General features: G+C 46.4%; 2 protein-coding genes, 1 long non-coding RNA gene and 2 pseudogenes across 6 annotated transcripts; all 5 read right to left on the bottom strand.

Annotated features, from left to right (window-relative positions):
• Window positions 1–1,955: 1,955 nt before the first annotated feature.
• On the bottom strand, window positions 1,956–5,616 carry LOC147967183 (zinc finger CCCH domain-containing protein 19-like). Its single transcript, XM_087529321.1, has 3 exons — window positions 5,358–5,616; window positions 4,294–4,404; window positions 1,956–4,065 (listed from the first exon to the last, which is right to left on the bottom strand). Exons 1-3 carry the CDS (start codon window positions 5,475–5,477, stop codon window positions 2,329–2,331), a joined length of 1,968 nt encoding a protein of 655 aa, XP_087385447.1. The 5' UTR covers window positions 5,478–5,616; the 3' UTR covers window positions 1,956–2,328.
• Window positions 5,617–12,596: 6,980 nt separating this feature from the next.
• Window positions 12,597–16,477, bottom strand: LOC147967182 (uncharacterized; annotated as a pseudogene).
• Window positions 16,478–43,720: 27,243 nt separating this feature from the next.
• On the bottom strand, window positions 43,721–44,594 carry LOC147967181 (uncharacterized). Its single transcript, XR_015609165.1, has 2 exons — window positions 44,452–44,594; window positions 43,721–44,330 (listed from the first exon to the last, which is right to left on the bottom strand). It is a non-coding gene; the product is annotated as an uncharacterized LOC147967181 (long non-coding RNA).
• An 844-nt stretch (window positions 44,595–45,438) lies between these two features.
• Window positions 45,439–61,535, bottom strand: LOC125513163 (ARM repeat superfamily protein). 3 transcript variants are annotated; one of them, XM_087529319.1, is made up of 18 exons: window positions 58,808–58,857; window positions 58,542–58,572; window positions 57,391–57,509; window positions 57,182–57,227; window positions 56,875–56,947; window positions 56,727–56,784; window positions 56,212–56,307; window positions 56,004–56,121; window positions 55,209–55,475; window positions 54,329–54,430; window positions 53,803–54,160; window positions 53,600–53,713; window positions 52,789–53,420; window positions 52,368–52,561; window positions 51,090–51,309; window positions 50,736–50,855; window positions 49,560–50,327; window positions 45,439–48,981 (listed from the first exon to the last, which is right to left on the bottom strand). In XM_087529319.1, the coding sequence occupies exons 3-18, from the start codon at window positions 57,447–57,449 to the stop codon at window positions 45,880–45,882; spliced, it is 6,327 nt and encodes a 2,108-aa protein (XP_087385445.1). In that variant the 5' UTR covers window positions 57,450–57,509; window positions 58,542–58,572; window positions 58,808–58,857; the 3' UTR covers window positions 45,439–45,879. The 3 variants fall into 3 exon arrangements, with proteins under 3 accessions (XP_087385445.1, XP_087385444.1, XP_087385446.1); XM_087529318.1 differs by lacking the exons at window positions 58,542–58,572; window positions 58,808–58,857 and adding an exon at window positions 61,278–61,535; XM_087529320.1 differs by having other exon boundaries at window positions 58,542–58,900.
• Window positions 61,536–66,348: 4,813 nt separating this feature from the next.
• On the bottom strand, window positions 66,349–68,817 carry LOC125515671 (uncharacterized; annotated as a pseudogene). Its single transcript, XR_015609164.1, has 2 exons — window positions 68,637–68,817; window positions 66,349–67,822 (listed from the first exon to the last, which is right to left on the bottom strand). The product of XR_015609164.1 is annotated as an uncharacterized LOC125515671 (transcript).
• Between the last annotated feature and the right edge of the window lie 2,483 nt (window positions 68,818–71,300).

The following is a 71,300-nucleotide window of genomic DNA, read 5'->3' as shown; positions in this document are numbered from 1 at the left end:
TATCTAGTTCAATCTTCTTGTTATTGACAAGTCTCTTTATACTCGTTCCGTAATACAAGATCCCATGTCCAAACTCATTAGTCACATGAAGCTTCTTATGATGTTGTATTACCGAAAGGGCCTAGAGATATCTCTTCGTCACATGGAGTGATAAATTCCAGTCTCGATCCACGCAACCAACAGACATCTTCAGAGATACCTGTAGAGTATCTTTATGATCACCCAGTTACCAAGTGACGTTTGATAGCACACAAGGCATTCCTTCAATATCCGGGAGTAACATGATCTCATGGTCGAAGGAACAGATACTTGACATGAAGAAAGTTGTAGCAAATAACTAAGCGATACGATCTATTGCTAAGCTTACGATTGTGTCTTGTCCATCACATCATTCTCCTGTCAAATGGATCCGGTAGGTCGATTTGGTGGATTTGGTGCATTTTCATGTGGGGTTGGGTTGTCGGGTCCGACGTGACGGACGCGTCCGGGCGCCCCCATATCTGCCCCAGATTTCAACTGGATATGAGGGGTGTCGGTCAGCCCGGGGATTTGAGGCGCCCGTCTGGGTCAAAGTTTCATGACCGGTCAGTGACCAAGCGGCCTGCCTGAGTGTTTGAGGCGAGTTTGGGGCGCCCGGCTGTAGATGACCTAAGAATGCAGCAGGAATTCTCATGGCGCCTCCTTCTCCTCTTCTAACAACACAAGGCAATCAGAGTCGTTCTCATAACAAAGATAGCCAGACAGTCTCAGAGCCAGCAGATGAAGAAATTCTCATGGACAACTGAAACCAATCTCAATCAGTAAGTGGGCATGGACATGCAGTCCACTGCCTCAGATCCCAGAGATGTGGCTCCTTTTCTGCAGGATCACAATAGTGAGTCTTCCACTGAACCAATGGCACCCCTTGGTTTTCCTAAACCCATGAACAAACATAATGGCCAGACCATTACTGTGGGTGCTGTACACATTTTGCCTGATATTGCAGACCCTGTATTCCAAGCCATGATGACTGAAGAAGCCACTGTTGCTGATAAACCTGATGAGTTCCACATGGGCACTGAAGGTGCAAGAGTATTAAAAAGGGGGAACTGAGGCGGAAATTGCTTTTGGAGGCTGAGCTCCATGGAGGCCTCCATTTGCAAAATTTCAAAATTCATATTTTTTATGTTTCAAAAAAATGCCGATATACATGGAGGCATAATATACATGTGTGTAAATTCTTAGGATGAAATACGTTAAAATGAGGGCTCTGCAAAAAAACAAATTTGGGGCTTTTAAGCACATGATACTATTCATCCTCAAGGTCCATGAATTTGTTTTTTTTTTGTACAGGTTGCATTTCAAGGTATTTCGTACTGAATTTTTACACACATATACATGTCATCTTTGTATACGTGCATATTTTTTTAACTGGAAAGTTTGAATTTTTTTAAAAGTTGAGCTCCATGGAGCCCGGTCACCAAAACGGCCCACTATAGCTGAAGTTCTTATTGAATGGGTCAACTTTATATCATGTGCTCTGCTTTCACCTGACAAGTTTGATTGGGCTAAACAATTGAATCATTATCAAATACGGGAAATCATAGTGCAAATCTTTCATAGCAAAATATTTAACAATTTGCCATTTTGTTGTTCCTCTGCCCAGGACCCTACATGTCAGCTTCATGAAATGCTACAAGCAAATGAGGACCAGGAAAATGTCCAGTTCTCTACACCACAAAGTAAAAACTCCTCCACTGAGACTATTGTCATCTCTTCCACTTCTGTTGGAAGGACAAAGTACCCTTGGTAGAAACAGGGGTAAGGAGGAGTTGCAGATTATTACACTTGAGCAAAAGTTTTAGTAGTGTTTGTCTTGACAAACATTTTCGAGAAAACATATCAAAATACAAATATCGCAGCCAGGTGGAGGCAATGGTGTGTATGCCCTACCATACTAAAAATACAAATTTGAATTGTCCTGTAACCATCTTATGCACTGAAGAAATACAAAATAGTGGCACAATGTGTGATCTGTTTGTTCATCACCAGTTAATAATAATGTTACAACAACACAAGCAGGGACTGAGCGCACACGCATACACTAGAATACAACAACAGGTAGCTGCCTGCTTCCACTGGTAGAAACAGAGGCCCTCCCCCAACTCCCCATGAGCTAACTTTATCCCCAATTTCATCTTTCTCCAGACTTTATTAGCCCAGCGAACTAAAAAGTATCTAGCGCGAAAAAAAAACGGATCAAGATTTTCGGAGGAGCGACCAGTAGCTCCTCCTCTTTGGTTCAATCTATGAGGGTGTGCCATAGGGGCACACCCTGCTTAGAGCACACTAGGAGATCAGCACGCCAACCTTGCGCGCGAAATCGTCGTCGTCCTCCAGATCATCGTCGTCTTCGTACTCCTGGTAGTCATTTTCGCCTTCAGCATTTGCATCGTCAGCCGCCTCGTAGTCGTATTCTTCTTCTGCTGCGGTCTCCAGGTCTTCCTGCTGCCCCTCCTCTAGCTCTTCTTTGCCTACATCGGCTGCAGCTTCTGCAGTATTGTCATCAGCAGGAGAAAGGCCATCGTCGTCGTACATCACATCATCTTCTGGGTGGAACTCTTCCTCTTCTTCAATGTCCTCTGTGTTTGCCTCGATTCTATCGTTCTCGAGGATTCTGGAATTGTTTAGTGACTGTTCCTCCTGACCTGCAACCTGTTCTTCCTGCATGCTGCCAGAATCGGCAGAAGCTGCCTCTCTTTTCCTCTTCAAGATGACACTCAATGGCTTCGGGCCGTCGAAGGGAACAGGGTCTGGTGAGTCCCTCTTGGCAACTATCTCGGACGTCATACGGGCTGGTCGTGCAACACGGTCAGCATTCTTGACAGTGTTTTCTCCTGACCTGTAAGCAGCCTTCTTTGCTCTCAACTCTGCAAGGCTCTTTGGACCAGAAAAGTTCACCACCCCAGCATCCTCACCACTACTTGCTTTTACCACTGAACTCTTCAGGTTACCAGGGACCTCCTCATTCGATCTAGCCTTTAGCCTATCATGAAGCTTTGCTCGAAGGTCTGTTTGCTTTGGTGGAGACAACCTGTCTCTATGCCCTCTCTCTTTCTCTAGGTGTGGGTGTGGGCCAAGTCTGTCAAGTGATGTCTCCCCTGGAAGTTTTATCCGACCTTGCAACCGAGAGCGTGAGAGGCCGTCGTGGGCAGCACGCTCTTCTCCTCGACGGCGATGATGGCTGTCGCGCTCATCCTCAGGATACCTTCTATCCCGCCTATCGGGGACCTGTGTCGACTGTCTCGAATCATTCAGCCTTCTTTGCTTCAGTAGCCTGTGGCGCAAGTCTGAACTTTCTGCAGTTACAGGCATCGACTCTCTCTGCGTAAGCCTTCTCTCTGACACCAACCTGTCGGATGAGCTTCTGTGTGATGACCTTTCTAGTTCATAGCCACCATGTGCTTGCCTTCGTATCCCACTATTCTGCTCCCCACTGGCACGCCGGTAACTGCTATTGTGGCCTTCCTTGAATGACCGTTCGGCGTCGTCCTCGACACTCCCGGCAACCACACTGGAACCAGCAGAAGGTTCCCTGACAAACTCACCCGTCTCCATAACATTCTCAGCAGACTCAGCTTCAACCGAACGCTGAGGCTGGTAACTCTTTGCCGCACCAGAAAGCACATAAGGATTATTCTGATTCTGGTAAATTCCTGGCGAGTGATAAGCCCTGCTTGTCGGATTTTGCTTCTGAGCTGGTCTGCCGTTCTGAGCACCGACTTTAAGCTCGCCATGTACGGCGGGAGTGGTACTCTGTTGGGGTGAATTGGTTGGCTTCGTCCACGAGTTGGAGTTCTTCAGCTGGAGATGAGGCTGCAAAGCAGGGTTTCCAGCAAACTGCGGCCCATGCGAGAATGTGCACAGGTTTCCTTTCGCGCACATGCCTTTCTGGTAATAGTAACACGGGACAACTGGCTTGGCCGTGCCATTGGGTGGAACAGCCTGAGCTGGCACAGGAACCTGCGGCGGAGGTTGTTGAGGTGCCCGCGGAGTCGCCGATGCTCCGAGCAAGTCGTCCAGCGGCTGAAAAGAAAAGAAAGTACACTCACTTATTAATTACTGTAACCAAGCTGCTCAGGTATTTGAGTAAATGGGTGGTATGGTTTTGTGCAGAGCAACTGTTGCCAACCACAAGAAGAAGCTAATTAGAGAAACTTTGATAGCTTACTATGTTGCTCTGTTTAACTGAAGCACTAAAACTGACTAGAACTGCAGTAGCTTTGAGTGAAATAAAAAAAGAGGAGGTCGTACCGGGTGCCTAAACGAACATTTAGCATTCGCGCAGTTGCCGTTGAACCAATACCAGCAGTCCCTGGGATTCACCCTGGCAGCGTCGCTGTGACGGTACTCGCACTCGCTCCCCTGGATGACGGAAAAACATGATGTCAGCAGCGCAAAACACACAGAAGAAACGCGCACCAATAGCAATCAGGGCAAACCAAACTCGAGATTATTATTTACACTTGTCAAAGTTTAAAAAAAAAACAAGGCAGTTTAGTTGACATCGTTGCTATGTCTGTGCGAATCTGCGGTACATGTGGCTGTGTGAGAGAGACTGCATTCTCAATGCCTTGCAGATTTGCAGCAACTGATTTGACACGGTTGGAGAATTTAAGCAAGACGCGATCTATAAACGGAAGCAAGCAGGTTTCAGATGGAGAAGTGCGAAAGCTAACCGAACCGGGGAATCGACTAGTCTATTTGGTGATATATAGCTATAGTGATGCCCATGAAGCCCTAATATTTAGGCATCCGTTTGGAAGACCACACGAACACGCGATGACCTAGCTTGGGCAGCTAGTTTGCCGGGGCAGGAGCAGGAGCATCAGCAGGCTAACCTAGGCTGGCTAGCTAGTTTGCTATTTTTGGTTATCTGTGGACCCTGCCTGATGCATCAGCATCAGCAGCGAATTCAAGGGCCTAACTGAATCAGCCTCTCTCCGACGAACAGATCTCGGGTGGAACCGTCGAGCCTTCCGGCACGGAGCGAGCTGCGGAGCGGAGCAGGGCAGGGGTCGGTCGCCGGGAAGCAAGGCGAAATCAATGGTGCGCAGGCAGGCAGAATCGCAAGGGGAGGCGGCGGGGGCGAGAAGAGGATAGGATAGGATAAGCTGGAATCCCAGATCGAAACCGAGCAGAATGGCTCCCGCCAGCCGCCTGACGGCGCGCGAGGTCGGGGAAGGAGGGAGAGGCCGGCGAATCCCCTCTCGGCGGCGCGGCGAATTATCCACCCATGTATCCTATCGAGGGAGCTGAGCGGAGGGGACGGAAGGAACGAGTGGACGGGAGAGGCGGGAGGGAAGGGGGGGCGGTACCTTGTTGCAGGTCAACGGGGAGGCGAGGTAGTAGACGCAGTCGGTGCCCCGGCGGCGGCGCGCCTCCTCCTCGTCGGCCGGCGCGTGCGTCGGCTGGGCCTGGGCGGCGGCGGAATCCATCGCCGCGGGCGGGCGAGGTCAGAGAGGAACGGAGGAGCCCTGGACCTGGACCTGGATGGCTGGATTTATTATTACCACCACCACCACCACAACCAAGCTGAGCTCACTCACAGCCTGTGCGCGCGTGAGTGAGTGAAACGGGAGCCTGGATGTGGATGTGGATGTGGATTGGGTCGAACCGAATGAAGGCAAGAAGATCTCATCTCACTCACTCACTCACTCCTCTCTTTCCGCGTCGCAGCAGGCCTGGCTGCTCTCCACTTTCGGGCATCACCATTTCTTTTTCTCTTTTTTTGAGGGGAAGGCATCACCATTTCTTTTGTATGCGACGTCACCCCTAAAAATGTATGCATGCTTCTTCTTTTTTAGAAACACCCATTACAACGTACCGCCTGCCCAAGGTCGGAGTCGCGGAGCCTAGGGGCAAGCATTGTCGCCACACGAATCACATCCGAGATTTGATCCCCCTATGTGATCGCCCGACAGAGAGGGTACAAGCTCCCTCCTAGTCCTAGCCATCACACTGCCGACCGGTTGTAACTCTCGCATCATCGCAAAGAGGGGATGAGCACCCTCCTAGCCATCACCCGATTGAAGGTGATTCTTGCATCCCCCATATAGGAAAACGGATCAAGTGCCTGCAACGTTGTCTCACCGTTCCTAGCCTCCGGCACTAAAAGCCACATTTAGTATTTTTTTTATCCCTCCAAGTCAAAAATAGGTGGCGTCTTGCACATTGGCATGTTGTTCAATATCGTAACTTGACCGCTGATTTCTATTACGGTATATATGTAAAAGACCCAAGATACTATAATGATCTACAAACCTAAACGCATGGTTTCCAAATTTCTAATCTAAACAATTAAAATGAGATTCATAGTAAAAAAAAACTTAAAAGTATGATGGCCTAAATGTCTTGGTTTTGTTTTATGATAGAGATGGAGTAGGATAACGGGTAGAAGAAATAAAAACTGCAAACAGAGTGCGCTCTTTTTTCCTTTAGATTTGTTGAGGGACCACATGAAGGCCACTGTTGAATACTTTTATTTCTTTATAAACATATCACATGCACGCTAGCATCAAGCTCATTCTACACCACACATGTATATATGTACAATCATGTGTGGTAGCTTGTTAACCATCATGATTCTATTTCTATTTCTATTTCTACATGCACCATACCGACATCACAACAATCATGCACAAAAAAACAAGTTATATATGCAAAGCAAAGCAAAGACAGCAAAAAACATTCTGCCCCAGCCAAAACAAGGGAAACAAAAAAAAATTTGCCAACACACTGAGGTTAACTATAGTCTACGGCTAAGCAACCATGTCATCAACTCTGTAGCATAAATACAAGTTCCAAAATTCAAAACTGAGTTTTGCCCGGTTCTGGGCTCTTTGATGGCAGCTTAAACAACTAAGGTGCTCCTCGTCGCGCATGGTCGATTATTTGGTCCGGTCCGGACGGCCATTCTTTCTGGAAATAGTAACACGCGACAACTGGATTCGCCATGCCATTGGGTTGAAGGACTTGACATGGCACGGGAACCTGCGGCGCAGGTTGTTGAGGTGCCCGTGGAGTCGATGGTGCACCATGCAGGTCATCCAGTGGCTGAAGAGAAAGCATACTTAGGGCATCTTCAAAGCAGACCCTTAAACCGTCTGCAGCCGTTTGGACTGCATGTTCAGACATGTTTTACCATCCAATGTGGTTCTGTATCGCTCTATCCAGCGGTCCGGACGTCCTTTTTTTCCGCAAACTGGAATCAAACTAGAGGGGGGGGCTTTGTGGGAGTCCGGACAGCAGCCACGTAGGACTCCGACAGCCCAAACCTCTTTCTTTGCATCTGTTTTCTCTATTAACGACGCCGCTATTCCAGCACCCCCCCCCCCACCCCCTACCCCCGCCGCCCACCACACCCTTCCCGGAACTCCACCGCTTCACCCGGGCTCCAAGCCGCTTGTCCTCCACCACCGGTCCACACCTCTCCTTCGTCTGGCACCTACCATCTGCCCGATGGAAGTCACCATGGCCAGCAAGTGTTTGGTGAAATGCCCGTGCTAACTTTTTTGTCCCTTCTTCTTTGAAGCAATGGATTCGGATATGCATTGTGTTGTTGATGATTTGTAGCAGATATCTATGCATTGTTGTGTACATCATTTGTAGCCGGATATACATTGTTGACAATGTTTTATTTTGTGGCCTTCTCGTGTGTGTAGTGTGTTCTTAAAGTTGGAGAAAAAACTTCATCGTCGTGCATTGTTGGTTGAAGTTGAATGGACAATCCAAGTGAATCTATACATTGCCAATACGGTCTCCCATGGCACCGAGGAAGAAACCGGTGATCCAACCGTCCCAACAAAAGAACCACCAAAGAATGTTAGAAAAGGGTTCCAGGTAAAGAAGTGGGAGGAGGAGAGGGTGAAGCGAGAAGGTGCTGCGGCCAAGATGACAAAGAGGTTCGAATACATCTTGGCGAAGAAGGAGGAGGCATATGTGAAGCTATCGAACGTTAAGGAGGCATGCAAAGCCGTGAGGTTTAACATGTTGATGGCAACGACCAAGAAGAAGACCATGCTCGAGGAGAAGAAGGTGGAGACCGCAGCCGCTTCGGAGGACACGAAGATGATCACCTTGAAGATGGAGAATTTAGATGAGGATGCAAGTGATCGTGCAAGCCATCCATTTCAAGATATTGCAGCTGTAGAAGGATGAGTTGGAAAGGGTGGCGCGGTGGACAAGAGGAATATGGAAAATTGCATTTTTGGAATTTGCAATAATGCGATGGGCGAACGACGGGAATTGAACCCGCGCATGGTGGATTCACAATCCACTGCCTTGATCCACTTGGCTACATCCGCCCCTTATCCAGCTAAAGGATTTTTTTTCCATTGATCATTATTCTATTTATTCTGACCTCCGTACTTCGATCGAGATATTGGACATAGAATGCCACTCTTTAAAAAGGAAAAAAAAAAGGAGTAATCAGCTGTGACACGAAAAAAAAGAATCCTTTTGTAGCTCATCATTTATTGGCAAAGATAGAAAAGGTCAATATGAAGTCAGCCAAGACGGTTGCGCGGTGGCAGATTGAGCTTGGAGGCTCGGATTGCTGGTCCGGTAGGGAAGAAAATCCATTTTTTTGGCACGGACTGATATTCTTCTGTATCGGGCATGTAAAAACTAAGAATACTTGCCCTTTTTTGGTTGTGATCCGGATGATGTGATCCAGTCCTGCTGTGAGATCCGGCGTGCACTGTCTGATCGGACGGATTTAAATTTTAAATTTACTTTACCGGCGTACAGTATGCAGATAGCTTTAGATGGTCGAACAGAATTAAATTTCAAATTTACTTTAATAGCGGGCAGTATGCGGCTAGCTAGCTTTGGGTGGCCGGATGGCTAAATTGATTGACTCCTTCCAAGCTACACCATACGGTTGCTAGCTTCTTCTCGTGGCGCACAGATGCCTGATTCACATCCAAACCACCACAAAGTATGTGCTTATTTATTTATTTTTAGAGAAAAAATTATTATATTATAAAGATTCGTCGGAAGCACAAAGCATTCCAAACATAATAAGCATTACAGTAAGGTCCTTGAAGCATCGAACTTTTGTTGACAAACTTTAAAAAGTCTTCGTGCACATGCTCCTAAGAACCAGCGTCCGCCCTGGACCTTTAAATCCTTTGAACCCCACACGAAATCTCGCCACTACTCTCAAAAGCTGACAGGAATCTACGCCGCACAACCATGAACTTGAGGAGCCTGGAGGACCGACCATAACCGAATCACAAGGACCATACACACAATGGGCTCATTATTACAATCTTTTCACAGTATATGGCCATATGGGGCCGAAAGTAGTAGTACGTTGTATTGTACGGCCGTATTCTCTCTGCTCCTGCTATACGTTACGCTCAGTGAGCATGGTTTGCGGCGAGGTGTGGCGCATGGCCATGGCCATGGGCGTCATGCCGGATGCTCCCCTCCGCGCACGTGCCTCTCGTTGTTTTGAATTAAGGCAAAACTATCTTAGTTCAAAACTGTACTAACATATATACGTACGTAGCACGGGAGCTAGCTTTTCATAGCCAGCCAAACAGAGAGAGTTTTTTAAAAGGAAAAGGCCATCATGACTAGCTTTATTAAGATCAAACAACGATTCATAGCCAGCCAACAGAGAGAGTTGGTTTGATTGATTCAGCTTTTGCTTACCAAACCATCTGGATTGAGTTATGTATCAACGGGAGGGGAGGCGAGGTACCTTGTTGAGGTCGGTGCTCCGGCGGTCATCGCCGGCCGGTGCCTGAGAATCCATCGCCTATTTTGTTGATAAAGGGCGATTTTATTATCTTAGAATATAGCATCAAGGGAATACAAAACATTATTTAAATGATTGACTACGTAGAACGTACAAACTTACATTGGAAAAAGAGGTGTTTGATTGTCTCATCATGAGTACAAAAACAACACTTCTTACTCCCTGGCCAGTTGCGTCGTGCGAGGTTGTCTTTGGTCAACACAACTCCCTTACGAAGATACCACATGAAAATTTTCACTTTTAATGGAATCTTGGACTTCCAAATTTTCTTGTTATTACTCACTGGTACCTCAGAATGTGTGAGCGCACGGTACATAGAGTCTACTGTAAAAGACCCTGATGTAGTAAGGTTCCAGCGAAACACATCCCGACCTTGTGTCAGGTTAATCGAATCCAACTGGGACAAAAGATTATGCCATGAGATAAGTCTGGGGCCAATCAAATCCCGCCTAAACGAAATGTTCGGCGGGGATGAACTGAGCACGTGCGCAATAGTGTTGTTCTTATCGCGAGCAATGTTATATAAGGCTGGATATTGCTCTCTGAGACTGGCATTGCCTAGCCAGATGTCTTCCCAGAATCGAATCTCCGACCCGTCAATTATCGCGAAAGACCCAAAGTGAAAGAGATGTTTCTTTGCCGCCATTAGGCCAGCCCAGAAGTGCGAGTCACCAGGTTTCCAATATGCCTGGGACACTGCCTTTTGGCCTAGATACTTGTTGCGCAACATGGTTTGCCAAACACCATCCTCAGTAAGAAGTTTGAACAACCATTTAATGAGCAAGGCCTCATTCTTGACCTGTAGGTCATGAATTCCAAGGCCGCCTTGGTCTTTTGGCCTACAAACCATGCTCCATTTGGTCAACCGATATTTTTTCTTTTCTCCATCTCCTTGCCAAAAAAATCTGGATCTAAAATAATCCAATCTTTGCAGGACCCCTTTTGGGAGTTGGAAGAAAGAAAGCATATAGAGAACCATATTTGTGAGAACGGAGTTAATCAAAACCAGTCGTCCTCCAACTAAGAGCAGCTTGCCTTTCCAACTGCTCAATCGTTTCTCTAGACGCTCCTCTACATGCTTCCACTCTGCAATGGTGAGACGTCGATAGTGGATCGGTATTCCCAAATATTTAATCGGGAATTGGCCATGTGCGCAACCAAAAAGGTCAACATAATCGGCAACCGCCTCAACGGCTTCTCCAAAGCAGAAAAGTTCATTTTTATGAAAGTTGATTTTGAGACCCGACATTTGCTCAAACACTGAGAGCAAGAGTTTTAGGTTTCGAGCCTTGTCTAGGTCATGTTTCATAAAAAGAATTGTGTCATCGGCGTATTGCAGAATAGAGAGGCCACCATCCACAAGATGTGGCACTACTCCTTCTATCTGGCCGTCCTGCTTAGCACGCTCAATCAGAATAGCCAACATGTCAGCAACAATGTTAAATAACATTGGAGACATGGAGTCACCCTGTCGTAGTCCTTTTTTTGTCTGAAAGTAATGGCCTACATCATCATTGACTTTGATGGCCACACTACCTCCAGTTACAAAATTTTGGATCCACTGACGCCATTTATCGGAGAAACCTTTCATTCTTAGGGCTTGTTGGAGGGAAGACCATCTGACCTTGTCATAGGCTTTTTCAAAGTCAATTTTGAATACTACTTCACTCATGTTTTTCCGGTGCATCTCGTGAACAGTCTCATGCAAAATTACTACGCCATCGAGTATATTCCTTCCTTGCATGAACGCCGTTTGAGATGGCCGAACAACATGATCAGCTACCGAGTTTAACCTATTTGTGGCCACTTTGGTGAAAATCTTGAAGCTAACATTAAGGAGGCATATGGGTCTGAACTGTTGGATCCGTTCGGCCTCCTTAATCTTGGGCAACAAGACAATCTCGCCAAAATTAAGTCTAAATAGGTCTAGTTGGTCGGCATGAAGACAATTGAACAAATCCAAAAGGTCGGTCTTGATGATATCCCAAAAATTCCGATAGAATTCTACGGGGAAACCATCTGGCCCTGGAGCTTTCTTATGTTCCATTTGGAACACTGCCGCTCTCACCTCCTCTTCGGAAAATGGTGCCGTTAGGATATCATTTTCTTCTGCCGTGACTTGTGGAATATCATCTGTTCGGGTCCCGTCAAGGGTGAAGTTCCCTTCAACTGACGCTCCAAACAGAGATTTGTAGTACTTGGTGATATACTTCTTGAGCTCCTCCTGTCCTTCGATCCGCCCCTCATCTTGTTGGAGACTTTAAATACATTTTTTCCTATGCCGCCCATTGGCGATTAATTGGAAGTATTTTGTATTACTATCACCCATCAAGATGAAGTCAGCTTTGGATCTCTGGTAGTATTTGATCTCCTCTTCTCGCAAAAAACGTGCAACCTTCTCGTTAGATTGATTTTTCAGCTCAATCTCTTGTTGAGATAAGGTGCGCGTCTCTGCAATTTTGTCGAGGTCGTCAATAATAGTAGAGAGTCTTTGTTTTTCTTTTTTATATATCCCATTGATGTGTTTCACCCATCCAGTGAGGTGTTTCCTCATGGCCCTTATTTTAAAGTTCCATCTCTGAATAGGCGTACGACCAACAGCGGGCTTCTCCCAAACATTCTTGATTATGTCTACAAATCCATCCCGATGCAGCCATCCCAATTCAAATTTGGAAGGGCAACGGACGTTTGGCTTCGTAGAGTTAGAATCCAGAATTATTGGTGCATGATCCGATAACGCCTCGATACGCTCTAGGGCTCGCACGGTTACCAGTGGAAATTTTAGTTCTCATTCGGTGTCCATGAGTACCCTATCGAGTTTCTCGTATGTCGGCATAGATCGGTTATTAGCCCAGGTGAACTGCCGCCCCGACATACTGGCCTCCCGAAGATTCAAACTGTCTATCACAGCATTGAATATGAAAGGCCAATAAGTTTCGAAGCGGTCATTATTTTTCTCTTGCTGGTACCTAAGGATATTAAAGTCCCCTCCAATAAGCATTGGATATGGGTTATCCTTAGCCAGGTTCACCAATTCACGAAGGAAGGCCAATTTATGCTCATCTTGGGCAGCCCCATAGACTGCGACCAGGCTCCATGTAAAATTATCAGCTCTGTTTCGTAAGTGAAATTTCATATGAAATTCACCAGTTGAAAAAGCCAACAAGTCCATGGTGGTGGTCTGTATCCCAAGAAGGATTCCTCCAGACCTTCCACGAGCTGGCAGGCTATGCCACGTGTAGTCGAAACCACCTGATAGGTGATCACGGACATGCGGGCGGAAGTCACATTTACCAGCCTCCGAAATTGCCACAAAATCCAACCCATGTTCGCGCACACAATCACCGGCGTGTTTATGTTTAGCCAAGTCTGAGAGACCTCTGCTATTCCAAAACATGCCTCTCATGTGGAAACTCGGGTCGGTGTTGAACATTTCGCCTTCTTGGGCTGTTTTTGTTTCTTTTTAGAGGAATGCGATTTAGATTTTCGCGAAGACGCTGTGAAGTCACAAAACATGGACTCATGTCTTGCGTCATCCAAACCAACCTCGGTAACCTCACCAACTAAGTGGGAGACAAGCGGACCATCATATTTGGCATCCGCTTCATCCTCATCCTCGGTTTCGGGGTTAGGTAGGGCACTATTACACTTTGAAGAAACCTTTAAACGGTCAATCTCCATATGTTTAAGTGCTCCAACCGAAAGATTAATTTCATTATCATTCTTTCCCATGGATATACCAAAATTTGTAAGGCTACAGAAAATACGAGTATCCGAAAATGAAAGAAAAGATTTAGCGGGCGAGGTACCTGGCGTGGAGTCCAAATTCCTCGAGGCTTGTCGTCGCATTGCCTTAGCTAGTGAATGTTCATCTGTCGAAGAGGAACCATCTGCGGAGACGGCGTGACGGTTACTACGCCGAAGCGGCGAAGCCAGCCCTTCCAGACATAGTACCCATCGGTGTCTTCGGTCGAGCCGTTGGTGTTGGTTGCTACAAAATCGGCGGGCTCCGATCTGTCCCTAAGGACGGTGAAGAGGGACGTGCCGCAAGTCCCACCGGCACGATCGCCACGGGTGCCGGGGCCGAGCCACTCGGACAATCCGCTAATGGACCGAGAGGAACCACAGCAACCGGAGCGGGAGCTGAAGAAGCATCCACGGGTGACATCTTGGAACCTTGCACGCGGACCGGAGCAGGATCGTCAACATGCCCTGCTGGCGGTGCGCCCGTACCCACGACCGGCTCAGTAGTGCAGCCAGCCGGTGCTGCATCTTCTGCGCTCGTGCAGCCGCATCAAGCAGCAAGAGTGCTTCATTTCCTGTAATGGATGTAGTATCTCCCTGTTGGTCAACTCCAGTACCAGCCGCCATGGTGGTGTCCACATCGAGGTCAGCTCCTGCATCAGTCTGCGAAGGAGCGTCCAATGCGTTCACAAAGCGATTATCTGTCTCCATTGGAATGGTCCCAGCAGATGACGTATTGGACTGAGCAGCACCCCTTTCAGAATTTTTCCCATATTTGTTCGCATCTTGATCAGGCAAAACATCATCTCGGTTAGCCCCGTGGTCTGGACCGTCATCATCGTGCTCCCAAATGCAAGGGATGAAATCATCTTCGGGTATGAAATCGTCCTCCTCAAGCACGAACCGAAGATTGTACCCGTTAAGCTTGGCATAAACCCCAGCCGAGACCGAGGCAAGACCTGCACCATCTTCTTTTTTAAACATGTTTAAATTCAGAACCGTCACCTGGATGCGCACAATGCCACCACGGCGCAAGCATACCAAGTTAACATCCTGAGTAGCACCGATGACGGATCCCACTGCCCACAAACCAAGAAAGTGACAAAGTGGCGGTGGAACACCAGTTACATGTACCCAAACTGGCTTTAGCGGATTATAAGATTCTGATTCTGATTTCCATTCACTGATGGCAATTACCACATCATGAGACTTGACTTTGAACTCAAAAGCAGCAACTCTCTCTAGAACCTCCATAGATGGGAAAGCAACCAGGAATGCATCATTGCCATGGGGAACGGCCTCCCACTTCCAAGGAGTTAGGACCGAGGAAATTTTTACAATCTCAGTCTCCACAACAGCAGCTGTGACCGAACCTCCAGATATCTTTACCAGACCAGTCGGTGAGGATGGTGGTGCAAGGTGTTCCCTGAAAACCGAGTCCGGCAGGTGCACAAACATAGCCTCATTAAGACCAACACCCCCGAAAGATGCCATTGGCTTCGGCTGCTTCAACACAGAACAACGATGCAGAGGGTGCTTATAGTTATTACAAATATAACAGTAGTGCGTAATGGTGCAATCTTTTGAGAGATGATCATCATTCCTGCACTTATAACACCACAAATTTGCTTTCTTTGCTACACGACCCAGCTCGGAAGTGTCCGCCTGAGACGCCGCCGCAACGGGGTTGGGCTGCATAGGCGGCACAGGTGCGGCGCTCAAAGGCGGAGCGAAGATCGAAGGCCCTGTGGTCGGCGGAGAACGAACCCTGTTACTCTTTCTCTTTTTCTTTTTCGGACGGCTGGACGAAGGTACAACAGCCTGCTGCAGCGGCACTCCGAAGGCAAACGGCCCCGAGGAAACTGGGGGCAAGGCGGCCTGCCCGACCGCGATAGCCGAGCCGAGCGGCCGAATCCGGCGAAACGCTGCTGAAGGTCCAGTGCGGCCGTGGCGTTAGGGTTCCGCGGAGGCACCTTGACAGGAGGCGGCCCTGAAGGCTGGCCACCCTTGTGAGACGGAGATGGCCCAGAAGGCTGGCCGCCCTTGGATGGCGGAGGAGGCGGAGGTCGGGGCACAGAGAACAGACGCGTACGAAGGCCTTGGCGGCGGACGGGAGCAGCGATCTGGAGGCGACTCGGAGACAGCAGGATGGTTCCATGCACCAACGGAGCCCGATCTATGGGAAAAGTCAGCACAACGGGGCCACTCCAGCTTCCTCATGGGACCACCTGTCATGGACGCATCCTGCATGGCCCTGGTTGTCGACGCCGTGATCGCGGCCTCCTCCGAAGAATGCGGATCGCGATTCGCCTCCGCAGTCTCCTCCACCACGGCCGGAGAAGAGGCCACCGCCGGGATGAACGCACCCAGCGCGACGGGCTGCACCACGCGAGGGCGCGGGAGTGGCCCCTTCCAAGGCCTAATGTGCACCCCGCGGGCAGCCGTTCGAGGTGTCCCCGCCGACGAGCCAGGTGCTTGGCGTTCCGGCGAACTTCTGCATGCAGACGACACACCATTACGTGAAACGGAACTGCTGCTCACCTGGTCATTAGATGCCTCCGGCGGTGAAGATCCACGCTGCTCCCAGACGCGCGAGGCCTGGGTCGGAAAGCCCACGTCCACCCAAAATTCCTGGACCAACTCTTCCTTCGTCTTCCTCCGTCTCGGCTGTACCGTAGACCAAGTGCCATCAGAATCTACGTTCTTCTCTCCGGCAAGAACTTCGTTCGCCGCCTGCACCGCGACGGGGCAGTCACCCGGCTGCACTGCGTCCTCGTTGACGGCAAGCATCTCGAAACGCGATCCAGATCCCGGGGATGCAATGGATAGCTCACCAGGTGCCAATGTTAGTCGCCGCTGCTTCGGGAACACGCGGTGGCCGACACGAACGACGCAATCCACCAGCACCATCTCAATCCCGGGCGAAATCCACTCCCCGCTGCGCAAGAGCCGCCCCTTCGATCTTACCATCAACATTTCTTAGGAAGAAAAAGTTGTGAGGTCGATCTAGGAAGAGAGAGCCAGGACGCCAATCAGATCTGCCGTCGAGGAACGCCGAGGAAAACGACGCCGACCACTGTAGCGGAGGGGGCGCTTCCGGCGACCTGGAAAGGCTGCCGTCTCCGGGCGCCCTGGAGTCGCCGGCGGGAGAGCACCTCCGTAGCATCGTTAGATCCGCGTCCTCCTCCGTTCTTGACAGCGGAGAAGTGATGGGAGGTCCTTCACCGTTTACTTACCATTGGATGAATATGCTACGGCGACGCCATCGTCGATGTCGTTGTCACACCCTAGCTAGTCCATGTATTAGAGTGTGCATCATGTTTACTTTCATCGGAAACTTGAAATGAGGAAGGCAGAACCCCCAGCACCCCTTTTGAAATCAACTAGGGTTTACTAAAAATAATTTCAATGAACCTGAAATGCCCTTCTAAAATGTTCACCCTCTTTGCCTTGGGTTAGAACCTCTGGCAAAATTGGTGCACAATTTTTTAGGTCAACAGAAGGTCATTGAATTAAATCATAAGTATTTGAATTTGGACATTTAAATGCTATAAAATAATTTAAATGCTCAAATAATTCTAGGAGTAAATGTTTTCTGTTGGAAATAATCTAAACAGAGGCCACATTTATTTTCAGGATTTTTGGAGATGTTTTAGTATTTTAAATAAAGCTAAACAGTTGCAGTTAAATAGAAAACAGAAACTAAATCAAAAAAAGGAGAAAGAAGCCCACCTAGGCCTTACCTGGCTCGGCCAGTCACCCCCTACCTCGCGCCAGGAGGCAGGGGCGCGTGCTCGCCGCGCGCCGGCCACCTCCTGCTTCTGCCGACGCCGGGAGACGCCCAGATGACGCCACGCGACCCCCACGTCTCCCTCTCATCCTCTCTCACTCTCCCCCTCGTCTCCCTCATCCTCTCCCGCGATGGCCGAGCGCGTCCCTCGCCGCCGATCGCCGTAGTCACCGCCAGAGACCTCCCCTCGCCCCTCCGACGAGCCCATCAGCTCCGCCTCGACTCCCTCGTCCTCCCCACCGAGCCACGCTTTGCCGGAAGCCCTGCAACGCCGCCTTCGCCCTCGTCTTCAACCTCGGGCATCCGAGATCGCCGGCGACCGCACCTCGTCTCCAGCCCATCCCCGAGCCCGCTGACCCCCTCTCCGACCCCGCTGTGAGCTCCTCTTCCTTTTCCCCTAGCTCCCGTGCTCGTTTGGCCCCTGTAGCCGCCGTTTCCACCGCACCCGAGAGCTTCTCGCCGCCGGCCATGGCGCAGCCGTGGCCACAGCCGTGCAAGCTCACAACGGAGCGCCTCACCATGCTCAGTGCAGCACCAGGAACCCGTAGCCACCACCAGCTCTTCCTCACGTGCACCGTAGCGTCGAAACCGACCACGCCCGAACTCCGGCCGCCGCCACGAGCTCGATTCCGGCGAGCTCGCTCCACCCCAGCTCCTCACACTTGCTCCATTAGATGCGCGAGAGCCTGGGCTTCGCACGGGTGGTCTCCGCCGTCGTTTTGGTCGCCTGAGGGCGTTTTCCGAAGCCCTCCGTCGTCTCGGCCTCGCCGGCGACTCAACGCCGGCGGGATTAGCCCTGTTGACCGGCGGATTTGACCACTGACGTGGACTGGGTGGGCCCAGTTGACTCCCCTGAGTCAATGACAAGTGGGCCCCCTGCAAATTATCCAGATTAGTTGCTAACCAAAATTAGTTAGTTTAATTAACTACTGACACGCGGGACCCACCAATCAGGTTTGACCTGGACGTCTCCATTGACCCTGACGTCACCCTGACGCATTGCTGATGCAGTAATTGATTTACTGGAATTATTTTTATATAGGAAATTCCAGAAAATAGTTCAAAATTCAAAAATTCATAGAAATTCAACCGTAGCTCCAAATGAAATAATTTATATATGAAAAATTATCAGAAAAATTCAATCTATCCATCTGTAATGGTTTCATGCATGACAAAACAAGTTTACCTTGCTGTTTAGGCAGAATAAGGAAATGCACTATTACGGCCATGTTTAATGAGCTAATATTTGAATCTTTGATTCAAATGAGTTCATCCCTTTCTATTCTAGCTTGCATTAGGCCAAGACACAATCATATTGCCATGTCATAGCATGCATCATATTGTTGCATATCGTCATGTGTTGATTGTGTTCCGATGTGTTCTTCGTGGTAGGTTCTGCCTCCGAGGATATCCACGAGTATCCAACTGAAGGGCAGTATCCCGCTATCACTCCATCAGGCAAGCATCCATTGATCATTCCGATACAAACCCATGTTCTCGCTTCTGCTCTTGTTTACTGCATTAAGACAACGCGATTCAAACTGCTGTGTGCTACGGTAGTTGAACTCTTATCCTCTGCATGGCCTGTCATTTCCACAGTAACTAGATGAAACCCACTAGCATGTGTAGGAGTTGATTGAGCCATGTATGTGATTCCTACCTTGCTATGCCTGCTATGCTTAGAGTTGTGTCAGGTCTGGTTCATCTGGGTGATGGGCTAGAGTGAAATGCTTATGTCGGTAATGTGAGGGATGTGTTGAACATGTTTTGGTAAAGGTATCGATGAGAGGCCATGTAGGAGTACATGGTGGGTTGTTTCATTGAGACCGTCCCTAAGAACTGAGATCTGTATGCGTGATTTAGGATTCAGCTACTACCACACATTGGGCCCTGAAATATGACCCCGCTCGACTTACTGACCCCCTCGCCTCTGTCCAGGAGTTGCAACTAGTTTATGGTGTTTGTAGGACATGTGTTGGCGGCCGTGCGTAGCGCTGACCCTAGGGGTGGGCTATGTTGCGGTAGATACACCGTGGCACGGTGTACCGAGTCACCCGTTTGGTGTCTCGGGAACCCTGTTCACATCGTTTGGGGCCGTTGAGGACACCCCGGCCGGATTTCCTTGCGGATGGAACCTGAATAGGCGATAAACCTAGACTAGAGACTTGTGAGGTTAGTCAGGTCGTGGTCTAGACCCACGTCGGTTTTCGCTTGAAGTCTGCCGAGCACGTGTCATGTGCAGACGCTAAGTGGTGGAAACATGTGTGACGAAGTACACCCCTGCAGGGTATAAAACTATTCGAATAGCCGCGTCCGCGGTAAAGGACTACTTGGTTGCATATACAGTTCATAGACAAATTAATGGATACTACTAAAAGACTCAAGATAAGTGTGAGTACCGAGGATGGCCCTCTCGTAGGATGACGAGGGAGAATCCCCGGTGGAGTATTGTGTTGGTGAGTAGTGGACTCGTGTGCGAAAACTATTTTACTAGAGAGGTTCCGTAGGATAGCTTAGCCAAGAGTCAAAGCTGGCTTGCTGCCTCAACCCCACCACCTTCTTGAGAATAAGCATGTATAGTAGGTTCTGATGTAAGACTTGCTGAGTACCTTTGTACTCATGTTTGCTTAATTACTGTTTCAGACGACAACACCGCCCCCTCAGATGGGTTCTACGTAGACCTTGACGTCGACGAGTGACTAGCCACCCAGGTGGTGATCCCGGCCATGGAGGGCCCTATGTAGATTGACAGGCTTCGAGAAGCCTTCTTTCTTTCTAGAGTCTGTACTCAGACTAGTTGCTTCCGCATGTGCTTGTATGATTGTATGACTTGAGTGTCGGGTCATGTGACCCCTATCTGTATGACATGTTATGTATGGCTCTCTGGAGCCTTTAAATAAAGTACTTGAGTTGTAGAGTTTTGTTGTGATGCCATGTTGTATGTACTCATATCGGGCATATTGTGTGTATGATTGAAATGCTTGGTATGAGTGGGATCCGACAATCTAGTTGTTTATCCTTGGCAGCCTTTCTTATGGGGAAATGTAGTCTAGTGTTCCTCGAGCCATAGTAGTCCGCTACAGCCCGGTTCACCGGAGTCCTGCTAGCCCAGCACTACTGTTCAGGACACTTGACTGGCCGGCATGTGTTTCACTTCGTTCCTATGTCTGTCCCTTCGGAGAAATGTCACGCGGTGACTTCCGGAGTCCTGCCTAGCCTGCTACAGCCCGGGATCCCCGGAGTCCTGTTAGCCCAGTGCTACAGCCCGGAATCACTCGTTGATGACCGACATGCTCGATGTGATTCATGTATGCCTGTCTCCATAGGTTTGTGCCGCTTTGGGTTCACGACTAGCCATGGCGGCCCGGGTTCTCTGTCGTATGGATCCCACTGGTAGAAAAAGGGCCTATAGTCCCGGTTCGTAAGGGCCTTTAGTCCCGGTACCGGAACCGGGACTAAAGTGTCGGTACTAATACCTCCCCCCTTTAGTCCCGGTTCAATCCAGAACCGGGAGTAAAGGCCCTCCACGTGGGCAGTGCGCAGAGCCCAGTCAGGAGACCCTTTGGTCCCGGTTGGTGGCACCAACCGGGACCAAAGGGTCTCCTGACTGGGCTCTGCGCACTGCCCACGTGGAGACCCTTTGGTCCCGGTTGGTGGCACCAACCGGGACCAATAGGCATCCACGCGTCAGCACTTCTGTGGCTGGGGTTTTTGTTTTTTTTTAAAGGGGGGGTTGGGGGTTTTGGGGGGTTAATTTAGGTGTTTCATATATTGTGTTAGCTAGTTATAATTAATAGAGAGAAGTGTCCTCTGTTATGTCCGTGCTTGGTCGACGCTACGTACTATACATACGTATATAGAGAGGACTAGACACGCTAGCTAGCTAGTAAGCAAACGAAGGAAACAGAAGATCATCATGAACATATATGCATATATACAGAGAGAAGTGATATCGACCACCTCTCCTTCTCCGAGAGATTGGTCGAACAACAAGTTCTCGTATATCTATCTGACACTACCGGCTACATATATACAATAATTATCTCTTACAAATATAATCATACGGACTCAGGGTCCACATAGAATTCTCCGTCTTCAGGGATCACGTGGTCAAGAAAGAATGCCGCCAATTCCTCTTGAATTGCTCGCATGCGAGCTGGTGCTAGGAGTTCATCCCGCTTCCGAAACATCTAATTTGAAGAAGGGGGTCAATACATACATATATATATATATATATATATAAATGAATGAAACTCAACACAAATGATGGTAATAAAATAAAATTGTGAATGTTGTTATTTACGTACTTCATATTGTTCGTTAGAGTACCCGCCCCGCTCACAGGTCGTGTGGCGGATGGACTCGCAGATGTAGTATCCACAGAAATCATTCCCTTGTTCCTGCCACAACCACTTTACAAGAAATAGAGGTCAATCAAACTGATAAGCAAGAATGCTAAATGGTATTGATGAAACTAGCGCTTGAATCACTAGGAGATGCGCGGAACATGCTACTATAGTACTTACTTTCGGGTGTCTAAATTCCGGCTCCTTCGGCAGTCCCGGAACTGTTTTGGTGAATTTTCTCCAAACCCTGCCGGACAAAGAAAACAATTACTTGATATCAGGAAATGAACAAAGTTGCTGATATGGTGGATAATGATCGATTTAACTTACTTCTTGAGGATTTCAGTCATGTCCGCATACTCCTTGGGATCTTTTCGTTTAGAGTCCAAGACGGTTACTACTCCCTGCTCAAGCTTAATCTCTAGGAGAATATAGTGGTAACTGCACACACATGCATAACTCATCAATTACATTACTATAACCTTGACTAATATATAAGGGAAACCGAATACGCACAAGACAGTAACACTCACCTGAAGTTGTAAGGAAAGAGTATTATATCTTTGTTTTGATTTATTACGAACGATCGTAGCAAGCTAGCCTCGGTAGCTGCGGCATGAAGTTTAACCTGAGTTGCATCTATGAGATATGTGTTAATGAACCCAATATCACCGACTTGTCTTTTCTTCAATTCGGCGATCTTCAATCTGCATAATATAGTGAGGATGATTATAAATACATGCAATGAAAGAGCTAAGCTATATAGAGAAACTTAATGACAGAAGTAGTACTACTTACAGACAGTAGCAGGCGACCGTTGTTTTATCGAGGGCCAATTGATTGAAAAACTGATAGAACTCCTCAAATGGAACAGGCAACAGATCAATTCCAACGAGGTCATGCTCCGGTTTAACTCTCGCATACAAAGTACTCCTCCCCCTAGAGTCTCTGCAGATTTTCAAGTACCAATCATGCAATCTTCGCATCATCGTTGATAGAGATCTTTCATCTTTGACGAGAGGCTTCCCGTACTCGTATCTTTGTATCTACACCTCCATGGGTTCATAATGTACTTCGTCGAGCAGGTAATCTGCAAGATTGCTATAACCGGGCACCATCCTCGGATCATTATCGACGTTGTGGCTAGGCACCTTGAGCGGGGGGCACGATTGCTTCGCTTGTTCGCCGAGCTGGGCAATTTGTTTCCCAGCTCGTCGTTCTTTCAGCCTTTGATCACTGACAGTACTTCCCGACCGATCCGCTTCGGCAAATTCCTTTCCAATAATGCGGTCATAGTTTCCTTTCGGCGGATCAGACTTCGGTGGTTTTGTCAGGGAAGCCAGAGTGCGCTTCACTTTCACCCGATCTACCTTCTCCTCCGGAGGTGGATGTTTCTTTGCTTTCACCCCTTCAAAGAAGTTCCTCACTTCTTCTCGCGCGATCTCGGTGTTCTCCTCCAGGGTCCTCTCATATGGTAACTTCTCTGGAGTCTTCAGAGAAGGACCGAATCTATATGTCCTCCCGCCTCTGATTGTACTGATAGACGCCGACCGAGCAGACGGAGCGGTTGTCTTCTTTACTTGCTTAAGCGGCGGAGGAGAAGGACTACGACGCGCCGGAGCAGCTGGAGCGGCGGCAGGTCTCTTCCGCCCTTGCTGACGAGGCGGAGAAGGAGGAGGCTGGCTGCTCGGGCGCGTCGGCGCAGGCGGAGAAGGAGGCGGAGTGCCGCCACGCGCCGGAGAAGGAGCCGGCCGAGGGCCCTGATCGTCACTCGCCGGAGGAGGAGGCGGTGGAGGCGGAGTGCCCTGACTCGCCGGAGGAGGAGGAGGAGGCGGTGGCGTCCAGTTCGGAAGGTTGATGAGCTCCTTCCGCCATAGGCATGGAGTCTTCAGAGCAGACCCCAGCCGAGTCTCCCCTTCACCGGTAGGGTGGTCAAGCTGGAGGTCCTCAAATCCCTCCGTTATCTCATCCACCATCACCCTAGCATATCCTTCTGGAATCGGCCGGCAGCGAAAAGTTGCATCGGGTTCAGTAGGATAAACAGAGCCAACAGTCACCTTGACCTTCAAATTCATCCATTGCGTCATAAGGTGGCAGTTTTGAGACTCCGTTATAGCATCCACGGGATAGCTAGCAGGAGCCGTCAAGGCATGCTCCAGCTGAAGCAGCTCGATGGAAGCCACGCTGCTTCTGCGCTGAGATGGCGGGGTAGCTTCGGGGGAGGCTTCGGCAGTATGTTTGCTGCGATTTGCTTCTCGTTCCTCTATCGCGTCTACCCTTGCTTGCAGCGCCTGTATTTGGGTATGCTGCACTTTTTTCCTCCTCTCATGGGATTTGTAACCGCCTGCGTCCGGAAACCCAACCTTCCACGGAATGGAGCCTGGCGTGCCTCGTGTCCGTCCAGGGTGCTCAGGATTCCCGAGGGCCATTGTGAGCTCGTCGTTCTCTCTGTCTGGAAAGAACGTCCCTTCCTGCGCTGCTTTGATATACTGCTTAAGCTTACTGACTGGTATGTCCATTTGATCGTTCGTCCAAATGCACTTCCCTGTTACAGGGTCCAGTGTTCCGCCAGCCCCGAAGAACCAAGTCCGGTAACGGTCTGGCCAGTTAATTGTCTCTGGTTCGATCCCTTTATGAACCAAATCATTCTCAATCTTGGACCACTTAGGCCGGGCGACGAGGTAGCCACCTGACCCCGTGCGATGGTGAAGCTTCTTCTTCGCAGCATTTTGCTTGTTTGTCGCCGACATCTTCTTACTCTTTTCTGATGTCTTGTGGGCCACAAATGCGGGCCAGTGATCTCTGATCTTCTCATATCTGCCCTTGAATTCTGGTGTCTCATTTTTTTCGACAAACTTATTCAGCTCTTTCTTCCACCTCCTGAATAGTTCTGCCATCCTCTTCAGAGCAAAAGACTTGATTAATTTCTCTTTAACTGGGTTCTCTGGATTATCCTCAGGCGGTAGGGTGAAATTTGACTTCAGCTTAGTCCAAAGATCATTTTTCTGCATATCATTGACATAAGACACCTCAAGGTCTTCTGTAGCCGGCTTAAACCATTGCTGGATGCTTATCGGGATCTTGTCCCTAACCAGAACCCCGCACTGAGCAACAAATGCGCTCTTTGTCCGGAGGGGTTCAATAGGTTGGCCGTCGGGCGCGATTGCTATGATCTCAAACTTTTCATTCGAGCTCAACTTTTTCTTCGGGCCTCGTCTCTTTACCGAAGTTGTGCTCGATTCGGAGGGCTAGAAAAAAGAACAAAGACTTAATTAATATGTGTACATACCAAAACAATGAATGCATCAATCAGCTAGTCAGCATAGGCTTAACTAATATATATACCTGGCCGGACTCGGTTCAGTCACCGGAGCCATCATCACGGTCTCCTTCTTGCACCAGCATTGGGTCACCGGAGCCGTCCTCATGTTCTTCTTCTTGCACCGGCATTAGGTCACCTTAGCCAGCTTGTTCACCCTCTCCTTCCAGACCATCGGTTTCGTTGAGAAACAACGAGAGGGCATCACTTCCTTCTGCGATTATGTCCCTCAACAACGCTTCTTTTGTTGCTTCGTCTAGGACGGTGTCCATAGTTTCTACAAATATTTACAACATGGCAATTATTATTCAAACATGACAGATGGATATATTAGTGCCAAACATAGAACTAGCTACCTAATCATAGTAAGCTATCGGGAGGGGGTATATATCGACAACGACGACACTACATCTATGTCCCTCGACGACCCTCGTTCCCGATAAAAAAAAGAGGAAGAAGAAGAAAAATAAGAGGAGAAGAAAGAATAGAGGAGAAGAACCCTCGACCCCTAGACGACCCTCTTCTTCCTCTCATGTTCGAGAGGATCGCCGAGGGGTCGGGAGGTTGCCTAGTGTCAAAGGATTCAACAAAACCATGTATTCATCATTAGGCGAAAGTAACATGTGCATGATGGTACGAAGCTCTTCAAAGTTGTTCTGGAACGGAGTCCCAGATAGGATAATTCGCTTTTTGGTACAAAGTTCAGAAAGAGCCTTCCGAATATCGCTATTTGGAAGGCCTTTGCTAAATTCGTACCAAAAGGCGGATTATTCTATCCGGGACTCCATTCCAGAACAACTTTGCAGAAGTTCGTACCAACATGCCCTGGTTACTTCCGGCTAATGATGAAGGCATGGATTTCTTCAATACTTTGACACTAGGAAACCTCTCTCGACCCCTCGGCGATCCTCGTGAAGGAAATATGCCCTAGAGGCAATAATAAAGTTATTATTTATTTCCTTATAATCATGATAAATGTTTATTATTCATGCTAGAATTGTATTAACCGGAAACATAATACATGTGTGAATACATAGACAAACAGAGTGTCACTAGTATGCCTCTACTTGACTAGCTCGTTAATCAAAGATGGTTATGTTTCCTAACCATGAACAATGAGTTGTTATTTGATTAACGAGGTCACATCATTAGTTGAATGATCTGATTGACATGACCCATTCCGTTAGCTTAGCACACGATCGTTTAGTATGTTGCTACTGCTTTCTTCATGACTTATACATGTTCCTATGACTATGAGATTATGCAACTCCCGTTTGCCAGAGGAACACTTTGGGTGCTACCAAACGTCACAACGTAACTGAGTGATTATAAAGGAGCATTACAGGTGTCTCCAAAGGTAGATGTTGGGTTGGCGTATTTCGAGATTAGGATTTGTCACTCCGATTGTCGGAGAGGTATCTCTGGGCCCTCTCGGTAATGCACATCACATAAGCCTTGCAAGCATTACAACTAATATGTTAGTTGTGAGATGATGTATTACGGAATGAGTAAAGAGACTTGCCGGTAACGAGATTCAACTAGGTATTGGATACCGACGATCGAATCTCGGGCAAGTAACATACCGATGACAAAGGGAACAACGTATGTTGTTATGCGGTCTGACCGATAAAGATCTTCGTAGAATATGTAGGAGCCAATATGGGCATCCAGGTCCCGCTATTGTTTATTGACCGGAGACGTGTCTCGGTCATGTCTACATTGTTCTCGAACCCGTAGGGTCCGCACGCTTAAGGTTACGATGACAGTTACATTATGAGTTTATGCATTTTGATGTACCGAAGGTTGTTCGGAGTCCCGGATGTGATCACGGACATGACGAGGAGTCTCGAAATAGTCGAGACGTAAAGATTGATATATTGGAAGCCTATATTTGGATATCGGAAGTGTTCCGGGTGAAATCGGGATTTTACCGGGTTACCGGGAGGTTACCGGAACCCCCCGGGAGCCATATGGGCCTTCATGGGCCTTAGTGGAATGGTGAAAGGGCTGCCCACAAGGGCTGCGCGCCTCCCCCCTTCCCCTAGTCCTATTAGGACTAGGAGAGGTGGCCGGCCACCCTTCTCCCTCTTTCCTCCTTTGGGGAATCCTAGTTGGAATAGGATTGGGGGGAGTCCTACTCCCGGAAGGAGTAGGACTCCTCCTGCGCCCTCTCCTCCTGGACGGCGCCCCCTCCCCCCTTGGCTCCTTTATATACTGAGGTAGAGGCACCCCAAAGACACACAAGTTGATCCACGTGATCTATTCCTTAGCCGTGTGCGGTGCCCCCTGCCACCATATACCTCGATAATACTGTAGCGGAGTTTAGGCGAAGCCCTGCTGCTGTAGTACATCAAGATTGTCACCACGCCGTCGTGCTGACGGAACTCTTCCCCGACACTTTGCTGGATCAGAGTCCGGGGATCGTCATCGAGCTGAACGTGTGCTCGAACTCGGAGGTGCCGTAGTTTCGGTGCTTGATCGGTTGGATCGTGAAGACGTACGACTACTTCCTCTACGTCGTGTCAGCGCTTCCGCAGTCGGTCTGCGTTGGGTACGTAGACAATACTCTCCCCCTCGTTGCTATGCATCACATGATCTTGCGTGTGCGTAGGAAAAATTTTGTAATTACTACGAAACCCAACAGTGGCATCTGAGCCTAGGTTATTTATGTTGATGTTATATGCACGAGTAGAACACAAGTGAGTTGTGGACGATACAAGTCATACTGCCTACCAGCATGTCATACTTTGGTTCGGCGGTATTGTTGGACGAGACGACCCGGACCAACATTACGCGTACGCTTACGCGAGACCGGTTCTCCCGACGTGCTTTGCACACAGGTGGCTTGCGGGCGACTGTCTCTCCAACTTTAGTTGAACCAAGTATGGCTACGCCCGGTCCTTGCGAAGTTTAAAACGGAGTCTATTTGACAAAATATCGTTGTGGTTTTGATGCGTAGGTGAGATTGGTTCTTACTTAAGCCCATAGCAGCCACGTAAAACATGCAACAACAAAGTAGAGGACGTCTAACTTGTTTTTGCAGGGCCTGTTGTGATGTGATATGGTCAAGACATGATGCTAAATTTTATTGTATGAGATGATCATGTTTTGTAACCGAGTTATCGGCAACTGGCAGGAGCCATATGGTTGTCGTTTTATTGTATGCAATGCAATCGCGATGTAATATTACTAAACGGTAGTGATAGTCGTGGAAGCATAAGATTGGCGAGACAACAACGATGCTACGATGGAGATCAAGGTGTCGCGCCGGTGACGATGGTGATCATGACGGTGCTTCGGAGATGGAGATCACAAGCACAAGATGATGATGGCCATATGATATCACTTATATTGATTGCATGTGATGTTTATCTTTTTATGCATCTTATCTTGCTTTGATTGACGGTAGCATTATAAGATGATCTCTCACTAAATTATCAAGAAGTGTTCTCCCTGAGTATGCACCGTTGCCAAAGTTCGTCGTGCCCAGACACCACGTGATGATCGGGTGTGATAAGCTCTACGTCCATCTACAACAGGTGCAAGCCAGTTTTGCACACACGGAATACTCAGGTTAAACTTGACGAGCCTAGCATATGCAGATATGGCCTCGGAACACGGAGACCGAAAGGTCGAGCGTGAATCATATAGTAGATATGATCAACATAACGATGTTCACCATTGAAAACTACTCCATCTCACGTGATGATCGGTCATGGTTTAGTTGATTTGGATCACGTAATCACTTAGAAGATTAGAGGGATGTCTATCTAAGTGGGAGTTCTTAAGTAATATGATTAATTGAACTTAAATTTATCATGAACTTAGTACCTGATAGTATCTTGCTTGTTTATGTTGATTGTAGATAGATGGCTCATGCTGTTGTTCCGTTGAATTTTAATGTGTTCCTTGAGCAAGCAAAGTTGAAAGATGATGGTAGCAATTACACGGACTGGGTCCATAACTTGAGGATTATCCTCATTGCTGCTCAGAAGAATTATGTCCTGGAAGCACCGCTGGGTGCCAGGCCTGCTGCTGGAGCAACACCAGATGTTATGAACGTCTGGCAGAGCAAAGCTGATGACTACTCGATAGTTCAGTGTGCCATGCTTTACGGCTTAAAATCGGGACTTCAACGACGTTTTGAACGTCATGGAGCATATGAGATGTTTCAGGAGTTGAAGTTAATATTTCAAGCAAATGCCCGGATTGAGAGATATGAAGTCTCCAATAAGTTCTATAGCTGCAAGATGGAGGAGAACAGTTCTGTCAGTGAGCATATACTCAAAATGTCTGGGTATAATAATCACTTGATTCAATTGGAAGTTAATCTTCTGGATGATTGCGTCATTGACAGAATTCTCCAATCACTGCCACCAAGCTACAAGAGCTTCGTGATGAACTATAATATGCAAGGGATGAATAAGACTATTCCCGAGCTCTTCGCAATGCTGAAAGCTGCGGAGGTAGAAATCAAGAAGGAGCATCAAGTGTTGATGGTTAACAAGACCACTAGTTTCAAGAAAAAGGGCAAAGGGAAGAAGAAGGGGAACTTCAAGAAGAACGGCAAGCAAGTTGCTGCTCAAGAGAAGAAACCCAAGTCTGGACCTAAGCCTGAAACTGAGTGCTTCTACTGCAAGCAGACTGGTCACTGGAAGCGGAACTGCCCCAAGTATTTGGCGGATAAGAAGGATGGCAAGGTGAACAAAGGTATATGTGATATACATGTTATTGATGTGTACCTTACTAGAGCTCGCAGTAGCACCTGGGTATTTGATACTGGTTCTGTTGCTAATATTTGCAACTCAAAACAGGGACTACGGAATAAGCGGGCACTGGCAAAGGACGAGGTGACGATGCGCGTGGGAAACGGTTCCAAAGTCGATGTGATCGCGGTCGGCACGCTACCTCTACATCTACCTTCGGGATTAATATTAGACCTAAATAATTGTTATTTGGTGCCAGCGTTGAGCATGAACATTATATCTGGATCTTGTTTAATGCGAGACGGTTATTCATTTAAATCAGAGAATAATGGTTGTTCTATTTATATGAGTAATATCTTTTATGGTCATGCACCCTTGGAGAGTGGTCTATTCTTATTGAATCTCGATAGTAGTAATACACATATTCATAATGTTGAAGCCAAAAGATGCAGAGTTGATAATGAAAGTGCAACTTATTTGTGGCACTGTCGTTTAGGTCATATCGGTGTAAAGCGCATGAAGAAACTCCATACTGATGGACTTTTGGAACCACTTGATTATGAATCACTTGGTACTTGCGAACCGTGCCTCATGGGCAAGATGACTAAAACACCGTTCTCCGGTACTATGGAGAGAGCAACAGATTTGTTGGAAATCATACATACCGATGTATGTGGTCCGATGAATATTGAGGCTCGTGGCGGATATCGTTATTTTCTCACCTTCACAGATGATTTAAGCAGATATGGATATATCTACTTAATGAAACATAAGTCTGAAACATTTGAAAAGTTCAAAGAATTTCAGAGTGAAGTTGAAAATCATCGTAACAAGAAAATAAAGTTTCTACGATCTGATCGTGGAGGAGAATATTTGAGTTACGAGTTTGGTGTACATTTGAAAAACTGTGGAATAGTTTCGCAACTCACGCCACCCGAAACACCACAGCGTAATGGTATGTCCGAACGTCGTAATCGTACTTTACTAGATATGGTGCGATCTATGATGTCTCTTACTGATTTACCGCTATCGTTTTGGGGTTATGCTCTAGAGACGGCTGCATTCACGTTAAATAGGGCACCATCAAAATCCGTTGAGACGACGCCTTATGAACTGTGGTTTGGCAAGAAACCAAAGTTGTCGTTTCTTAAAGTTTGGGGCTGCGATGCTTATGTGAAAAAGCTTCAACCTGATAAGCTCGAACCCAAATCGGAGAAATGTGTCTTCATAGGATACCCAAAGGAAACTGTTGGGTACACCTTCTATCACAGATCCGAAGGCAAGACATTCGTTGCTAAGAATGGATCCTTTCTAGAGAAGGAGTTTCTCTCGAAAGAAGTGAGTGGGAGGAAAGTAGAACTTGACGAGGTTACTGTACCTGCTCCCTTACTGGAAAGTAGTTCATCACAGAAAACTGTTTCAGTGACACCTACACCAGTTAGTGAGGAAGCCAATGATAATGATCATGAAACTTCAGATCAAGATGCTACTGAACCTCGTAGATCAACCAGAGTAAGATCCGCGCCAGAGTGGTACGGTAATCCTGTTCTGGAAGTCATGCTACTAGATCATGATGAACCTACGAACTATGAAGAAGCGATGGTGAGCCCAGATTCCGCAAAGTGGCTTGAAGCCATGAAATCTGAGATGGGATCCATGTATGAGAACAAAGTATGGACTTTGGTTGACTTGCCCGATGATCGGCAAGCAATTGAGAATAAATGGATCTTTAAGAAGAAGACTGACGCTGATGGTAATGTTACTGTCTACAAAGCTCGACTTGTCGCAAAAGGTTTTCGGCAAGTTCAAGGGATTGACTACGATGAGACCTTCTCACCCGTAGCGATGCTTAAGTCTGTCCGAATCATGTTAGCGATTGCCGCATTTTATGATTATGAAATTTGGCAGATGGATGTCAAAACTGCATTCCTGAATGGATTTCTGGAAGAAGAGTTGTATATGATGCAACCGGAAGGTTTTGTCGATCCAAAGGGAGCTAACAAAGTGTGCAAGCTCCAGCGATCCATTTATGGACTGGTGCAAGCCTCTCGGAGTTGGAATAAACGTTTTGATAGTGTGATCAAAGCATTTGGTTTTATACAGACTTTCGGAGAAGCCTGTATTTACAAGAAAGTGAGTGGGAGCTCTGTAGCATTTCTGATATTATATGTGGATGACATATTGCTGATTGGAAATGATATAGAATTTCTGGATAGCATAAAGGGATACTTGAATAAAAGTTTTTCAATGAAAGACCTCGGTGAAGCTGCTTACATATTAGGCATTAAGATCTATAGAGATAGATCAAGATGCTTGACTGGACTTTCACAAAGCACATACCTTGACAAAATTTTGAAAAAGTTCAAAATGGATCAAGCAAAGAAAGGGTTCTTGCCTGTGTTACAAGGTGTGAAGTTGAGTAAGACTCAATGCCCGACCACTGCAGAAGATAGAGAGAATATGAAAGATGTTCCCTATGCATCAGCCATAGGATCTATCATGTATGCAATGCTGTGTACCAGACCTGATGTGTGCCTTGCTATAAGTTTAGCAGGGAGGTACCAAAGTAATCCAGGAGTGGATCACTGGACAGCGGTCAAGAACATCCTTAGATACCTGAAAAGGACTAAAGATATGTTTCTCGTATATGGAGGTGACAAAGAGCTCACCGTAAAAGGTTACATTGATACAAGCTTTGACACTGATCCGGACGATTCTAAATCGCAAACTGGATACGTGTTTACATTAAACGGTGGAGTTGTCAGTTGGTGCAGTTCTAAACAAAGCGTCGTAGCGGGATCTACATGTGAAGCGGAGTACATAGCTGCTTCGGAAGCAGCGAACGAAGGAGTCTGGATGAAGGAGTTCATATCCGATCTAGGTGTCATACCTAGTGCATCGGGTCCAATGAAAATCTTTTGTGACAATACTGGTGCAATTGCCTTGGCAAAGGAATCCAGATTTCACAAAAGGACCAAACACATCAAGAGACGCTTCAATTCCATCCGGGATCTAGTCCAGGTGGGAGACATAGAGATTTGCAAGATACATACGGATCTGAATGTTGCAGACCCGTTGACTAAGCCTCTTCCACGAGCAAAACATGATCAGCACCAAGGCTCCATGGGTGTTAGAATCATTGCAGTGTAATCTAGATTATTGACTCTAGTGCAAGTGGGAGACTGAAGGAAATATGCCCTAGAGGCAATAATAAAGTTATTATTTATTTCCTTATAATCATGATAAATGTTTATTATTCATGCTAGAATTGTATTAACCGGAAACATAATACATGTGTGAATACATAGACAAACAGAGTGTCACTAGTATGCCTCTACTTGACTAGCTCGTTAATCAAAGATGGTTATGTTTCCTAACCATGAACAATGAGTTGTTATTTGATTAACGAGGTCACATCATTAGTTGAATGATCTGATTGACATGACCCATTCCATTAGCTTAGCACACGATCGTTTAGTATGTTGCTACTGCTTTCTTCATGACTTATACATGTTCCTATGACTATGAGATTATGCAACTCCCGTTTGCCAGAGGAACACTTTGGGTGCTACCAAACGTCACAACGTAACTGAGTGATTATAAAGGAGCATTACAGGTGTCTCCAAAGGTAGATGTTGGGTTGGCGTATTTCGAGATTAGGATTTGTCACTCCGATTGTCGGAGAGGTATCTCTGGGCCCTCTCGGTAATGCACATCACATAAGCCTTGCAAGCATTACAACTAATATGTTAGTTGTGAGATGATGTATTACAGAACGAGTAAAGAGACTTGCCGGTAACGAGATTCAACTAGGTATTGGATACCGACGATCGAATCTCGGGCAAGTAACATACCGATGACAAAGGGAACAACATATGTTGTTATGCGGTCTGACCGATAAAGATCTTCGTAGAATATGTAGGAGCCAATATGGGCATCCAGGTCCCGCTATTGTTTATTGACCGGAGACGTGTCTCGGTCATGTCTACATTGTTCTCGAACCCGTAGGGTCCGCACGCTTAAGGTTACGATGGCAGTTACATTATGAGTTTATGCATTTTGATGTACCGAAGGTTGTTCGGAGTCCCGGATGTGATCACGGACATGACGAGGAGTCTCGAAATAGTCGAGACGTAAAGATTGATATATTGGAAGCCTATATTTGGATATCGGAAGTGTTCCGGGTGAAATCGGGATTTTACCGGGTTACCGGGAGGTTACCGGAACCCCCCGGGAGCCATATGGGCCTTCATGGGCCTTAGTGGAAAGGTGAAAGGGCTGCCCACAAGGGCTGCGTGCCTCCCCCCTTCCCCTAGTCCTATTAGGACTAGGAGAGGTGGCCGGCCACCCTTCTCCCTCTTTCCCCCTTTGGGGAATCCTAGTTGGAATAGGATTGGGGGGAGTCCTACTCCCGGAAGGAGTAGGACTCCTCCTGCGCCCTCTCCTCCTTGCCGGCGCCCCCTCCCCCCTTGGCTCCTTTATATACTGAGGTAGAGGCACCCCAAAGACACACAAGTTGATCCACGTGATCTATTCCTTAGCCGTGTGCGGTGCCCCCTGCCACCATATACCTCGATAATACTGTAGCGGAGTTTAGGCGAAGCCCTGCTGCTGTAGTACATCAAGATCGTCACCATGCCGTCGTGCTGACGGAACTCTTCCCCGACACTTTGCTGGATCGGAGTCCGGGGATCGTCATCGAGCTGAACGTGTGCTCGAACTCGGAGGTGTCGTAGTTTCGGTGCTTGATCGGTTGGATCGTGAAGACGTACGACTACTTCCTCTACGTCGTGTTAGCGCTTCCGCAGTCGGTCTGCGTTGGGTACGTAGACAATACTCTCCCCCTCGTTGCTATGCATCACATGATCTTGCGTGTGCGTAGGAAAAATTTTGAAATTACTACGAAACCCAACACCTCGACCCCTCGAACCCTCGACGACCCTGGAACCCTCGACCCCTAGACGACCCTCTTCTTCCTCACATGTTCGAGAGGATCGCCGAGGTGTCGGGAGGTTGCCTAGTGTCAAAGGATTCAACAAAACCATGTCTTCATCATTAGGCGAAAGTAACATGTGCATGATGGTACGAAGCTCTTCAAAGTTGTTCTCGAACGGAGTCCCAGATAGGATAATTCGCTTTTTGGTACAAAGTTCAGCAAGAGCCTTCCGAATATCGCTATTTGGAAGGCCTTTGCTGAATTCATACCAAAAAGCGGATTATTCTATCCGAGACTCCATTCCAAATAACTTTGCAGAAGTTCATACCAACATGCCCTGGTTACTTCCGGCTAATGATGAAGGCATGGATTTCTTCAATACTTTGACACTAGGAAACCTCTCTCGACCCCTCGGCGATCCTCGACCCCTCGAACCCTCGACGACCCTGGAACCCTCGACCCCTAGACGACCCTCTTCTTCCTCTCATGTTCGAGAGGATCGCCGAGGGGTCGGGAGGTTGCCTAGTGTCAAAGGATTCAACAAAACCATGTCTTCATCATTAGGCGAAATTAACATGTGCATGATGGTACGAAGCTCTTCAAAGTTGTTCTGGAACGGAGTCCCAAATAGGATAATTCGCTTTTTGGTACAAAGTTCAGCAAGAGCCTTCCGAATATCGCTATTTGGAAGGCCTTTGCTGAATTCGTACCAAAAAGCGGATTATTCTATCCGGGACTCCATTCCAGAATAACTTTGCAGAACTTTGTACCAACATGCCCTGGTTACTTCCGGCTAATGATGAAGGCATGGATTTCTTCAATACTTTGACACTAGGAAACCTCTCTCTACTTCCGGCTAATAAGAAGAAGAAGAAGAAGAAGAAGAAGAAAAGAAGAAAAAAAAGAGGAGAAGAAGAAAGGAATAGTGGAGAAAAGAGAAAATAGAATATATTCTATTTTCTCTTCTTCTCCACTATTCCTTTCTTCTTCTCCTCTTCTTTTTCTTCTTTTTTCTTCTTCTTATTTATTTCTCCTCTTCTTTTCGGTAGAGGAAACCCTAAATAGCTAGCAAGTATCGTGGGTGTGAGATACATGTGGCCTTCGGTGTCGGACACTACATCCACGTCCCACAAGTGACATGGGCGTCGAAGCCCGCGCCACTTGTGGAATGTGGGTGTAGTGTCCGACACCGACGGTACATGTATCTCACACCGACGATACTTTCTATTTAGGGTTTCTCCTCTACCGCTCCTCGACCTCTCGACGACCCTCGTTCCCGATAAAATAAAGAGGAAGAAGAAGAAGAAAAAAGAAGAAAAGAAAGAATAGAGGAGAAGACTTCCTCTTCTTCCTCTCCTCTTCTTCTCCCTCTTCTTCCCTTCTTCCTCGCCTCTCTCATGAATGTCCGACGTTCTCGACCCCCCCCCCACGTGTCGAAGAAAAAAAAGAAGATAAAAAGAGGAGAAGAAGAAAGGAATAGTGGAGAAGAAGAGAAAATAGAATATATACTATTTTCTCTTCTTCTCCACTATTCCTTTCTTCTTCTCCTCTTCTTTTTCTTATTTTTTCTTCTTCTTATTTATTTCTCCTCGTCTTCCTCTCCCCTCTTGGCAACCCTAGACCCCCTCTCGACCCTCGACCCCTAGGCGACCGTCGACCCCTCTCTTTTTTTTCTTCCTCTTCTATTTTATCCTCTTCTTCCTCTACCGCTCGGCGACCCTCGACGACCCTCGTTCCCGATAAAAAAAATAGGAAGAAGAAGAAAAAAAGAGGAGAAGAAAGAATAGAGGAGAAGATCATCTCCTCTATTCTTTCTTCTCCTCTTTTTCTTTTCTTATTCCTCTTCTTTTTTTATCCTCTTCCTCCTCTCATGTTCGACGACCCTCGACCCCTCGGCGACCCTAGACCCCCTCTCGACCCCCTCTTCTTCTCCCTCTTCTAATTCATTTGTTCATATGAATATACAAACATTTTCATATTTACAATAATTAATATCACCAAAAAAATCTATGAACAGAAAAAAAATCCTGATTTTTCTAAAAAACTATCTTTTGCATATATACATGAACATAGATATATACACAGAGAACATATGTATACATATATATAAAAAACAAGCATATATATATGAAAAAAAGCATATATATGAAAAAAATGCTAGCTAGGGCGCCGGCTGGACCAGAGGAGGACCGCGGAGTCGGCGACGAGGATGGCGACGGGGCAGTGGGCGCGCGCTTGGGGTAGGAGACGCGGGCGACGGCGACGGCGGGCCGGGGCGGCGGGCGTCGGGCAAGGGGCTGGCCGGTGCGGGCGACGGCGAGGGCGGGACGGGGCGGTGCGCGTCGGGGCAGGGACGAGGGCGACGGCGACGAGGGCGGGCCGGGGCGGCGCGCGTCGCGGGCGACGGCGACGATGGGCGCGGGCGACGGCGACGATGGGGGCGGGCGGCGTCGGCAACTGCAACTGCAAGATGAGAATGAAAAATTCCAAAGTGTGGCCTTATATAGCAGAGGCTTTAGTCTCGGTTCGTGGCAGCAACCGGGACTAAAGGTGGGCATTAGTCCCGGTTGGTGCCACGAACCGAGACCAATGGCCTCTTTTCGGCAGCCCAAAGGGCGGGAAGCGAAGCCCATTGGTCCCGGTTGGTGGCACCAACCGGGACTAAAGGGGGGCAATGGTCACGGTTGGTGCCACGAACCGTGACCAATGCACCCTTTAGTCCCGGTTGGTGCCACCAACCGGGACCAATGCCCTTGTGCGCCCCGCGCCCAAAAGTTTAGTCCCACATCGCTAGTTGACAGCGCCCAACACCAGTTTATAAGCTCTGCTGCCTCCTCCCTCTCGAACTCCTCTGAACTGCAGGCCTATGGGCCTAATTTGACACTGCTTTGCCTGTGGGCCTATTGGGCCTTCTGCGGGCCTGAATCCTGGCCCATGTAGGGTTTCTAGTCGTATTCAGGCCGTGGAGGCCCAGTAGGTGGCATTTTTTTTTGGTTTTTTCTTTTTTATTTCTACATTTTTTTGGTTTTTTATTTTTTTATTTCTACTTACAACTAAATACTTACAGTTTTTTAGTGATTTCTTTTTGCTTTTAGGTCACAAAAATTATAAACTTTCTGTTAGTGCCATTAGTTTTAAATTTTAAATAGTTTAAATTTGAATTTTTAAAAATTTGTGTGAATCACTAGTTTATGAATAACTTTACTATAAAATTAGAATTTTTTTCTATTTATTTTTTATTTCTACTTACAACTAAATACTTACAGTTTTTTAGTGATTTCTTTTTGCTTTTAGGTCACAAAAATTATAAACTTTCTGTTAGTGCCATTAGTTTTAAATTTTAAATAGTTTAAATTTGAATTTTTAAAAATTTGTGTGAATCACTAGTTTATGAATAACTTTACTATAAAATTAGAAATTTTTTTCTTCTTTGCTATTTATTTTTTATTTTAGGTCACACAAATTATAGTTTGATTTTAGAGAGGGTTACGACAAAAACTTGATGCACTTAGTGTACAAAATGGACAATCACTTTCGAAGTATCAAAGTTTCGAACCATAAGACATGAAAGCATTTCAAATGAACTCTGAAAAAGTTGAAAGTTGGGATGGTATCATAATTTCACCCACATAGCATTTGCTTATTGCGGGAGAAAGTCTTCACTTTTTCTCGCTTGTGTCATTTGCTTATTGCGCCGTAACCATGGATAATCTTCATTGTTTATCAGGATGCTTGGGTCAGCCTTGACATTGAAGGGAGGAATTTCATGAAACTTCTCATAATCTTCAGACATGTCTGTCTTGCCGTCCACTCCCAGAATGTCCCTTTTCCTGAAAGAACTATGTGGCGCTTTGGCTCATCGTATGATGTATTCGCTTCCTTATCTTTTCTTTTTCTCGGTTTGGTAGACATGTCCTTCACATAGATAACCTGTGCCACATCATTGGCTAGGACGAACGGTTCGTCAGTGTACCCAAGATTTTTCAGATCCACTGTTGTCATTCCGTACTGTGGGTCTACCTGTACCCCGCCGCCTAACAGATTGACCCATTTGCACTTAAACAAAGGGACCTTAAAATCAGGTCCGTAGTCAAGTTCACATATGTCCACTATGTAACCATAATATGTGTCCTTTCCGCTCTCGGTTGCTGCATCAAGCGGACACCGCTGTTTTGGTTGGTGCTCTTTTGATCTTGGGCGATCATGTAAAATGTATTCCCATTTATCTCGTATCCTTTGTAAGTCAATACAGTCAAAGATGGTCCCCTGGACAACAAGTACAACTCATCAGAAACAGTGTTGTCACCTCTGAGACGTGTTTCCAACCAACTGCTGAAAGTCCTGATGTGTTCACATGTAATCCATTCGTCGCACTCCTCCGGGTGTTTGGAGCGCAGACTGTTCTTGTGTTCATCGACATACGGGGTCACCAAGGTAGAGTTCTGTAGAACTGTGTAGTGTGCTTGAGACCAAGAATATCCGTCCCTGCATATTATTGAGTCTCTTCCAAGAGTGCCTTTTCCAGTCAGTCTCCCCTCATACCGCGATTTAGGGAGACCTATCTTGTTAAGGCCAGGAATGAAGTCAACACAAAACCCGATAACATCCTCTGTTTGATGGCCCATGGAGATGCTTCCTTCTGGCCTAGCGCGGTTACGGACATATTTCTTTAGGACTCCCATGAACCTCTCAAAGGGGAACATATTGTGTAGAAATACGGGCCCCAGGATGACAATCTCGTCGAGTAGATGAACTAGGATGTGCGTCATGATATTGAAGAAGGATGGTGGGAACACTAGCTCGAAACTGACAAGACATTGCGCCACATCACTCCTTAGCCTTGGTACGATTTCTGGATCGATCACCTTCTGAGAGATTGCATTGAGGAATGCACATAGCTTCACAATGGCTAATCAGACGTTTTCCGGTAGAAGCCCCCTCAATGCAACCGGAAGCAGTTGCGTCATAATCACGTGGCAGTCATGAGACTTTAGGTTCTGAAACTTTTTCTCTGGCATATTTATTATTCCCTTTATATTCGACGAGAAGCCAGTCGTGACCTTCATACTGAGCAGGCATTCAAAGAAGATTTCTTTCTCTTCTTTTGTAAGAGCGTAGCTGGCAGGACCTTTATACTGCTTCGAAGGCATGCCGTCTTTTTCGTGCAAATGTTGCAGGTCCTCTCGTGCCTCAGGTGTATCTTTTGTCTTTCCATACACGCCCAAGAAGCCTAGCAGGTTCACGCAAAGGTTCTTCGTGACGTGCATCACGTCGATTGAGCAGCGGACCTCTAGGTCTTTCCAGTAGGGTAGGTCCCAAAATATAGATTTCTTCTTCCACATGGGTGCGTGTCCCTCAGCGTCATTCGGAACAGCTAGTCCACCGGGACCCTTTCCAAAGATTACGTAGTGTAAATCATTGACCATAGCAAGCACGTGATCACCGGTGCGCATGGCGGGCTTCTTCCGGTGATCTGCCTCGCCTTTGAAATGCTTGCCTTTCTTTCGACATTGATGGTTGGTCGGAAGAAATCGACGATGGCCCAGGTACACATTCTTCCTACATTTGTCCAGGTATATACTTTCAGTGTCATCCAAACAGTGCGTGCATGCGTGGTATTCTTTGTTTGTCTGTCCTGAAAGGTTACTGAGAGCGGGCCAATCGTTGATGGTCACGAACAGCAACGCCTTAAGGTTAAATTCCTCCTGTCTGTGCTCATCCCACGTACATACACCGTTTCCATTCTACAGCTGTAAAAGTTCTTCAACTAATGGCCTTAGGTACACATCAATTTCGTCGCCGGGTTGCTTAGGGCCTTGGATGAGAACTGGCATCATAATGAACTTCCGCTTCATGCACATCCAAGGAGGAAGGTTATACATACATAGAGTCACGGGCCAGGTGTTGTGATTGCTGCTCTGCTCCCCGAAAGGATTAATGCCATCCGCGCTTAAACCAAACCATACATTCCTTGGGTCCTTTGCAAACTCATCCCAGTATTTTCTCTCGATTTTTCTCCACTGCGACCCGTCAGCGGGTGCTCTCAACTTCCCATCTTTCTTTCGGTTCTCACTGTGCCATCGCATCAACTTGGCATGCTCTTCGTTTCTGAACAGACGTTTCAACCGTGGTATTATAGGAGCATACCACACCACCTTCGCAGGAACCCTCTTCCTGAGGGGCTCGTCGTCAACATCACCAGGGTCATCTCGTCTGATCTTATACCGCAACGCACCGCATACCGGGCATGCGTTCAGATCCTTGTATGCACCGCGGTAGAGGATGTAGTCATTAGGGCATGCATGTATCTTCTCCACCTCCAATCCTAGAGGGCATACGACCTTCTTTGCTGCGTATGTACTGTCGGGCAATTCGTTATCCTTTGGAAGCTTCTTCAATATTTTCAGTAGCTTCTCAAATCCTTTGTCAGCCACAGCATTCTCTGCCTTCCACTGCAGCAATTCCAGTACGGTACTGAGCTTTGTGTTGCCATCTTCGCAATTTGGGTATAACCCTTTTTTGTGATCCTCTAACATGCGATCGAACTTCAGCTTCTCCTTTTGACTAATGCATTGCATCCTTGCATCGACAATGACCCGGCGGAGATCATCATCATCGGGCACATCGTCTGGTTCCTCTTGATCTTCAGCAGCTTCACCCGTGGCAGCATCATTGGGCACATCGTCTGGTTCCTCTTGATCTTCACCAGCTCCCCCCGTTGCAGCATCACCGTATTCAGGGGGCACATAGTTGTCATCGTACTCTTCTTCTTCGCCGTCTTCCATCATAACCCCTATTTCTCCGTGCCTCGTCCAAACATTATAGTGTGGCATGAAACCCTTGTAAAGCAGGTGGGAGTGAAGGATTTTCCGGTTAGAGTAAGACCTCGTATTCCCACATTCAGTGCATGGACAACACATAAAACCATTCTTCTTGTTTGCCTCAGCCGCATCGAGAAACTCATGCACGCCCTTAATGTACTCGCGGGTGTGTCTGTCACCGTACATCCATTGCCGGTTCATCTGTGCGTGCATTATATATAATTAAGTGTCCAAATTAATAGAAGTGTACAAATCTCGAGGAAAATGGAGCTTGAAGGTCGAGCTTCGAGAGGAGAAAGCTTAAGTAGTGTGGCTCGGGCATTCCATCGAACACCTCATGTGCATAGGAGGTGAGCTAGAGCACCACAAAGCCCTCTCCCCCTCGGCCAGAAAAAACAGAGCACTGTGCTCTGCTCTTGCGCGAGGGGGTATATATAGGCACCTCATTGGTCCCGGTTGGTGGCATGAACCGGGACTAAAGGGGAGCCTTTGGTCCCGGTTCAAGCCACCAACCGGGACCAATGGTGGTGGGCCAGGAGCGAGGCCCATTGGTCCCGGTTCGTCCCACCAACCGGGACCAAAAGGTCCAGACGAACCGGGACCAATGGCCCACGTGGCCCGGCCGGCCCCCTGGGCTCACGAACCGGGACCAATGCCCACATTGGTCCCGGTTCTACACTGAACCGGGACTAATGGGCTGAGCCGGCCTGGACCATAGCCCTGTTTTCTACTAGTGGCGGATGCTAGCGACACTATCATATACGTGAGCCAAAAGGTGCAAACGGTCCCGGGCCATGGTAAGGCGACACCCGTGGGATACCGTGCGTGAGGCCGCAAAGTGATATGAGGTGTTACCGGCTAGATCGATGTGACTTGGAATCGAGGTCCTGACAGTCGTCATGTTCCAGCGTTGATGTTCGTGTTCGTCTCTCGGTGTAGGGGGCGAGCGCCATGACCAGGATGAGACGAGCGCTAGTTGAGAGCAATTTGAATAAAATGGTGCAAATGACCACGACCCGAATCCATCGCCTATTAGCTCTGCTCCTCCTCCTCCTCCTCCTGAGCTCTCCAAGGTAGGGTGTAGAAGCATAGTGACGAAGCAGCTGCCTCAACCTACGTATCTTACGTAATGTGCAACGTGGACATTTTAGATTGGGTATTGGAGAATTGAGGGGCCCACCCCCCTGAAAATCAGGGGGGGGATATTGTTAGGCTAGGCAGTTTACGTTACTTTTCGTAGCCTCGTTCGTAGATGGAGCATTATCGTCAATTTATTGTTGGAAAACTCTTCTCCAACACGTGCCACGCGTCCATGTGGGCCCGCTCCTTCCTTATCTCTTCCTATTCCTTGTCTCTTCATTCCACATGTGTCTTTTTCATATAATTTTTGTTTTGTTTCGTCTTTCGTTTTCCTCCTTTCACACACATCTATAATTGGAAAACAACTGCAAATATATATTTTCTTTATAAACATATATCACATGATGGTCACTGGCTTTGTTGAGAAACCACGTGATGGCCGCATATATTTTCTTGATAGACATATATCACATGCAAGCTAGCATCAAGCTCATTCTGCACCACACACATGTACTCCCTAAGTATCAAAATATAAGAAGTTTTTGTAGGCTAGTTTTATCAAAGAAGAACGTCTTATATTTTGATACAGAGGTAGTGTATATGTATAATCATGTGCGTGCAGTAGCTTGTTAATCATCATGACATGCCATCATAGGCATGCCATACACTCTGATTCGATTTCTACATACACCATGCCGACGTCGCAGCAATCATGCACAAAAAACAAGTTACTCCGACACATAAAACAAATGAGAAACAGTAGAGCAGGAAAAGATCAACGGTCCAACACATGCAGTCCCTCTGCGTTTGGGATTATCATAAACATTTCACAAGGCAAAGATAACCAACAAGAAAAGATTTACACATGCATTCTGCTCCATCGAAAACAAGGAAAACAAAAAACTTGCCAAACTTAGCTCAACTAGAGTCTACATCTGACAACCATATATCATCAACTCTGCAGCATAAACATAAGTTCCAAAAGTTCAAAACTGAGTTTTACCCGGTTCGAAACTCTTCCACGGCGGCTTAATAAACAGCTACGGTGCTCCTCCTCGCGCATGGTCGGTTATTTGTTCCGGTCCGGATAGCCATTCTTTCTGAAAATAGTAACACGGGACAACTGGCTTGGAACCAGGCAAAGCATCCCAAAGATGAACCATGTCTATATACATCTTAAAAATGAATTTATTTATTTTATTTTATTTTAAAAACATCTTTATTAAAAGGTTCATCAAAAGTACAAAGCACCCCAAATACGATAAGAATTACAGCAAGGCCTCCGAAGGAGCCACAGTCGTCGATGAAGCCTTGAATCTGACACCAAGTAATCTCGTCTGCGCGTACGCATGAGTAGGAAACCATAACCTCGCTATCTTGAGGAGCTGGCAGGAATCTAAATGGGGCGGACGGCGAACTTGAGGAGCCCGGAAGTCCGTACCCCGCAATCACAAGAACCGCATGGACAGTCGTTCATTATTACAAACTTTCTTTTTAGTATACTAGCAGCAGCGGCGGCGGCGGCGGAAGCCATGACGAAACGGAAATACGTAGATAGTACGTAGCACGTAGTAGTATTGTACGGTAGTATCGTCTCTGCTGCTGCTGCTGCTATACGGTACGCTCAGTGAGCATGGTTCGCAGCGAGGTGTGGCGCATGGCCGTGGGCGTCATGCCGGATGCTCCCCTCCGCGCACGTGCCTTTCTTCAAGTAGACGCATGGAGCGCCAGCTGCCTTGCTGCCCGCGGGTCGCTGAGGAGATTGCTTGTCCACAGCGTGCTGAAAACAAAAGAAAATAAGTTCCATTGTACACAAACTTTTCACAGCCAGCCAACAGAGATCGAACAAACCACCTCGATTGAGTTTTTAGAAGATCAACGGAGTGGGAGGCAAGGCGTACCTTGTTGAGGTCGGTGCTCCGGCGGTCGTCGCCGGCCATCGCATGGGAATCCATCGCCTATTAGCTCTCCTCCTCCTCCTGAGCTCTCCAAGGTAGGGTGTAGAAGCGTAGTGAGGAAGCAACCTCAATTTATAGCTGGAAAGCTCTTCTTCGACACGTGCCACGCGTCCGTGTGGGCCCGCTCTTCCCTTATCTCTTTCCTTCCTTCCGCACGTGTCTCTTTCTTTTTTTCCTCCTTCCACACAAGTCACTTCGAACAATTGAGACATTTTTTAAAGGAAAATGGTTACTATCTACCGACTAGTTTTGGATATACAATGGTGCTATCTTAGGAGTGCCACATAGAAGAACTCATAAGAAAAGACCTGTCTTCTCTTATTTAAGATAAGACAAGAGATAATCTCTTAGCACAATTTGTCTCATCATGTTTTAAGGAATTACTAGTTATTACAGATAAGGCAGATATAACCCATTGTAGACATATTCTTTTATCATCTCTAAATTGCATGCAAGACTTAAGATAAGGCTATTTTATCAACCATTGTACATGCCCTAAGCCCCCTCCCTCACGGGCATGCCACGTGCCCCGCGCGCTGTGGCCCAACGCATCGCTGTCAAAAATAAGTAGCGTCTTGCATGTGATAGAGGAGCGGCGACAACAACGCGTTGATAGATTTAATGATTGTTCGATAGCCTTGAAATCTCGATGTAATTTTTATTATGTCTGAGATATTTTGTACTTTCAATGATCTTTTATAATAGATTTGATCTTTTTGTAAAAAGAAAAGGAGAGGGTATAGTAGGATGATGGATAGAATAAAACTGCATACAGAGTGCGCTTTTTTTTCTCCTCTGGCTTTGTTGAGAGGCCACTGTTGAACCCATTTAAATTTCTTTACAAACACATCGCATGCAAAAGCTCTGAATACTGTGAGCTTGTAACTCCTCAGAGGTAATCACATGAAAAAATAACAAGGCAGGAAAAGATAGATCAAGGGTCCAACACATGCAGTTCCGCTGCATTTGGGATTACCATCATCGTTTCACAAAGCAAAAGATAACAAAAATGGGAGATTTACACATGCATGCATACTGCTCCAGCCAGCCAAAACAAGGAAGAGAAAACAAAAAAAAAAACTTTGTACACTGAGCTCAACTAGAGTCTACAGCTAACATCCATCCATATATCATCAACTCCGCAGCAAGGCCTTACGCGTCCGGCCGCAGGATATGTAAATACAAGTTTCAAAATTCAAAATTTTAGTTTGCCCAGTTCCAAAGCTCATCCAACTGTCGCCTGGGATGCGCCTCATCAAGCCCTCCCTCAGGTGAACCAACCATCTTTAGCTCCTATAGATAGATGACCAAGCCACATTGAGTTGACAAACAACAACAGCATGATCCTGCGCTGCAATGCCAGCGCGCCTGCTACCCGATGTTGGCCACGAACGGCACCAGGCGCTTGTGGTCCCGCTTGCGGCCGAGGGCGCAGGTGTCCAGGACGCGCCCGAGCAGCAGCCGGGTGTTCTGCAGCGCCACGTCCCGCGTGACCAGCCCGGTGTCCACCGGGGCGGCGACGCCCTGGGCCGCCATCATGGACCCGAACCCTGACCCGGCGGCGTACTGGAGCGGCCCGCTCCGGGCCTTGAACGACGACTGCGGGAGCAGCATCCTCTCGAGCACCTTCTCACCCGTCATCATCCCGTGGCTGCCACCGTTCTCGCCCGACAGCCCCAGGCTGTCGTCGCTGCCGGCCGTGCCGCCGCCACCACAGCTCCGCAGCAGCGCCTCCAGCACGTTGAGCGCCTCAGCGCACAGCGCGCTCTCAACAAGCTGCGACACCACGTTGTACACCTGGGGGATCTGGGACGGGTCCACGGGGGTCTGCTGCAGCAGCGACTTGAGCATCAGGAGCACCACCCGCTGGTAGTCCAGAGGGCCCCTCTCCAGGAGCCTGAGGAGGTGCCCAAAGGCCAGGGACGAGTGCTTCGGGAACCACTCGGCGCAGATCGGCGGCGAGGCGCGCGCGAAGAGGTCTTCCAGTGAGATGATTTCCCCGTAAGAGTATGCTCTGAAGACCTCGGCTAGGACATGAAGAGATTTCACACGGCACCATCCTGAGATATTGGATGCCACATAGTAGGCCTTCTGGTTCTGTTCTTGTAGAGGCGAAGCTGACCCAAGGGAAGATACGTCCTTGGTGAGCTGCAACCCGAGCCATGGGAGCAGACCTGTGATGTGCATCAGCAGCCTTGTCTCGGGATTCCCAAATATAGAATCGCATGTGGGTATCGTGATCCTGGATAGCACCTCGATTGCAGACCCATGGCTGGCGCTAGACATGAGCCCTTTCAGTACCAGTGGCTGCACGCCTTCAAAATCAGGGACCTTGCCGGTCTCAGTGACAGACAGCAGCCTCTCTGAGGTAGTCCTTGACTCCAGCCTGTGGAGGTCGCTTATATACCCATTGACGTCGAATTCATCACGGGGCATGCTGGAGAGCAACACATTTTCAGTTGTCCGGTCACGGAAGGTCAAGCGATCAATCACCCTACAGAACAATTCAAGCACTTGGCAGTAGATGTGGACAAAGTCGGTATGCATCAGCGCAACACAGCCCCAGAAGAGCTGCGGGTAAAGTATCACCTTCTCAGGCTCCATGTTCTCGACCATGACTTGCAGTGTCAGCAAGTTCTCCATTGCAAACCCCAGAACAGACGGGACGGGGTTACCCAAGCATCTGTGGACGCACCTCAGAAGCAATACGCAGCTATCACTCTTGACACTAGGACGTAGAGCACGATATATCTGGTGTGATCGACAGGCCAGGTGACGGGATGTGCACTCCATGGCCCACTTAAGTGCTTCAGCACCCCAAGTCTCACGAAGATCCCCCTGGAAGAAAATTGCACTGACCATGCTTTGTACGAGTGCTGACAAGAGTGAAGTGCTAGGAAGCTCAGTACGGACAAGGGTAGGATCCTCGTTCTCCCACATCAGGCTGCCTCTTTTCGACTGGATGTATTTTATCAAGCTCACCACATGCTGCTTATTCTCCCTTTCACTGCTCTCAACCTCATACAGTTCAAGATGCCGGCCAGCAAGCGAGTAGAGGAGATTCACGAGCAAATCCTGGCAATGCTCAAGCACAATGTCCTCCGAGCTATCCATTGAAACACACGTGACATGGAACAACAGAGGCAAATTTTCACGGAAGTCCTCGTCATTTTCATATGCAATTTCAGCGAGGAGAATCAAAGCTATGTCGGCACGTGAAAGCAAGTGCTGGTGCCCCTGTAATGCAGATTGGAGCTCATTAGCATTAATCCCATGAATTCCACTGCCCCCTTGATGCAGAAATTCATCATTTGAATTTGGGGTATCAAAATAGTAGTCACCACTATCCCTGGAAACATGACGGCTCCTCAGATGACCAGCCGAGCTTCGGACACCCATCAACGGCCCTGACATGTTCATTAACGCTGGAAGGAGCTGGCCTGACCGGCCTGTAGTGGGGTTTGGGATGTTGGTCACCTCCGGGGCCAATGGGCTCAATGGGCCAGACACACTTCGTCCAGTGACTGTCGATGTCCGCCAGCTCAAGTTTCCGCTGACATTCCTGATTGCGCCATCAAGAGAACCACGGACAAGCAGAGGAGACATGTGAGGCTGGCTATCAATTACTGATGATACCTGAGAGGTAGTAGGTCCTTGAGAGAACTCCAACACAACATTTGCAGAAGCATCAAACTTCCCGGGCCTGATTGGTTCCTCGGTCTCTTCAAGCATTCTCTGAGATAACTCACAGACCAAATGATCAATGGTCTGCTGTGGGCAAATTCGAGCTAGGTATAGACTGACACGCTTGGCAACTGAGAAGTAGGTAGCAAATGCACCAGTGATCTCTGCTGATGGATTGGCATCGCAGTCCTCTATCCCTCTGGTAATCAAGAAGTTAAGCACAGGGATAATATTGCGAGTATTGCTAGCAACGGTGCTCCATAGTTTCTCAATCTCATCAGGAAACTGATCACCATGCTTCCATGTCACGTAATAAAGACTTTTCAGCAATCTCTCACTCCACCCAGACTCCTTTAACCTCACAAAGTTGAGATTTTCTATCCAAGGAGCCATGCATGTGAGCACCTGATGCTGTGCTATAATGTCCACTGCGTCAAGCTGGCGCTGCATAATTTCCTCGCATAGATGCTCACTGAGTTCAGGATGGTCCTTGGCGAGCTTTGAGGACAGCTTGTACTGGAATTGTTGGTAGGAGTCTGGAAGGTTGCCAACAACAGATGCCCGATAATGTCCAATGCCATCAGCATCATCTTCAGCCCATTCACGGAGAGAGAGTGTCTCCAGCATCTGGAGGGCACTGTCACGGATCAGTTTTGTTTGATCGACCACCTTGTAGAGGATCAAGCTCAAAAGTCTCTGGATCTCACATTTTGGAATTTCTTGACGCATGTAAACTTCAGCCAGAACACTGAAATACCCATCCGCTATTGCAGCGTCTGGAGAATAGCACTGCAAAGATCAACAGATGATTGAAACCATCAATTTAACAGTGATGGCAAGCAATGCTGTAAAAACTATAAGCGTAACATCCTAGAAGGAAATAACCAAGAATGACTAAAAAAGGGACAAAAAAGGAAAATGAAATACGAAACAGCTCAAGTTTAGGGTATCCCCTGAATTATCTGAGTTCCTAGACACTTTTATATCTTCCATAGTAGCTTAAATCCTATTGTACTTTATTCTGCCCCCCCCCCCCCCCCCCCCCCACCCAAAGGGGCAAAATGTCCCTGCTCTTGGTAAATAACTTTCCCTTATTAATTCAACACGGTAGGAGCCACCCTCTCCTGCTGTTTTCTCTTCAGAAAAAATATATGAGTAGCACCATCCTAAGCTGAACATGATTAATCAACAAGATAATGGTCACCAAAGAATTAATAGACCAGTTTGAGAAGAGAACATCAACATGAATATACAAATGCAACTAAATGGCTAATTTAAAGAACACACAATGTGTACCCAGTGCAATTAGTTCACTTGTTGCCACACAGTCAGAAAGTATAAGACATAAAAACAGAAGCAGAACTTACCTGGTCTATGCAAGCAGGGAACAAATCCAAGTTTGTCTGCAAAATATTCTTCAATGCAGTTTTCGCTAAGAGAACTCGAAACTGACTAGCCTTTTGCTTGTCCTTCCCACCAAAGCGTCCTCCATCGGTATGCTTCGAATATGATGGTGTTCGAGGATCTACTGGTGAATGCCCAAAAGGTGCTCTCAGAGCTGGTTCCCCGAACAAGCTATTGATCCACAATATTACACGACCTGACATCTTTCTAGCATTATCATCAAAACAAGGACCATAAAGCAAAGAAGCAATAGCATGCATGGAAGCCCAATTGATAGCTTCCAACTGCTCAGCCATTTCCCTGTCAAATGCAAGCTTGTCGAGTGATTCCCTTGACCTATTATGTTGAGTGGCTTTATATCGCTCAAGTTCACGGCGATAATCAGTGCCGCCTTCCTGCCCCCATGAGCTGCCAGATTCATCACTCCAGTTAAGGAGAAGATCGAAAAGTTTCTTACGTATTCTGTTGTCAAACCTCTCGGACCTTGCATCAACAAACTCGGGAGCTAGATATCTTATGACAGATGCTAATGCATATCGGAGAGGCTGCACATCCTGAAAGCCATCAGATGATGACATGTTGATTTGGCGGTATGTTTCTTCAATAAACTTTAGAAAATGTAAACGGAGAACAGGCTTCCGAATAAGCATCCCAGGCCAAATCTTTTCAGCTATCATTCGATGTATGTTTGCAACATGAGTGCGCAGATCCTCACGGCGGGACCTAGGATTCTGCAGACGCAAACACATAAGAAAATAACTACAGTGAGAGAGCATACATTATTATGCCTATTTTAAATGTTGATGTGCTAGTTCTTGCATACAGACTAATGCAAAAAAATAAAAATACAAATGATATGTGCATTTTACTATATTTTAACTAATAAGTTAGAATATTGGGCATGGAATATGGCCAAAGAGAAATGAAAGAGCTTATTAAGCTACATAGCTATGTAAAGTCAACTGAATCAAATAAGATATGTCATCAGAGAAGCAAAGGTCAAGTTTCGCTGAAACAGGAAGGTCTACCAAATAATTGACCTCTTGAGTGAAGATGTTTAAGGAATAAAGAGGCAGTGACTTCAATGAATCCAACAATTTAACCACTACTGATATTGGAAGAAGGTAAAGCCGATGTACCTTCCATTTTGATTTTCCTTCAGTTTCTGATGAAACATCCTCAAGAAAAAATGCAAGTTCACCAAACATGATTTCACATACTTCTAGATGTGAGTGCCCAAGTGCAGCCGTAGCAGCAAGCTGCAGAAACAAAAATAAACCAAAAGGATAAGTTAATTCATGTACTGATGCCATAATCAACTAATCATGTACTATGTTGAAATGCTTGACTGAGATTCAATATACAGAAAAATGGCATTGATACTTTAATCCATAGTCTGTTAGCTCATGATTGTCCCACAAAAGTCATTATAGTGCAAAACTAGAGTAATATGCAAGGTGGAGTTTGAACGCTTGGAAAAATAATCATCTTACTGCATATCCTTCTGAACCATGGCGCAACGATGGGAAAATTGTATGGAAGATGTCTCTCGCTGCTTTGGGGACGAATTCTTTGTTATCAGGTGGGCAAGAGCATGCAAATGTTGCATATATCAACCACTGGTCAAGCTTGGCCTCAGAATCTTGTAATTGCTGAGACTTTCCACCTAGCTCGGAGGGAGTGATTTGATCAAGTCTCCTAACAACTTCTAATCTGTTGAGTCATGAAAGAAAGTCAATAAGATGCCCAGCCAAATTGTCAAATCAATGCAGAAATCTGAGTTGTTTAAGCTCTAGAATGATAGAATGAAGAGAAAAAGGAAAGAAAGAAGCAAGGTCACATTGATCATTGCTCTTGGTAGTGACAGAAACTGACATTGATCCTTGACCTTGATAGAGGCAGAAAACAATGGTCTACGAAGTAAGAGAAAACCCTGACTTCTCATCAATTCTTCGCATGCCCACACCATAATAACATAACATATTTCAACACTCAACCATCTTAGTGGAAACTTAAATAAAAGCTAATCGATATTTCAAACGACTCAAGCTCTAAGCATTACACGATCACAGAAGAACACTAGTTCTGATATTACCAAACTGTACAATGCATCTTTAGTATTGGTTTCTCACTTGACCATCAAATTCAATAAAAGGACATATTAAATTTTTACACTATATAGTATATTTGTATTTATAAGCTAGTTAAAGAAATATAAAGTCCTCTGCAGCAACACATTCCTATGCTAGTTTGCATAAACAAATTCAGTAAATAAACCAAAGTCAAGGGCATGTGTCTCTATTGGGTGTCTCAAGAATAAACAAATTCAGTAAATAAACCAAAGTCAAGGGCATGTGTCTCTATTGGGTGTCCCAAACTCTCCATCTAAAAAGGTTTTAACACAACTGGTCAAACTCCCCATCTAAGGAGGTGAGCTTCTACTCCAAATTTCTTGCTAACAGAATTCAGAAAGAAAAGAAGCCCTACTGTAGTGTTTCCATAGTGCAGAGAAGCCTCAGCATAATCGAACACACAACAGAAAACCGACATGGGAAAAAAATCAACTAGCATATTAACAAACTAAACCATATATACAACAACAACTCTAAGGCGCAAGCGCACAAGATTATGAGAGACTGCAACCATGTGGTACGGAATAGGGTACCGACTTGTAATTATTCTGTCTGCATGAACGATATAACGGATAACATGATCACACTTTTCTTACAAAATATATACAAAGAAATCCAGAAGAAGACCGGAGTTCTTGCCTTGCAACATGCACAGAGGCAGGACAAAGTTCAGCCGCATATTTCACAATTTCACTCAGGTAGCGGGCCCATCTACTTTTATCAGCGCTCTCCAAGATGGATTGAAGTGTCACATCAGAAGGGATGGGATCCATCTCACGTCTCAGATCATAAGGTCGCCCTGGATCCCAATAACAGCTCTGAACAATGTCTTCCTGCAAAATTATAAATATTTACTTATGTGGTCAAGCATGAAAAGGTTCAATGACAAATTTCAAGGCTCTGTTTGGAATGTGCGGGTATAGGAAGCCGCGAGAATATTAGAGGAAAGAAACATTGTAACTAAATATTTTACTTTCAATTAAAAATGTTGCAACTCAGACAAGTCTTCTGACAGCTCAAAAAAACTTAAATCCAACAAGCCGTGATATAAGGAACTCACCCCATTTTCCTCTATGATGTCAATGATAAATATTGGTTCTGGTTCAAGTCTCAGTTTATTGTCGCCTTCATTTGCTGAGTAATCTCTCAGATCATTCTTTAGAGATCGAACACATCGCAATAACTCCAGAGCTGTAAGCCGTATTTGAACATCAGCAGAGCTGAGAAATACAAGACCAACCGCATCCATTTCCGAGGCACGGAATTCAGATATATCTTTGGACCTATGAAAAGGAGATGATCTCTGTAGCGTATCGCCTCCTAGACTAGAACGTTTAAAACTTTGCATATCTTTTGCCAGAAGTTCCTCAGAGAGGCAAGCTCTCCACAACCGCATAAGCTCTACTAGGCGTCCCAGTGAATTGAGAATCAAAATAGGGAACTCATCGGGGAGTTTCAGGATAAAAGTAGCCATTCCTTTCAGCACAGCAAACCGACGATCAGGTAGAAATCGCACGATCCTGTTCAAAACTAGCACGGCTTCTTCACGGACAACAGGGTCAATACTTGTTACATGTTGAGGTATAATCTCAGTCATTCTATCATTGCGCCCCACCTCTTCTATCAAGTATGGTATACATTTAAGCACAGATCTGAAGAGTGATCCCTGAGATTTATCCTTTGTTACGTTATCTGAAAATATGATATTAGAAATCAGGGGTAAATATAGCAAATGGATTAAAGTATTTGCTGCTCTCTTTAACAATTTTCATTATCAGTATGCTCCAAAATAAATACATAGAAGCAATAGCACTTGGCGGTATTTTGAACATTTGCTACATATGATGAATTGATGATAAGTAGCAACATACCAATTGTAGCCTTCGATGATGTAAGAAGGGCTAGGCTATAAGCCTTGCTACAAGACCTTAATATTGACTCGATGGCTGACTTGACTTTTGGAACATAGTGGCCAATGCCATACACTGAAAATACAGAGTAAATGTATTGCTTACCATACTGTCACAAAATAATTAAGTTCTAAAGACTTATACGACTGCCAAAACCATGTTACCTTGGAAAACATCCAGGCCAATTTGTTGATTTGATGGAGAAACAACAATCTCAAGCAAAGCCCTAAGGCCAACAACCTTTGCTTCACTAAGACTATCTGGTTTCAACAGTTCAAGTATCATATGATTCATTGCAAAATCCAGGTTGCTCTCAGCCAAGGTCACACAAAACTCAACAAGTTTATCATGCTGGACATCTTGAGTCAGTAATCCTTTCTTCAACACGGTCAGCAATTGAGAGGTCACACTGTCTAAATAGTCCCAAACTTGATTTCTGGGCTGATAATCTGCATAAACGTTTACATAAAATTTTACCAGCCGGTGTAGACAATCTAGTGCCATTGATCGATGATTCTTATCCTGTGCCATAAACAGCCAATCAGATGTATGCTTCATGCAGCACAAAGGAAGAATGCAAGTTCATAAATCAGAATCTCTATTGTAAAGAAAAAGAACAATACAAAATATTGATCAGTAAGACAGTATGAGATGATAATCTTGTTCTCATAATGTGTAGACATAAATTACCTTAAGATACTTATACAGGATCTCCAAATGCTGAGAGAAGTTAATGTTGAACGTCTGGGAATCACCAAGGCAAAGAAAAAGAGTGACCAGTGGAAATCCAACCTGCAAAGAAGATTCAGCATCAAATATGAATAGGAAAATATGTGGTGCAACAACAAGTCAGAAACCAGCATGTCACGAAAATAATGAGTGAGAGGAGTTTATTGCCGGAATTTAGGGATGCAAATTTGGAACCTACAGGGTACCCTTCGGCCCTTCTTAGTTCAACCAAATGAACTAACTTTCAAAAGTGAGGTGAATTCTGAAAGTTTAGTTGATTTAGTTGAACTAAGGAGGGTCCGAGGGTACCCTGGAGGTTCCAAATTTGCATCCCTACCGTAATTCATCCACAACAGTTGAAACAACTTAATCCACACATAACCAAAAAAACACAATTCGTTAAATTTACAGGACAATTTTTAAAAATCTCAGTCCTGTGTCATTAAATCCTCATGCCAGCAAGCAAATAAACATGTAAAAACATTTGAATAAACTGAGTGATTATATTGATTAAGGAGTAAAATAAAGAGTTTAGGACCATTTATGGAATCTAATATTTCTTCCAATTGAGAAGGTGGTGATCGCTATCTAAGATAAAAACAGGAAAAAAAAACACTTGTGGAAACTGGAAAGTAAGAAGTGTGAAGACAATGTTCATAATAAGAAAGTTGCCACTTTCTGGGCATAAAATAAGAAACTGAAGGTAGGTCAAATTTGTGAGGTACCAAAGTGATCAACAGCAAGAAGATTAAGAAATGAAACCAACACATACAATTTTTTGTACAAATATGGAAGCTCAACTGTTCAAGTATAAAATTAAAATAAAATGTCATCAACTTACAGCAATATGTTTGCTCTGCTTATCCATCCAATACATGAGCTGCCCTCTTATTCGAGTAACAGCATCATACCAAAGTGACAATGCAGGCTCCACACCTAGTGGAGGCCAATGATTTTTGCCTCCCTCGGCAAGTGGGGCCAGTATACTTGAGAGCATGTTGCACAAAGCATGTTGCAGTTCACTCTTTCTCTTGTTTGGAGGTCGATTTAGAGGATTTGCTTTTGCGATGAAGGATACCGAAGCATTGAGCCCACCCTCCGTCTTCACCTGGACAAATAAATTAAGGGAACATACATAAGCCATCATAAATTTTATGATATAGATGCAGCATACATGCCAGAAACAAAATGGAGGCATTCCATGCAGCCTTGTTATCCAACAAAAAAGTCAGAGGATGAACGAATGGAGTATAGATCCTTCTTGTGTAAGTGAATATGCTTTTATTTGGAAACAAAATTGTGCAGAACGAAGGGGCCTCCTGGATTATGGTGGGGGGAGGGGGGGGGGGGGGGGGGGGAGTCAGTGTGTACATGTAGAACAGTAGAAACGTACATGATTCAGATGCATCTAGGGATTGCTCATGTTACGGTTTGGTTAGTGGAATTGGAGCACAGTAGCATACTAGGGAATTGAATTCTTAGGAAGTTCCTGTATTTTTTTCCAATAAATGAAACGGGTACAACATGTTTCTATATGTGATGCCAGAATATATCACATTGGCCATGTCATGCACTTTGAATCCTTATGAACTGGAACAAATATTGAAATAATTAAGTGGTCTTTGTATAATCATACCCCCAGTTTGAGGTAGCGCATCCCATTAATAATGTTGAGTGTCTCACTTCTAGCAACAGGAGTATCAACACGGCGATTATTAAGCTCAATAAAAAACCTCTCAGTCACAGAACTAAACCTGCATGAATAATCAGTTTTCTCAGTAACTTAAGACAGAGAGATAGATGTTCCCCTGATCCATGGCAGTAGGACACATTAAGAAACGTACCTGATACGTGATAAAGCTCCTAAAAGTTGAGCAACATGATCTAAAAGGAGACCTCGCAGATCAACCAATGAAGGATAGTCTACTTGGCTAACAACCCTGGAGAAGGCAAATAAGGTAGGGAGGGGCTCAGCATCCACAAGTACATAAGTTTCCTTCTCTCTTTTAGGGTAATAAGTTTCCTTTTTATGGCACATGTAAAACAAATTGAGGAACTTGGCACATGTAAACAAAATAAGACAGCATATAGGTGTTGCATACATATAAGTATTATTTATGTGCTGTTCCAATGCTCAAACAATCAGCCGAGTAGCCTATTAACTGGCTGATTGGATGGTTACCAAGTCGAATTCAGCATATTCAATGCATTTTGTTAATTTTTAAAAAGGGAAAGTTTTTGCTCATTTGCTAAGAATTGGATGTTCAATGTCAGCATTCTGCTTTAAGATTGCACAAGCTGGTATTGCCATGATCTTACCATACAAGAAACTGCATTTAAGAAGGCAGTAAATTCTCACCTGTCTGCATTAATTAGCCAATCGAATACGAAACTTTCCAAGCCATTCCAAAGTTTCTCTGGGCAAAATAACGCATAAGTTAGCCAACTATGTTTAAAATAATTAACTACGCAAAGACCTCACACAAACAACAGCAAAAGGAGATAACCTGTGATTCCCTCCTGTGGGCAATACTCAGCAAATCGAATGCAGGCTGAGCTGAATATGCACTCGACAGCAAGCTGGGTAAAGGAAAGGGAAATCCATGAATATTTTAGACAGGGGAATGCATTTTAAAATGTGTAGGGAAAGACCAAGTTTGACAGATCAAGGATAAAAAAGTTTGTTAGTGACAACCTCTAACTATAAGATGATCTACGGAATGCATATCTGGTGATGTTCATTGAGCACACAACCTACAGTGGAAGAGAATATGGTTCTTTGTAACGAAACCAGATGGTCGGTTGATAACAGACCTTCTTTTGGTATGTTGAGGCATCATGGGCACCTTTTGGTGATTCACTGCAGAATAATGGTGTACAAAACTTCAGTAAAAAGTACAAGACTGCAGAGTTTCTAGAGTGGGAGTAAGCAACAAAGCTGAAAGCTCGGCGTAAAATAAATTGAAATCTTAAAGACTACCAGGTTGGAATTTTTTGAAGAGTTACAATGTCAATCAGCGTACCTTTCTCTCCACCGAAGAAGAGCTTCGAGAAGAGGTAGAGGTGTGTGCCTTGCAACCATGGCAAGTGAATCAAGTACTTGCTCGTAGCTTGGGTCAGATGGCCGTAGGTATTGTCCATCCTGCTTATTTAGAAAGAAAGAAAAATTAGTGTTGCATTATAGCATTTTCTCTGCAAACATAACACATGGCATCATGCTGATCTGGATGGTAAAGAAAGAAATGCCTAACGTTTCAACAGCGGAATGCACAAATGTAGTAACTCTTCTATGCTTTCCAAAAGAGCGAAAGGCAGAAATCCTAAAGCACGACTGTGAATTGGGCGGTGCGGTGAAATGCACATTGCAACAGACCCCAGTAATGATAACTACACAGTTACAAGAAACCGGCACCCCGAAACAAACAGCGGTACGCCCACGACAGACCGAATAGTCAATGCTCTACGATACCAGCATACACGAAAACATGGTGCAAACACATGACATCGGTAATAACCAGCGCATACAAGCAGGAGTAATAAAACCCAACTTTTTTTCGTAAACGTCTAAGCGGGTAAATCGGATGCGCCGCAACGGGCCGAGAGGCGATACCTCTGGAGCATTGATCAGACCTTTGTGACCCAACTGATACCGAGCATTTCCACCATGTGGGCAGGAGGAGGAAGTGCACATAGGTTAGGTCATGAGCTAAACCAAACTCAACCACGGCACGACGAACCGAGTAATCCATGTTCTCCATACCAGCACAAGCGAACAGCGCCGCAGACGCATGGTACCGGTTATAGCCAGTGCGTCAAGCGCAGGCAAGAGCGACTAAAACCCCAGCATTTCTGGGCGCGCATGCCGCGGCGGCGCATCAGGGCCGAGATGCGACGCTTCAGAGCATTGGTAAACCCGATAGCATTTCCTCCGTGTGTGCAGGGGGGCGCGTACACATACAGGTTAGGTCAGAAGCGAAATCTAATAAAATAAATTCAACGGCGTCGGCCTGCCGTGGCGACGCCGGCAGGCCAGGCGACCCACAGCCCAACCGGACTAATCAAGCGAACCCTACGCGGCGGCGAAGGTGGTGCGGCTCTCGTTGACCTCGCGCGCGAATGGGGACGGACGGAATCGGGGAACGCGGGAGGGGGACGGTGGGAAGGGGGGCGTCACCTGGGCCTGGGCGGTCTCGATGCGGCGGCGGGCGAGCGGGAGGAAGCGGGCGAGGAGGGAGTCGACGATCTGCCGGGCGGCGCCGCCCGCGCCGGCGTCGTGCGGGGAGGAGGTGGAGGAGAAGGCCCCCGCGGCATGCGGCGTGGGGGGCAGCGGCGGTGGGTAGGAGACCCCCGCCGCCGCGAGCGCCGCGGCGGCGGCGAGGTGGTGGGAGGTGCGCGGGGTCGCCAGCTCGCCGGCCCGCCCGCCCGCCGAGATCGCGTCGGAGGCGCCGCGTCCGTCCCTCCCTTCCCCTCTCCTCTCCGTGCTCCACTGTCCGCCTGTCAGAGGGAGCCGAGTGTGTGACCCAACCCTCCTCCCTAATCTTGATCGATTGGGTTACTGTCAAGGGTAACAACACTCCACTCACTTAAAACCATATGATATGATATGGTCTTATGTGTTGTAATTGTTGTTGATTGATGTGCTCCTCCAATGGCAACAAGAATAAATCATCTTGCCATTTAAATTAAGTGAGTATTGATTGCTTAATTCCCTTGCTTGAAAAGAAATAACGCGCATTTCCGTCTGGATCATGCTTGGGATGAGCTGGATTACCTAGGCCCGGGCTCTAATGACTTGCCCCTTTTCAAAAGAAAAAAATGATTCAGATGAATCCTGATCCTAATTAGGTAACTCTGATGCTGAAAAGGAGAGCATGACGACAAACCAACAACGAAGTTTGTCGTTGTCCGAGTGCCCAAAATGTAGAGACAATCACGGGCATGAGCTTTGGAGACTACGAGTTGCTGGCGGCATGCAAATGTCGAGCGTGTCTGGAGGCCACTGGCAGCAGCGTACCTTTTGGGAGCGGGGAAGGGCGGGCTCGTCAACGCTCGTGTCGGTCTAAATTAGCGGCAGTGGCAACACTCTGACGCCTGGTGTAAGGCGAAGGGCAGAACAGGAGATTGAGAGAAGGAAACATAGCCTTTTGTAGATGGTGAGACCGTGGACTTGATCGTCGGGTACGGACTAGAAAGGGAACAACTTGAAAGAGTTGAGGAGGATGCGAGGTGAGGTGAGGCGAGGGAACATGAATGGAAGGTATGCCACCGCGTAAATAGATTCAATGACAGCCAATCGCATTGCAAACTTAATGAGAAATAAATAAAGGCAAATGAAGGCGTGATGTGACGTAGCCACACAGTGGACAGGGATGGTTTGTGGACTACTATGGGATTCAGCCAGTCACTTCAATATTTGCAACAACAAAAAAATTAAAAATCGTCTATAATTCACCCCTGAACGGCCTAAGACCACGAACTAATGGCATCCCAACATGGTTGGTTCGTTTCCTCTATATCTTCGTAAGTGTGCATCTTTGGTCATGATGTCTCCCGCTTCATACGCACATATCATGATCGTTTTATCCTCCTGAATCTTTAGTGAAGCAAGAAAGCAATGGATGACTGAACGGTAATGGCGAAGCGTGCAAGGCGCATACGTTGGGGCGAGATGCAAGAGCACCACTGCCTTAATCATCTCATCCAATTCAGGTACTCCCTCCTTCCATCTATATAGGGCCTAATTCGTTTTTTAAGACCGCCTTTGACTATTGACAAAATTAATAGTACATGACATGCACAATGTGAAAATTATATCATTGAAAGCTCCTTTCACACACGAATTTAACGGTGTGCTTTGTGTAAGTTGTATGTCATATATTATTGCTCTAATATTTGGTCAAAGTTGGCCTCAAAAAACGCATTAGGCTCTATATAGATGGAAGGAGGGAGTATGATTTCTCATCTTTTTTAATTCTAAATGCAAATTTACTTCTGCAAAGTTTAAATAAGTTTAAATGAGAGTTTAAACTTTAAATTTTAAACTAAGAATTGATAAATTGAACTGGTTGGTTATTAGAGATTCGTTTCAAGCGACAAATAATAAATTATTTATTTTGTTGTACAATTATTGCAAAATAAGGAGAACCAAGGCACTGCGTCACTTTTTCTCAAATATGCCTCCTTTGGTTTACAAAAAAATTGTAACAATTTGAAAGGATAAACTTGTAGGAACAATTCCTTTGAAACCCTTTGGTTTGTTGGAATAGCATCTTATTCATGAATAGGATAGCATCTTATTCCTGAATAGGATAGGATCCAAAAGAAAAGTTAGCCTAGATCCAATGGAAAAAAGCTTACCCTATATGAACCAAATGACATGTCTTTTTCTATAGGATTTATGATACATGTCATCTCACTTTCTTGTAGTTCTTTATAACGCATGTTTTTTGTAGCTTTTGTGTTCCTTCGAGTTTGGTCAAGGTTGTAGGCACTTGTACTAATATTTTGATTGTTGGATCCATGAATTTGTGTATTTTCTACCACGTTGGCCTATCGCGGCAACACTAGTAGGTCAAGTGACCCCCGTCAAATCAGACTAATCAAGCGACCAATGCACGATGAGGTTGTCGTTGACCTCGCACACAAATGTGAGCGACCAGATCTGGAATGCGAGAGGCAAAGAGAGCGGCCAGATCTGGAAAGCGAGGGACAAGGGAGCGGCCAGATCTGGAAAGCGCGGCCATACCTGGAAAGCAAGAGACAAAGGGAGCGACCAGATCTGGAAAGCGAGGCCAGATCTGGAAAGCGCGGCCAGACCTAAAAAGCGAGAGACAAAGGGAGCGGCCAGATCTGGAAAGCGCGACCAGATCTGGAAAAGCGAGAGACAAAAGGGAGGGACACTAGGGGGTACCTGGGCCTGGGCGATTTCGATGCGGCGGCGGGTGAGCGAGAGGAAGCGGACGAGGAGGGAGTCGACGATCTGCCTGGCGGCGCCGTCGTGCGGGGAGGAGTCTGGCATGTCTAGAGTGAAGGGGAACTGGGGCCAGTAGGGGACCCCCGTCGTCGCATCAACGAGGTGGTCGGAGGAGCACGGGGTCGCCATCTCGCTCGCCCGCCGAGATCGTGGCAGAGGCGCCGCGTCACGTAGACCCCTCCCTTCCTTCCCGTCCCCTCTCCTCTTCGTGCTCCACCGTCTATCAGATCCAAGTTTGTGAGACTATGTGCCTCTGCCTGGTTAGGTCAATCTTAAAACACTCCACTCACTAAAACCACACAGTCCACACACCCCCCCTTTATGACTCAACCCCTCCCACATTGTATTTTTGCACCCACCCCCTTGGGTTCACCTTTTTTGTTTCTTAACTCAATGGGTCTCAAAAAAAAAACTTACCAATATCTGAATAGATCAAATATTTTCTTCCCTTTCCACCCCCACGCATCCCCTACCTTCCCCATCATATGGCCATCAGGCTGTGAGCACGCGTGGCATCGAGCGAAGTAATCTAGATTGCCATTGGGAGAGACTCGTCCTCCAAGTCATCGTCGGCTCCTTCTGCCAGGAGCGGCGTGCTGGAGCCAACGTCGTCCTCTCAGCTCGCATGAGTGCGGGATGCATATAAGGTGTGCGGTCGTCTGAAGTGCATTTACACTGTCGCGGGGACGACGCATCGACAATGCCTTCAGAGGGATCGCCGGTGGCATGCAAGCCGCGTCAGTCGCCACGGGCACCGAAGTAATTTCCTCTTCTCTCCTTGAACAATCTCTATCCACGATCATGGGCTCGTGGATCCTAGATCTTTGCCACAAGTGCAGCCTCTGCATCGAGCTTGCGGGAATCGATCATCCGCCTCCTCTAATCATTGTTCGCTTCCACTCGCTGGATACCTATATGAGTTGTGCACTTTTTGTCGTTGCCACCACGTGCGTACTGCAACAAGATCTACCAGGTATCTCCACCCTCCCCATTTTCACCACTACCACCGTCCATCACACTATGAGGATACCTTCTTATTTCAGTAACTAGTCACTTCAATACCATAACCAAAAATTAGGTTCGCTTTTGCATTCAAGAGAATGGCCCAGCGAACTGATCTTCACCTTTAGAGGACATGGTTTGGCTCTTTGTGACGAGTCATGTGACCCTTTATGTTTCTAACATTTTTCTTTTCATAAGCCGCAACTGCTGACAATCAGATACATGAAGAAATGAATGGCCCTGTATGAGATAGTTTTTTCCATTGTTGGTGAGACTGTTGGCTTCATAAATGAAATCATGAGGCATCATGGAGCTAGATGAATGCCATAATGAAATCATAATGCTTCATAATGACGCTAACAAAAATACTTTCAGCATTAATATGGGAAACGTGGGATTCAAACCCGCATGTCTATGCCGTCAGCCTAAGACTTGGCCCAATAACCACTGGAACAAGATCACATAGTTGTCTACAATCCGAAAATGGTGCTATTTAACAATTCTTTTAGTACAACATTAACATATATTCTGTACCCATATAAATCATTTGAAAAAAGAAAACATAAATTTGAAATAAAAAACATATATTTGCTATAAAAAAGTTCACCAATAAGGGGAACAACGTTTAAAATTTTGAAAAAACGTTTATAGATTTTTCGAAAAAAATTCATCAATTCTGAAAAAAATTTCAAAATTTTGAAAAAAAACCCCCCAATTTAGAAAAATGTTTTTCATTTTTTTAAAATTGTTCACCGATTTTGGAAACAAGAATTTTTCAAAAATAAATCATCGATGTTGAAAAATTGTTCAGTGCTTTTGAAAAAAACTCCACAAATTTGAAAAAAATCATCAATTTTGGAAACAAAGTTCACAAATTTGAAAAAAGTTATGTGATTTCGATTTTTATCAAATTTGAAAAAATCACGGGCTTTCAACAAAAATGTTCACAAATTTGAAAATATTCATGAATATGAAGAAAGTTTCGAATTTGCAAAAAAAAAGAAATCACGTGTTTTAAGAAAAGCAAAAAAAGAACAAAGAGAAAAAGGAACAAGAAAAAAAAGAAAAACCCGCCTAGAAAACCAACGAGCGAACCGCGAACAAAAGGAGGGAGAAAAGTGAAAAAAAAAATGGCCACACCTATTGGGATGTTTTGGTTGGTTTGTGCTATTCATACAGAACTAGGAGGTCTTTAGTTCAGCACACTGCACTTGCATTTTTTTCTCTTTTAAACAAGAAAAGTAAAAAATATATCAATGGGCCGACCTATAACTGGCACCTGGGGCGCTAAATAGGAACGCCCCCTAGAGGATGCTCAAGGAAATTTTGTAGTCTGTAGTGTGATTTCACATGTTAATGTAGTTCAAGGCTCCATTGTAGAGTATGTATAACACATGATGCTCACTTAACTGAGTATTTTTACGTTAAATTTAGAATGATTGAATATTATGTGCCACCATCTTAATTACTCGGTTCTGAAGTGAACAATCCGTTGATCTCCTTCGTGTTGAAATGCAAAGGCATCCACATACCAACACCAAAAAGGAACATATTATCCGTTCGAAATAGCGGCATTGTGTTGAGGATGCTCAAGGAAACTGGCACAAGGCGTTGGCGATTCAGCTTGCAACAGATACGAGGTGTCGCATGCTTTCAACACAAGAGAATAGAGAGGAGAAGAAAAGGCAACAACAGGTCACCAGATCCTTGTGTTCCATCAAGTGAGCTGTAAGAGCAGCTCCAACATGAAACACATCATCCTCTGTTATATGCTGCAGTTGTACCAAAAGTCCAAAACGTGTCATTCTCTTTAGCCTATCAAAAACGTCTTATAATTTGGGACAGAGGAATACTTCTCAAGGTGCAACGGAACTCAACACAACGCATTCGGTTCAGCACCTATAAAAGGAAATGCACACATACAACACCTGAAAAAACAACATATTTGTTCCAACTAGCAGCGGCAAGAACCTTGTTGTGTTATCGCCTTTGACACAAAGCTACTCCCTCCGTTCCGAACTACTTGTTTTGGATTTGTCTAGATACGAATATATCTAGACTCATTTTAGTGCTAGATATCTCCGTATCTAGACAAATAATTTGGAACGGAGGGAGTAGGTCACAAGCCTGCGGCGTACATTTTCCTCTAAACATTAGCAGAGGTAAATATACTACTATGGATAAAGTGCGACCTGACTAACTTCCATTGCTTCACAATTCAAAACAGCCGTTTTCCGGTCCAGCTTGCAGTTACAGGATTTAAACGATACCACAGCCTAGACCTAACCAAACCCATAAACCAGACGCGCGAGAAAGGAACAAACCGGCTACCAAGCACATTTTTTTTCGATAAAGGATGGATTTTATTGACTCAAAATGAAGCATCAAGTAGATATAAAGCGATCCTCAAAAAAAAAAAGTAGATACAAAGCACCATGAGCACACACCCGGCCCCTGCATAACTAAGATGCACACAGCCAACATTAACACACACACGCAAAAAAACACGCCGGCGAATAGCGAAGTCAAACAAGACCAAAACTATGCCTAAGCGAGGAAAAAGAAAAAGACCCCAAAGCGATCAACAACGATCGACAAACTGCAACAACGACCATATCCACATCAACAATCCCTTGACACCACAATAATAACGAGTTTCTTCAACGGCAACGCCTTCAGGAAGGAAACAACTATCAAGCGTCGTCGTCACCGGATCCAAGCAGGAAAGGCCAGAATCTAGGTTTTCACCTTGAAGATTAAGTCTGAACATATCCGTGCAATGCCTTCTACAAGGTAACGATGCAGAACATCGTCATTGCCAGGTATAACCAACTTGGGTCAAACCAAGGTTTTTCACCCCGAAGCTCAAGACAAGGTACTCGAGAAGTATCACCAAATCGAAGTCAATCATGTAATATCTCCATCACTTTTTTGCGATCCCAGCAGCTTGGCTATTCCACCGCCATCACTGCACATCCATACCCTCTGCGTCAAGCCGCCGTTTATAGATTGTATCTAATATTCGAAGGCAAACTGATTAAAATGAGAGCCGTCAAAACTCAAAGGAGCCTTTCGACTGCATCTCACAACATCTCCATCACGAGCCGCCAACAGCAACCACTGAATCCGGAATGAGGTACCCTCACGTAGAGCTTTTCATGGTCGCCGCAATCCACAGTCATGGCGCCGTAGCATGCAAGCAACGCTGCAGCCAGCCAGACATGTCGCCACGCTGCATCATGGCCCGGACTCCCGAGTTGCAACCCAGATCCAGCCGGGCGGCCGCACATGGGCAACACACCGCGTCACTAGGTGCAGTATTTCTGTCCACCACAGCATGGATACATGTTGTACGCCGTGTATTGCATGGCCGCCGCTACCAGATGTAAGCGTTGCCGCCGCCGCCAGCCCTTTAGGAGGATCTGAGCGGACTTAGGAGCTTTTGGCGGCGGGATGGGACGCCGCCCGGGTCGCCCTAGCGAGCGACACGGGGGCCTAGCGAGATTTCAATTTTTGCTATGTAGCTACCAAGCACATACACCGCAGGAATGAGAAACCAGAAAAAACTCTGGACAAAAAGGAAAGCGAGGCATCGAGGCAATTCCAACAATAACAGTTTACGTATTTTTCTTTTTGGCATGGCAGATAGCTAGCTAGATGCAATGAAAATTGAGACAGATTCTGACACCTTCGGTTGTTAGCATATATACACTACTTCTCAGATTTTCACTGCATCAGATCATTCTAGCCAGTTGCATAATTCACTAGGATGAGGGACATAACTAAACTGCAGTGGCCAGTCCTCTAGCTAAACTGAAAATCTATATCATAACTGAACTGCAGAATTTCACTGCATCAGGGAATTTATATCTTCACTGAGATGAGGCACAGAACTATACTACTTCAAACAATGACAAGCTTATCCATACAAAGCTCAAGTACAAGCAGAAACATTAGCTTCTCCTCGTTGAAAGTCGAAACAGGGGAGACACTGAACATATGCTACTTCCATTATAGACAAAAAAGCATAAGTGGTCAAGTACACCTAGTAAAATATTAAACAGGGAGCACAGGTTGGTAAAAACCGGATAACCGAGTTATTCTTCTAGTAAAGCTAGTGCCAACACCACAAAAGTTAAAACTTATCAAGTTCAACAAACAAAATACAGGAGCGGAGGGAGCACTCCTCCGTACCACGAGTAGCATATTCTACCCATGCAGCAAAAACCAATCTCTACTCCCTGGATCTCAAAGGGAAATCTCAGATGAAGCTGCTGCTGCGGAATGGCAAGCTGTACGTAGTTGGCTGGCAGGCACGGATCATTTATTGGCCATCCGAGTAGAACATGCTTGGGTACAGCCAGAGCGGCCGAACTGATGACTGCACTGGGGTGCTTCCAAAGCCTGCGGGTTCAACGCGTGTTGGTCGTGTTGGTCTATCCTGCAAGCGATCTGGCCTGCCACACAGCCTATAGAGATACCAAGGTCGAGCTGTACGAGCAAAATACACGATGTCGCTCCTTCCTCCCCATAGCTCCGGGCTCATGCAAGAAAGTGCCGTGCTCTTCGCTTCCGCCCCTACAAACAGTGCCCGCTCGCCCAGCTTCTCCACGGCCACCCGTGTCGCGGGCTCGGTTGACATGTCGAGGCGCTGGAACTCGCCCAAACTGAGAATGAGAAGCATATCACCACAAACCACCAGCCTTCCTACCACCGGCCTTCCTCCCACAGGCTTGGTTTTTATCTCCTGCAGGCCATGCTGAGGGGCCAGCTGCAGAGCGTAGGACCATAGCTATTCGAGACAATGAGCTGACCATCCAACTCCACAAAATGGTCTATTACAAACTGACAAGGAAGCTGGAGTTCGGACCAAGAGTCGTTTCCAACAGGCAGATCAAGCAGGAAGGACTCGGTACTGACAAGGAGATGTGAGTTGGGTGATGCAAGTGGGGCTGTTAGAATGCCAGCCAAGTGAAGTTTTGAACATCCAGCATGGGATGGGAGACGTGGAGTTGAGACCTCGTCACCAATGAACACATCGATGATGCGACAGGATGAGCTTACCATAGGAGGATCCAATAAATGTCATCTTCTCCAGGGTATCTTGAGGGATCCAACAGCGAAGGGCGGCGTTTCGGTTGGCTGGATCAACAACCTTACATGGGTATAGCTCACGACAACCACTGGTACAAGGAAGAAGAGGACCTTGTGCACGAATATGGGGCTGGATGAGGAGAGGTGGTAATTTTGTGAGGAACGTGGATTTTGATGGGTACGAGGAGAAGGCAGAACGCCACGAGGGGCATGTGGTGGCGAAGCCAAGAAGGTCTCGGAAGGAGCCCAGCTGATCAACGATGGAGTGAAGCAAGCCATCTGGGAGGTCAGCCCAGCCTTGGGGTCCGAAAAAGGTAGGGCGTCCGGGGAGAGAGACGGCAGGCAGTTTGCTGGGCCTCTGCATGATGTGCTGCTGGTGACAAACTCTGCAAGCAATGGAAAAATTACTGTAAGCTACTAAGCAGATTAAGAAATACAAGGAAGATAGCATGTTAGTCGGAACCACGGGTAAGCAGATGATATTCTGCAGGTGAGACATGTATGCCTGTGTATCAAAGAAACCTGCTATGTACTACCAGGAATAAGAAGCATGGATAAATAAACACGCGATACTTCTTCGGATAGATAAACAACCAAAAGGAACTTCATATAGACTAAAAACAAGAGTTTAATCGGATTACATTTCGGTGGGTCGTCATGTGGTGTTCAGGTTCAGAATAAGGTAATAGCAAGAAACTTGGTTATGGAAATATGTGTCCTCCATTTTATTTTATCTTATTTGTGAAGCACATCTGAAGATTCAGAACATTTCGATGCTAGTGTCTTTCTTTCTGCTAGCAGCATACATCTGTACGTACATTCAGCATGTGCACATGGACAAGTGCTGCTCTAGCCCTCTAACTGATGATACGGCTGCATTAAAATGTTGTTGAGAAGTTTCTCAATCTTTCATTCCCTGCCATTGCAGGGGAGGGGGCGCTCGAATCGAATTCGCTCAAAACGGGGGACAAACCAAAACTGAATCCAGGTCAGAATATCCAAAATCACAACGCTAGCTGAGTCGAAATCTCGATTAGTCCACTCAATCTACTCTAAATCTATCCCTATGCTAGTAAAGCACAGTGCATCTATCTTACGCCAGAATCCACTAAAAACATCCAACCAAGAAGTGGAAGCGATTCATCCAACCAAGAACCGGCTAGGGTTTCGGCGCAGGGGGGGAGGGAGAGCGAGCCTCACGGGTGGGGTGGGGGTGGGGAAGAAGACGATGCGGTCGCCGGCTGTCGCGGACGTGTTCCTCTCCAACGGTTGTCGCCGGGAACGGCTCTGCTCTCCCGCCGGCCTTTGCTCCTCTTCTTGGGAGGGTGGGGGAGATGTGAGCACTACTCAAGCTGAAGCTGAAGCACACTGACGTAACGGAGCAGAGTGCACTCTGGTCTGGATAACGACACTTCGGGATTGGGATTCAGATAACCAACGGCTCCGATTCGATTCGTCCCAGCACCAACTTGATAGATCAACGGTGGGCAAGCATCTAAATGCTTACCGTCTTAACTTTATTATTACCTTGATTGATTGATTACCCCAATAACAACAGTTAACTAGCCCAGCCACATGGAATGTGTGATAAGAGCAACTCCACCCATTTCGTCCGCCGACGTCCGTTTGGATCGTCGCGAACAAAAACGATGGTCCAACACGCCGACCCATTCTCAAAACCCGTCTGCGCGGACCCATTTTCGGCCCAAATTTGGGTCTGAAATGTGTTGGCGCGGACGCGGCGCGCGTCCCCTCGATGTCCACCGCGGCTCCACATGTCGGCTGGCCAACAACCTCAAGCGGTCATAATTAACATGGCCACCTACCAAAGGCTCACCTGGCAATGTGTGGAAAGACCGCGTGCCCGTCCTTTTTAATGGACGCGTGCGGCGAGGCCGGCCTCATCCACTCCCGGTCCACATCTGGCCACCTTTACTCCCTCGCCAATGACCAGAAAACCCTAGCCAGCCAGCCCGAAACCCTAGCAAAGCCATGTGCTTCTTCAGCGCGAAGGGAGGGTGGAAGGGGAGGTTTGGCGCCGGCTTGAGCTCTTACCACGGGCTCCCTTCTCCACCGCCGTCTGCTAGACGCGGCACACCACCGCGGAAGCGAGAACGGTTGTACATCCCAGTCCACCAAGCTAGCCCGTCTCGTACCTGGATGTGAACTTACCGCACGGCTGGCATCCTCATCCCCATTCGGATGTTTTAGTAGAAATTCCATGTTCATATACAAACAATCTCTTCATATTCAATAATTTTGCGGATAATGAAACAGTAGACGGCACATTAGTCTCATCCCTAGTGCATGTGTCAATGGTACTAAATTATCAACGGTTTGCAATTTCGTATATTGAAAGAATGCTACTTTCTAGAGTAATTAATATGAGAGTACTGATTAACTCATTTTCTGTTTCTAAGCCATCTTGCTTTTTTAAGCGCTATTTTGATGTGTTGGCTTGGCATGAAGTATCATTGAAATGCTTGAGAAAACTGTAAGTGTGGGAGACTTCTTTTTCCTTGGTGGAACGCGCGGTTTGCGGCGTGGCGGCTGGGGTAGGGTTTCTATCCATCTCCATCTGGTCGGTGATTCGTTCTTGCTGCTGCTGGAGTTGGTCCGCCACGGGTGGTGCTTGTGCGACTGCGTGGGCTCCATTGCTGCGGCGAATCGATTCGGCGGCGTTGTCCCCCTTCCATTCTTGCTGCTGCTGGAGGTGGTCATTGGAGCTGCGGGGGCGCCGGAAGGGAGCTGGAGCTTCTATCCCGGTCCTGCTGCTGCAGCTGCAGCTGCCCCCTCTGGTCGGTGAGGGTCTAATGCATCAGAACGCACGCATCAAGGAGATCCAGGCATCCTTCTAGTTGTTCTACAAATAAAGGGACTTGGAATCTATATCTACTTAGGCCGCGTTTGGCTTCTCTCCGCTTCCTGGACCGCGCTCCCGGAGCGGACGAGTCTGTAGCTAATTTTCTAGGAGCGGGTAAAACCGAGCTCTACAACTACACGGAGTCAGCTCCACCGAGGGATTCTGAACAGGGCTTTAAAATAAAATGAAGGCCTTCGGTTATAGCCATTCTTTAAAGAAATGACCTATGTAGCTGCGTTTTTTTTGGTTTCAGTCTGAAAGTAATTAGTGTTTCTTTTCTTTGTTATAGATATACGATAAGTGATGCTTTTTCCAAGCAATTCCTATGAAATTCCAGTGTAGACATTGAGAACCCTTGGTGTGCTAACTGCACCCCTATTTTTTTCCCTTTTTGAGGAAACAACAGGTGTTCTGCTGATGCGTAATAGAAGGGGGGTTACAGATTGTACTCCCCCCGTCTGAAAATAGTTGTCATCAAAATGGATGGAAAGGGATGTATCTAGAACTAAAATACGTCTAGATACATCTCCTTTAATCCATTTTAATGACAAGTATTTCTGGACAGAGGGAGTAGAATTTAAACTGAACTGGATATATATGCCAGTCAGGAAAGGCTTGGTGAAGGAAAAGTCAGTCTGGATTATGGTTGAGCATAATTTTTCCCCTCTGTGTCAGTCCATGCCATTACAGCGACGCCTAAACAGAGCGTCTATGATGGCTGGCAATCCTGGGAGCATGTGCTTAATTAAGTATTCAGATTTTTAATCTGCCAAAGTAGGCTCCTTTGATTACCAAACCTTTGTCCCTTTCTGTCATTTTGTTTTCGTGGCTTTTGGTTATTGTACAACCTTACTTCTAAAGCTTGTTCGTGTTATCAAGGTAGCTTCAGGAGTCCATGCCATTGCACAAGTAACATGACATGCAAGAGTTCAGTGGATAGTGGATAGATTCAGTTAGACTGCAACTTAATGCACATATATAGCTGGCTGTATGTGTCCATC

This window comes from Triticum urartu, chromosome 6A (assembly GCF_056163025.1).
Source record: "Triticum urartu cultivar PI428250 chromosome 6A, HENAU_Tu73, whole genome shotgun sequence".
In the NCBI taxonomy this organism is placed as follows: domain Eukaryota; kingdom Viridiplantae; phylum Streptophyta; class Magnoliopsida; order Poales; family Poaceae; genus Triticum; species Triticum urartu.
Note: the sequence above shows the minus strand (reverse complement) of the source record. Positions and strands in the feature narration are given on the sequence as shown.

Excerpts from the sequence above, each read along its gene's own strand:
- LOC125513163 (XM_087529318.1), bottom strand. The coding sequence starts at position 61,469 with ATGGCGACCCCGTGCTCCTCCGACCACCTCGTTGATGCGACGACGGGG. Across the intron at positions 54,431-55,208 it reads AGCAGAGCAAACATATTGCT|GTTGGATTTCCACTGGTCAC; the intron begins GTAAGTTGATGA and ends TCTTCTTTGCAG. Across the intron at positions 48,982-49,559 it reads TCCCTGCTTGCATAGACCAG|TGCTATTCTCCAGACGCTGC; the intron begins GTAAGTTCTGCT and ends TGATCTTTGCAG.
- LOC147967183 (XM_087529321.1), bottom strand. The coding sequence starts at position 5,477 with ATGGATTCCGCCGCCGCCCAGGCCCAGCCGACGCACGCGCCGGCCGAC. Across the intron at positions 4,405-5,357 it reads CCCCGTTGACCTGCAACAAG|GGGAGCGAGTGCGAGTACCG; the intron begins GTACCGCCCCCC and ends TCCGTCATCCAG. Across the intron at positions 4,066-4,293 it reads AATGTTCGTTTAGGCACCCG|CCGCTGGACGACTTGCTCGG; the intron begins GTACGACCTCCT and ends TTTTCTTTTCAG.